This window comes from Rosa chinensis, chromosome 4, assembly GCF_002994745.2.
Source record: "Rosa chinensis cultivar Old Blush chromosome 4, RchiOBHm-V2, whole genome shotgun sequence".
Lineage (NCBI taxonomy): Eukaryota > Viridiplantae > Streptophyta > Magnoliopsida > Rosales > Rosaceae > Rosa > Rosa chinensis.
The window spans coordinates 42672666-42744754 of record NC_037091.1 but is presented as its reverse complement, the minus strand read 5'-3'; the positions used below and the strand labels follow the sequence as shown (position 1 = coordinate 42744754).

Sequence of the window (72089 nt, the reverse complement as noted above, 5' to 3'; positions counted from 1 at the left end):
AGAACTGTTCTGTCGTTTGAAGGCCTTTTTGTCATAGTGCCAGAACAAAAGAAACCCAAAAATGGAAGAATTAACCGACTTTTGTTCACTCAAACAAGCAATTGGGGAAAAAGCCCCCCAACTTTGAATCCCAGAAAACTTGAAATTGAGAAAACAAGAGAGATCCAGATGAGAAAACGTGGGGAAATCAAGAAAGCAGAAAGACATGTTTTAGACCCAACTTCTTAGTTACCTTCTTAGCCCTAATTTGACATTTTTCCTTCAATCCCAAATCCACATCTCCAATGTTCGAATTCAAATCTCAGTTACCCATAGCTTAATTTTGATTCTGCCAAATGCAACACACCACTGTCAAAAGATCTGAAGAACCCTAGAGGTACCCATTAGGCTTTCTACTGCCTCTGAACCAGAAAACTCCAAATCAACAGTTCACACAATAAATGCAATTTTAGGTCTCAGAAACAAAAGAAGAAGACGAGGAAGACCTGGCGTCGGAAATTACAAGAGAGAGGGGGGTTGTTACCTGTGAGATTTTTGGATTTGATGTTGGCCTAAGCTCGATCGGAGTAGAGCTCGAATAACCCATTAGGTTTTGGTCGGGTTTTGTCGAAGAGAGAGAGAGTTGGTTGGGGTTTGTTGAAGAAGAGATAGGGTTTGTATAGGGGAGAGGGAGGGGTTTGTAGAGGGAGGGAGGGAGAGAGAGAGGGAGAGGAGAGAGAGAGAGAGAGAGAGAGAGAGAGAGAGAGAGAGAGAGAGAGAGAGAGAGCTTTGTCGAAGAAGAGAGCAAAGGTTTCGGGTTTGTGTCGAGAGAGAGTAGAGCGCTATGAGTGAGGTTTGTTGTTATTTTTTTTGCTTAAATGTAGGGTTTCAACCCTGTGCTACGAATTTGGACAAGCTCTATGAAGACTCACACAACAGAATTTTATAACAATGTGGTTTGAGTACATGAGTTTTGGTTGGGGCAAGGAAATGTGAAGGTCTACAAAGAGATCGACTTGCAGTTTAAGCGTCCCTTTCTCTAATCCATTAATTGACTGATTGACAGCGTCGGTTTTTGGTTGTCGATCGACCTCCATACTTCAATTTACGTTTTTCCCTCTGACTTCTTGTTATTGGAATGTATATTTTCACCGCCTTCAATTCCTCGCCGGTAAGTCCCTAACTGTTACTACTATAATTTCTGGCCTCTCTCTCTCTCCCTCCCTCCATGTCTTCATGGTGATGTTTCCCCCTCCCCCAAGTTCTCTCCTGCTAGATCGTTTGATCCAAGGAGATAGTGTCTAGTTTAACTAGACAGTTTTGTTGCATGTGATTGTTTGTTGTGGTCTATATGGTTGTGGTTTCTTTGGTTCGCTGCAATTTGGTGTTCTGGCACAGTATAGCGAGAACTTTTCAGATTTGCAGATTCTAATCATACATCGATCCATTGTCTTATTTCGGTAATGTCCTCATCCTTTCAAATGATGGTGGTTGGCTGGTGTTCTCTCCCATGCTTTAGTCGTGGGTTAGAGTTGTCTATTTTCAATAGACTGGTATTTTGCTATTTGTTTACAGTTTGGCTCTTCACAGGTTTTTACTATTGTATTCAATGATTAGTATGGGTAGTATTCTCTTTGTTTACAAAGCCTTACTATGAATTTTTATTAACTGTCTTGCCTATTTGTTTTCTTATGTCAATGGTACGTCATCTTTTCATGGGTCTTCTTTGCAAAACATGATCCATCTGGCATTGGAAGACACTTTCATCAGGTAGACGCTGAGAAATGTGGGGTTGTTTGATATGGCTTCTCAGGTGGTTAAGTGCCGGCGATGATCAAATAAGGTGACGGTTATTGGTCGCAGCGGATAGGAGTCTTGCTAGCAGTTGAAGACGGTTGAAATACTGGAGTTTTAGATAATACCAGTTTTCAATTTCAAAAGTGGCAGTTTTGGAGTCTGAGAAAAACATGGACATCTGGTCAGCAGTTGATCATCGGCATTCTACTATTGGTACTTTACTCGTCAGTTCTTAATAAGGGGATTGCAAATTCAGGATTGATTGTTCAGAGAAGCTCTTTGTTACAATTAGTAGGTGGTATTCTTTCCTCTGTTTAGATTTTTTCCCCTGTTTAGATTTTTTCCCATTGGGTTTTATCTAAACAAGGTTTTAATGAGGCCATCTTAGCTTAGGTGTGAGGAGAAATGAAGACCATTTTCCACTTCTTTCGATTTATAGTTATAAGTATGTTTTTTTGTGAAAGTTACAAGCAGCGCAGCTAGTTAGTAGTGAGTGCTTTTGTTTCCTGGCTTTCATATTAGGTTTTGGATTGTCATCAGAACAATCCCGTACTTATATCTTGTATTTGTTTCCCATGTGAATAAACATTTATTTCTTAAAAAAAAAAAAAAAAAAAAAAAGAGTACATGAGTTTTAAATTTGAAATTTGTCTCCTGTCGATTTGACTTCCCTCGTTGGGGAGTTGGAGAAAATTGATGGTGGGAAATCTCCTTCCTGTCTGCCAAACATGTTAATCAGACCATAGTTTTATTGTTTCTCGTCGTATGATTAATACATGTTGAGGGAAAATTTCAGGTTTGAGATGAGGTTTGGCACCACAGACATGGTGGGAAACTTGCCGCTCAATTTTTTTAGGGTCATACAACAGTTTTATCCTTAAACGTCTTATGAACTAGTTCATAATTCCATATCAAATGACAGGTTTTATAAAAACGACGTACAAAAAAATAAAAATCAATCAGACGACAGAAAACTATAATGTGTTGTCTGATTCAATTTTTGTACTAGTGCTCGTTTTACTTCATTTTTGTATTTTGGATTTGTCCCGTTTAGTTGTTCATGTGACTAGGGGAAATAACTCTCATTTGTTCGTCATTGTTTCCATGCCAGCTCTAATGGAACTTTAATCATATGAGAAAATTTCGTCTAAACTGTTACATATGCATTTGTCTGTATTGGAAGTCAAGTAAAGAAGTTGAAATTTTACACATACATGTATATATGCAATGTGAATATGTATGTGTGTGTGTGTGTATTTCTATTATATAACTGATAAAATTGATTTCAGTCTCCTCTACTCTGGTCGCATTGTATTTTTATATTGGAAGTACATATTGTGAGGGCAAGTTTGTGCTTTGGATTTCTAGCAGCGATAGCCCTCTTGATAGAGCGAAGACCAGGCCCAAAATCGATCGAAGGTGATTGGGGTTAGATGATAACGGCAGCGACTGGAGTTGATTTCACGAGAACAGAACTTATAGGTAGATATGGTGTGGGAGCTAGATGCCTGGGAGTTTAGCAGAGAGAGAGAGAGAGTTCCAGCAATGGCATGATTTCTGGGTTTTGGGTTAAGGTTGATTGGGATGAATTGATGGCTAGGGATTTAGAGATAGAGCTTGATCTCTTGCTTGATGTTTCTGGGTTGTTGTTGCCTCCATTCCTACGGCAATGAACTCGCCTTTTATAGCGGTGATAGATGAGAAGGGTTTGTGCAAAGAACCAGAGGCTTTGAAAGGGTATTCTAAGTTTTGGTGGGATCATCCTAAAACTTTCATCGTTTGTTTTCCCCATAAAACCAGAAGAGTGAGAGCTTGCTTTGGCTATGTGGGTAAAGACCAGTGGCACATGTATAGGACGGTGATGGGGATCCCAGATTTTGTGCTGCTGTGATCTTTGAGAAATCATAATCCCCTAATTTGTGCTATTGTTAACTGTGATCACAGAAATCTAAGAATCATTGGAAATTGAGGCAGGATTTCGGAGGAAGAGAGTTGGGAAGCTTTTGCATAGACTTGGAGTTCTTACCAGAAAAGGGTGGAGTAGTAATCCCAGCAACAACTTGATGGAACAACGTTCCTGATTTGGGGAAGACGACTCCAACGATTTTTTGGGCCACAGGTTCTGGTGCAGTGGACTTTGGGTAGGGGAATGACTCTAGTGGGCTCTAAGTCTTGTTGGGCTTGCTTTCATCTCTCTACTAGCCCATGTTAAGATATTGGTCCATCAAGCATGAATTTTGGTTCCCAAGTCCAAAATTATCGATGGGCCTTATCGTAACAATGGGTCTCACAGGATCCGTTACCTTCCACACCACATCCCGCCGTATAAGCCCCAAACGTAGCTTGGGCCTACGTGTATTGCATGGTAATTAAGCGTGTCGGCTGCTTTGAAGAGGCACGTTAGTTGTTTGAGAATTTGGGCTTGTTGTATTTCTTGCTAACTAGAAGGCTTCCTTTTGGCATGAAATGGGCTTGCTTGAAGGCCCAACTAGGTTACGACGTTGATGACTCACCTTCTTCACGTGTCGCTTATTAAATTTGAACTCGTGGAAATTTGGGTGTCAACATTAGCCCCCTTGATTATGTAGGTCGTGTGACCCTGTCTCGAGCTACATAATCAAAAATTCGGAGACTTACTGTGTGATTATATATAACATTTTTGTTTTTTTGCATTGGCTTGCGTATCTTACTGATACGAGCTATGGCTTATCCATCTTCTCACGTGACAACAGATTCTCGTCATCATTGAACTCCTAGTTAGAAGAGAGGAGTCATACTTTTCGTTTACTTTCCTTCTAGGGAAACTGCAATGGCGTGTAAAGTCTTTTTCTCTTCTCTTCTTTTCCTTCCATATTTTGATTTGCACAAGACGCCTTTCTTCTCAAGAGTTAGACCCTCGATCTAAGGAAAGAAGGCTATTCTCCTTTCAAATTTCTTTGGCTTGAGAGACTCCATCTCCACTCCCCTTACTCTTATACAGAACAAATCGAGTGTGTCGAGCCCATTGTAGGGCCGATTTTCCATTCTTTCTGCGCTTGGTAAGTTTGACCGACTGCATCTTCTTTTACTCGGTGTGATAATCTCCATCCTCTATTATCTGTGTCATTTTCTTCTCTTTTTCTTCTTCTTGATTATGCATTTTCTCATATTGTAGCCTTAGATTGGTTCACGCAATATCAATTTGCTAACGTGATTACTTGTTGCTGCTGTGATATTGCTGATTCGCTGCCGTAATTGACTCGTTGAATATCGCATGTTCTATTCTGGTGTTATCAATTCTGCTGTTGCAATTGCTTGTAGCTTTAGCTATACTTATTTGGTGTTGTGATCGATCGCTGCTGTGATTGATTCGCTACCTGGGTGGTACACAAACTGTAAGTATTTCTTATTGCGTGATTAGACATGATGGAGCTTGCTGTTAGTTTGCTTGGTTCATCATGTAAGATGTGCCCGTTAGCTTGGATGGGTTATGTGGATTCAATAGTTTCAATTTTAGCTTAGCCCTTTGCTTGGCGTGTGATTATGAATTGGTTGAGCATGGAGTGGCCTAGATTTCCTCTTTTTTTTTTTTTTTTTGCATTATGCATGGAGTTTTACTGCTGTGATTGCAATGGAACATGAGGTAGCTTGGTATCATATAGTTTAGTTCATCATGTAAATTGCGCCTGTTAGCTTGGATTAACCATGTTGGTTTTAAGGTTTTAATTTTGCTCGGTTTCTTGCTTGGCATGTAATAGTTAACTGGTTTAACTTGATTGCTTGTGAATAGCGTGCTGTGATTCAATGGCTTGGCCTCCCTTCTTGCTTGGCATGATGATGTGCTTTTGAATTGGAGCCCTGAGCCTTTTATTAACTTGCTACCATGTGTTGAAAATACTTTCATGCATGTTCATCAGATCCTTAACTTAAGATAATAGTATGAAAGGGTAGTTAAATGAGTAATGACATGGAGATCGGATAGTTAGGTAGATTGCTGTGTTGATATTAATAAGGCATGTGTCGTGTGTGTATTAGTTTAATGCATATAGGCATCAGGTGGTTGTGGAATGCATAATTATGTTTGCTAAATAACAAATGAGTATTTGAAAGGAATGAGATGCTTGGTGATTTGAAATCAATGCTTGGTTACTATAGCTGAAGAGTCAAAGTGTTGCGCTTATTTCCTAAGTCGTGGAACGAAGTAAGGGAATCATGTGATCAAATAATTAACAGAAGTAAAACTAACATATAAGTCTGTGTCAGTTATGTGTATCATATAATGCAGGAAGCATGACTTTTGTGTTAAGAATGGTGATAAAATGCATACATCATTGTGTGAGAAATGAAATAAGAGTGATAAAAAGAATAGCAGGAAACGTATGACTTGATAATTGAAAGATGAGGAGATGATTTGCTGCTGGGAACAGCAGCAGGAGTAATACTCGTGAGAAAGAAAGAGAAATGAAGTGTGTTTTGAAAAGCCATGAGTATTCAATAGCGTGAATGAATAAATTCGCGAGTAAGATGAGTTATAATGAAGCAAGTTCTCAGGTAAAATAATGCATGTGTGACAAAATATAGGTCAAAGAAAGCAAGGTTGGATTGAGACAGACCTTTTTCCATGATTTCAGTTATTTGCTTGGAGTTTTTTTTTTGTGTTTTGCTTGATTGGAGTTATTTAAGCATGTAGTAGCTTTGTTTGGGCATGTGCTTTGGTAGCTTGAGCTTGTGGCTACCTTAAGTATTTTGAGTCATCAATTGAGAGTGATTTGATATTGAAAAGAATGGGCATAATCGCTTAGCATGGTTCTCATTTGTTCTGTGAGAGATGCACAACCTTAGGGAGGAGCTTGGCATGGCTTTGCATGTATGTTTGATACTTGTATGCATAGTATCATGCTTGCTTGGATTTTTTTTTGCCTAGCATGAACTTGTTTAAGGGCTTGGCGTATTCCTCTTGGTCGTGGATCTGCTTGGCTTGAGCATGAGCTTGGCATGAGCATGAGTTTGGCATAAGCATGAGCTTGGCATGAGCATTGACATGAGCATGTGCTTGGCATGAGCATTGACATGAGCATGTGCTTGGCATGAGCCTGTGATGAGCACGAGCTTGGCATTGTGTAAATGTACTTTTAATAATTCGAACATCATAGGAACTTTGACTCTTTTTTTTTTTTTTTTTAAATCCTAATACCGTGAATGAGCTGAGAAGTGGTCTTTTGTAGCTTGGTAGTGCTTTGCAAGGATTACTTAGCATGTAGTGATGAATCATATAGCAGTGATTGTGCTCATGAATCATCCTTCACCAAGCCCCCAGTATACCTTACTCCCAGCAAAACCAATATTTTGCATGTAGCACGGCAGTGACACAATACCATAGATATGCATAAGAGCTGTCATGTTTGCTCTCTAGGTTGTGATTTTTGATTGAGCTATGTAACAGAGATTCAAGCTTAGGTCTTTATTTGATATAGCTAGCACATTCCGGCTATACTCTCATGTCCATTGATTACTCGTCGACTAATTGATGGCTTAGCATGGCTTGGACTTGTTGAACTAGGATCTAGTAGGAATTGCAGCTACTGTATGAACTTCTGCTGGAATTGCTTTAGTACAAGTTTTAATAACTTGAGTGTATGCTTGGTTGATTATGATGGTGAGTTTTTTTGGTTTAGAGGACATAAAGACAACGTGTAATGAAAAATGGTTAGAAGTGTTTATTTTCTTCAAAAATGAAGGGGAAGGACACTAGATGTTTGATTTTGATAATGGATAGAATTTAGTAAAGGAGGTGGATTGGAATACTGAAGGGGAGATGGTGCAGTGTTTGGTTTTGATAATAGATATACTTGATTGTCTGAAATCAATAGCATATGGAAGCTTGAATCTTGAATTTGATTGAATACATTGCTTGCTCAATTTCCCTGAATTTAATTGATTTTCTTCTATAGTTAAATTGGATTAGCATGCTAAAGCTTCAGTTTCTCACGTGTGTATTTGAACGTTGGCTTTATTCCCAGCAGTAAAATGGGTCTGCTACTTGTTGATGGCAGAGCTTGTGGCTTGATATTTTAGAGGATTTATTACATATGAAAATGCTTCATGGAATTTATAGCATCTTATCGAGCATGTTGGAATGCCTAGAATCATTGAATGCTTTGTTATTAACAGCAACAGAATGGATCTCCTCTCTCTTTTCTTTTTGAATGTTGTTAAGGCAATGAAATAGCTTGGAATATTTGAATCGCTTGGATATGATGCCTTGTTTTACTGAGCTCATTTTAGCATGGTGGTGAGTGGTGACTTGCATGGTTTAGCAACGACTTGATCATGAATAGGCAATGTATGTAGTCTTGGCTTGGTTCCGGCAGTGAATTTTTTTTTTACTTTTTTCTTTGTTAAAGCACTTAAGCAGTTTGGAGTGCTTAAATTTCTTTAGGCGTTGCTTGGGTTGCATGATGTTTGGTTCAGATTGCTTTGGCATGATGGTTTAGACTTGCTTGACTAGCTTTTTTGTTGTGGAATAAGTCCCCATTGCTTGGCTGGGTTTATTTTGATTGAGCTTGTGATAACTATGCTTGAAAATGTAATAGGCATGAGTTTTCATAAAGGAATTTATTTGATTTGAATCCTTCTATACAAATGAGATCAAATCAATCCCAATTTTTTTTTTTTTTTTTGGGCTTTCAGATGGGATCAGCTTGATGCATGAATATGAGGATCAAAAGTTTGGGGTGGATGAGCAAAAGCTTGGAATTAGCACGGAATTGGCATGAATTTGAGTTAAGAGTAGGTATGCGCCTGATATTGAAATCATAGAATGTGACGATTCCTGCATGTATTGTCTTTGATTGTTTTTTTTTTTTTTGAATATCTTGATTGCATTTGTAAACTTCAGCTTCGCTTGGCCAGGACTGAGGACTTTGATCACTGTGGTATAGAAGTGAGGCTTGAAGGTATTTTGGAGTAATGAGGCCTGCGTTTACTGTGACTTCTTCAAATATTCTTTTTCCTATCAGAATTTTCTCTTTTTGGATGAGATTGCCATGCCTTGATCTGAATATGGAGCATTTGCTGATAGAAGCTTCACTTTGGCAATGAAAGAGATAGAAAACATCATGTAACAACCTTAATCACAGCAGTAACTATAGTAACCATGAGCAAGGTCTTAATTACTCAGCCCCTAAGTGTCTTTGCATAAGATTTGAGATGCTATTTTGAAATATGGAGGCTTAGGAATAAGTTCAAATTGGTTTACGTTCTTCAAAAATGAGAAGGGTAGTTGCAGCACTCAATTGGTGGTTAGAAAAAGCATGCTGTGATATGGGCAATACAGTCTTGAAATTTGATAGCTGCTGCTTTGCATGTTGCTTGGCTTCATTGCTTATTACATACATGATTATTCTACTATAACTCTATAAGCTGGTTTCATTTTTGGTAGAGACATGGCTTGAGAGAGGGATTCTCCTAAAAGAGCATGTATAGATTGACTAGCTCTTACTACATGGTTTTAGGCTTAATGGAAAATCTTGGTGCCGTGTATAGTACTGAATTACTAGCAAGCTAAGGGAATGTTAACAGCAGCTCAACTTTTGGCTATGAAGTCTACAAGTTTGAAAGAATGGTGGTGCAATAACATGGCTAGGAGATTGGATGTTAGAGTAGGTTTACTAAGATTTGCGTGTTTGACTACGTTTCTGGGTTTAAAGAAAGTTCACAGCAGCTCATATTTCTATAAGCTAGCTTGATATTTGGTATAGGCATGGCTTGAGACAGTATTTCTTAGGAAAGAGCATGAATAGATCGATGACTCAGGAGTTTGATTAGCTCTTGGTAACTCTTTTTTTTTTTTTTTTTTTTTTTTTTTCTATCGATGACCCCTTTCTTTGCTTGGCTTTGGCATGATTGAATATTCTTTGCATACCCTTATGATTCTTTTGAAGTTTGATCCAATCTTCGGCATGGGTCTTAACTAACTTGGCTTGGCTTCACTTTGAAGAAGTACCTTCAATTTCACATCTCGATCACAATGTTTTTATAGCGGCTAAGTTGTTGATTGAATGATCATGACACACTTCTTTTGGTTTTCTTTTATAGGAGCATCAATAATTGAAAACTGGATAACAAAGCTCCATTCCGCCAGTAAATTCCAGCAGCTTGGCCCCCCAGGTAAGAATGTACAGTGCAGATGCTAGCTTTCTTCGATTTGTATTAATCCCGCCAAAAGAAGCTTGCTTGTTTTGTTATTATCAAGTCATTCGAATTGGCATGAGAATGATATGATTGTTTGCTTGGAGAATTTGAGAATCTTCAGCCTTGGATATGTGATTTGGTAATGAGGGCTTTTTAAATATTCTAAAGCATGACTATTGATTTAAATGGAACACAACCATCTTTAACAATGGCATGAGGCTTTGCTTGTTAGCTTGCTCGAAAAGGATACTTCTGATTATGAGCTTTTAGTTGACTTAGGAAAATAGTGACGATAAAGATGAAACTTAGTTCTAACTCATTGGTGAAGTAATGCCTAGTTAAGGGTATGGCTTTAAAAAGTGAATTTGTATGGAATGAGGACCTAGTTTAGGACAATATATTTTCCTTGCATGTTGGTTTGTTGCTGTGCTTGTTTTGGTCTGTGCGCAATGTGTAGCCTTCTATTAACATATGCATAATAATAAAAGATTCTAATACTAAGGCTGGCAAAATCTTGGTAGTTGTTATCAGGATGTCTAGCATGTGGATCTTTGATGCTCATAGGAAGAAAAGATAAGCATGGATAGATAAAAAAATGGGGATGGCTACGTCAGCATGATTATTGAGGAGCTTTTATGTTAATGCTGACTACATAACAAAAGAAGGTAGATAGTTCCTAATGATGGAAATTTTAGAATTGGGTTTTGTGCACTTCTGTTTTTGTACAGAGAAGCTCTTTACCTAATGAAGCTAATGGTGTTGAGTGCTTGATTACAAAAAATGTATGCAACCTGCTTGTGTTGTTACAATGATGGCTTGAAGATTGATCTTAGGAGTGTGCCTGTTTGCTTGAGTAACTATAGCATCTGAAGGCTTGGGGCATACTTGAATAATTGTTTGTCAAATATATATATATATATATATATATATATATTAACTGCATCATGAATGCCTTCTCCAGTTTCTTAGAATCTCCTTTGTAACTGGTTCATGGTCTTGCCTCAGATTGGATCGTTATTCCATTGAAGATGAAATGTCAATTTCATTAGTTGATACAAGTTACAGCAGCAACTATCCGGCCCAGGCATATTGACATGATCAATGGGGGTTTAGCATGGCATCTTAGCATGATTGGATATTCTCTCCCATTGACACCAAGAGGACTCCGCTTGTCTTTTGTGTATAGTTTAAATAGAAGTTTTGCTTCTTAATCAAAGTCACAGCTTCTGAACCTTGTGAATTTGATAGGGAGGTTGCAATTGGAAGATGGAGTTTGCATGAGTCACAGCCTAGTTCCATGAGAGGAACATGAAAAGATGTAATAATTTTTTTTTTAACACCCAAATCTTGGCTCTTTGGAGAAAATAAACCACTCTTGTACTAATATATTTTTCTGATGTATACCAAAGGTTCACAAGAGGCAAGAGAGCAAGAAACTGAATATGGATTTTTCAAAAGTGAAGAAAACAAAAAATATTTTCCAACTAAGCTTGACTACTTTGCTTTATGCTTGATTGTGTATTGGCAATGTTGTGACATCAAAATCATGGATGGATAGAAGCAAACTATCATCTTGTCATGGAACAGAGCATGGATTTTTTTTATTATTTTGCTTGCAGCATGGAGCACTGCTGTGAATTTGAGGAAGTCGTGCATAGCATGTTTTTGAAATTCATTAAGCAAAGCCCCCCAAGTTTGCATGATGCTTGAATATATGTTCTTTTATTCTAGGCTTCCAATTACTTTCACAGAGGAGGATGACTTAAGAATAAGTATGCTGAGCTGACTTAAGCCTTTAAAAAGCAAATGTGATGAAAAGCTGTAAGAGGTAAATGATCTCTAGAATGTAAAAAAAAGTATTGTGGGTGATAGCAAACAAAGACTGAGACTTTTCCATGTTGTAGGCAAGCTTGACAAGGGTGATCTGGTAAAGAATTGGGTTAGAATGTGTAGTGCATTGATGTTTGCAATGACTGGGAGGTGTGTGTTTGCAAAATCATTTCCGGCAATGGTTCTTGATCCCATGAACAAAGCCTGAGGGATAGATTGAGATCTACTGCTGTTAGAATATTGTAGCTTGAGATATGTTGCTGTGAGGAAGAAGACACCAGCTAGACTCACAGCCTAGTCCCCAGTGAAGTCGCCAAAAATGTGAGGGCAAGTTTGTGCTTTGGATTTCTAGCAGCGATAGCCCTCTTGATAGAGCGAAGACCAGGCCCAAAATCGATCGAAGGTGTGACCCAGGAATAATTTTGTTGTGACTAGCTGGATGGTAACAGTAGCTATTGAGCTAGAAGATAACAATAGCGATTGAGGTTAGATGATAACGGCAGCGATTTAGATAATAACGGCAGCGATTGGGGTTAGATGATAACGGCAGCGACTGGAGTTGATTTCACGAGAACAGAACTTATAGGTAGATATGGTGTGGGAGCTAGATGTCTGGGAGTTTAGCAGAGAGAGAGAGAGAGTTCCAGCAATGGCATGATTTCTGGGTTTTGGGTTAAGGTTGATTGGGATGAATTGATGGCTAGGGATTTAGAGATAGAGCTTGATCTCTTGCTTGATGTTTCTGGGTTGTTGTTGCCTCCATTCCTACGGCAATGAACTCGCCTTTTATAGCGGTGATAGATGAGAAGGGTTTGTGCAAAGAACCAGAGGCTTTGAAAGGGTATTCTAAGTTTTGGTGGGATCATCCTAAAACTTTCATCGTTTGTTTTCCCCATAAAACCAGAAGAGTGAGAGCTTGCTTTGGCTATGTGGGTAAAGACCAGTGGCACATGTATAGGACGGTGATGGGGATCCCAGATTTTGTGCTGCTGTGATCTTTGAGAAATCATAATCCCCTAATTTGTGCTATTGTTAACTGTGATCACAGAAATCTAAGAATCATTGGAAATTGAGGCAGGATTTCGGAGGAAGAGAGTTGGGAAGCTTTTGCATAGACTTGGAGTTCTTACCAGAAAAGGGTGGAGTAGTAATCCCAGCAACAACTTGATGGAACAACGTTCCTGATTTGGGGAAGACGACTCCAACGATTTTTTGGGCCACAGGTTCTGGTGCAGTGGACTTTGGGTAGGGGAATGACTCTAGTGGGCTCTAAGTCTTGTTGGGCTTGCTTTCATCTCTCTACTAGCCCATGTTAAGATATTGGTCCATCAAGCATGAATTTTGGTTCCCAAGTCCAAAATTATCGATGGGCCTTATCGTAACAATGGGTCTCACAGGATCCGTTACCTTCCACACCACATCCCGCCGTATAAGCCCCAAACGTAGCTTGGGCCTACGTGTATTGCATGGTAATTAAGCGTGTCGGCTGCTTTGAAGAGGCACGTTAGTTGTTTGAGAATTTGGGCTTGTTGTATTTCTTGCTAACTAGAAGGCTTCCTTTTGGCATGAAATGGGCTTGCTTGAAGGCCCAACTAGGTTACGACGTTGATGACTCACCTTCTTCACGTGTCGCTTATTAAATTTGAACTCGTGGAAATTTGGGTGTCAACACATATATATGATATTGTTACTGTTGGGTTTCCAGCCCATGAGTCTTTCTTAAGACAATTATCTTAGAGTATGAGAATTGTTTATCCAGTAGGTTTTGGATTCCTACTGATAAATTAAGTTCCAATGAGGAAGGAAAATGCTTATTGATGTAGGATTACCTGTAATCCTTATTGATTATAGAAAAGGAGAAGGCATAATTGCCTACCACCAATAGGAATAGGTTACCTAGATGGTGAAGAAAGCTGATATCCTTATGGCTATATAAGGAGGGGTTCTGCTCTTAGTTTTGCATCACAAAGACAGAGAGCAAAGTGTATACCATTCTCGGAGTTAGAGAGTGAGAGAGGGCAAAGAAGAGAGAGATAGGAAGAGAAGAGAGAGTCCTTGTTTTCTTATTTTTTCTGGTTGTACCCATTATAACTATAGTGGAAGATCGTTTTTTTGCCCGGTGAACGTAGGCAAAAGTTTTGCTGAACCACCTTAAATCTGTGCTCTTGTGCTCGTATCTTTGTGGTTGTTTCTCTTGGTGTGTTGTGCCCATTTTTTGTCCTTTTGCGCACTTTCTTCTCTTTTCTTCATTCAATTGAATCTCTACCAAGAGTTTGGAATTGGCCTTTGACTTCTTCATGCCAAATGTTCCTCTATGAGTGTAGATCATCATGGTAAAATTACATAGCTTAATTCGCCTTGGTCTTCCCAAAAATGCTGCCGAATTCCATACAGGTCCGGTTTTGCAGTTTTCATCTTCTAGTGCAGAAAATTGGACCGATATTTTAAAGCCCTTTCACTCCGAACTAGCTCTTTCACTATTCATATGAAATGATACTTAGGATGTCTATAATGGATGTGGAAAGTTTCAACTTATTTGGAGTTCATTTGGTCAGTCTGCCGCTTCTCCTTCCTTGTCTAGCTCGGTTTCTCCTAGCCGGAGTAGGAAAATGTGCTAAAGTTGAGTTTTTAGTGCATTTCCAAGCTTCTCCATCATTTCCTAGCATGATGAGGAAAACATAATAAATATATAAAAATAAACACAAAGGTTAAGCAAGAGTGCAAGATTAGGGGAATAATTACTAGGTAATTATGGACCTAACAGTGCGCCCAGATGAACCAAGGAGTGATCAAGTAGTTTGGGCAGAATCGTCTTCCGGGGTGTTAACATCAAAAGAAGCTTATAGTTCTCTATTGCAGACTGCTTCCCTCTTTGGACTGGGGAACCCTTATATGTCACCCAGCTATTCAGCCTCGCAAAAGTATTTGTTCTTGGAAAGTTCTCCATTGAAAGATTCTTACAGATGAGGCTTTTCAATGCCGGGGTGTGTCTCTTTGTTCTCCGTGTTCTCTTTGCAGCGGAGTGTTAGCGTGAGTCATAGCTTAACATTAGGAATAGAGTATATTGTAATTATATCATAGTTAGTACTTACCTTTTCTGTGTGTGGTAGATAATAGAGACGTAAGTCAATTGTATTCCTGTAAACCTTTTTATATACCTCCACTGTGAGATGAATAGATTATCAGAAAATTCATTCTCTCAACCTTGTTCTATTTGACTTGGTATCAGAGCAAAGATCCGCAAAGGACTTTGTCTTTTTCTTCAGTCTTCTCTCAATACAAGGAAGACAGTTGACTTGGAACCTTCTGTGGGTTAGACGACGTCGTTCTCCAATTGTTGGAAGACGTCATCCTTCTTCTCTGTCAACTGCATCATCTCACAGTGACGATTGGCTTCGCCTTCAGCCCAAGGCCGCCGTTCCTCCTCTAATCCAGTCGGCCTCGTCTTCAAGACCGCCGTCTCTCCTCTTACCGAGTCGGCTTCGTCTTCTGCTCGAGACCGCCGCCACTCCTCTCATCAATCCAGATCGGCGCGCCGCTCCGCTCATCAATCCAGATCGGCCCCATCCTCTCTGGATCACCGGCCCGGCGTCGTTCTTGGTTACCAGCCCAGAATCGTCCCTCTCTTGGTCCAGATCGGCGTCGACATCTTCTGCAGTCAAGGCGACCCGACCCGTGCTACAAGGCTAGGCATACACAACGTGCGCCGCACCGGTTCGAGGTCCCGTCCGATCGCCGTCATCTTTTCAGAACAAGGTTCGTCAGTTCCCGGCGACACCGCAAAGCACCCAGATCGTCGGCTTCATCTGTGAAGATCGCCGTCCTCATCCTTCGGATCGCGTCGCTCCATCTCGTGTTGCTTCGCCGTCCCTTCAGTGCGCCGTCCACTGTCAATTTGGTCAACTGAGTCAGCCTAACTCGGTCAACCCATCAGCCCAGTCAACTCCCATAGGTCTCAAAAAAAAAAAAAAATCTGTTATTATTTTTGGAGCCTTCTATTCTTTTTATTTCCGCTGCATACTTTGGGATTTGTGTGTTTTTTGCAATTGTATTATTGCAATGGGTGGTGGTGACAATGACGGTCAGATTTCCAAGATCCATGAGGTCCAGAAGGTTGAGGTTTCTGTCCCACAAGGCTGGAAACTGAACGGATACCCTAAAACGAAAGGTTATCATCCTACAGCCTCTATAGCTGGTCGTGGTAAGATTGGTATGGTTTTAAAGGTTTCTCACTTTGTTGGTTCTGATACATGGATTATTGATTCTGGTGCCTCCGATCATATGACTTATGATAAATCATATTTTACTGAATTGTCTTCCCCACCAGTGTCCTATGTAACCAATGCCAATGGTGAGGCTTTTCCTGTGTTAGGGTCCGGGTCAGTTCGTATTACTCCTACTTTAGAACTTCATAATGTCTTATATGTGCCTGACTTGTCTCATCATCTGATATCAGTTCCTCAGTTGAATACTGAGTCTCAATGCTCCGTAACTTTTTATCCTATGTATGTGATTTTTCAGGATCTTCTCACCAGGGAGGTAATTGGTCGGGGGTATCTGAGGGGCAGGTTGTTCCATCTGGATCAGACATACACAGGGGAGAAACCAGGTGCACAGTCCCGCGCTGCTTTGACTTCGAGTTCTAATAAGCTAAGTGAAATTTGGTTATGGCATCGCCGTTTAGGGCATCCCTCTTTTAGTCTCATGCGAAAAACCATGCCTACTTTGTTTATTGGTGTGGATGAGTCTGTCTTACATTGTGAAACATGTGTTTTGGCCAAAAGTCATCGTGCTACTTATTCTCCTAGTATTTCTAATAAGAGTGTTATTCCTTTTGAATTGATTCATTCTGATGTTTGGGGACCTTCTAGAGAGCCTACTGTATCGGGTATGAGATATTTTGTGTTGTTTATTGATGATTGTACGAGATTGTCATGGGTTGCTCTTCTTAAAACCAAAGATGAAGTATTTCCAGCTTTTCAAACATTTCGCACCCTTGTTCAAACCCAATATCATAGCACCATTAAAGTTCTTCGTTTGGACAATGGGGGAGAATATGTTAATCATGTTTTCCAAGAGTTTTTTAAAACCCATGGGATTGTTCACCAAACTACATGTCCACAAACACCAGAACAAAATGGAGTGTCCGAACGGAAAAACCGTCATTTACTTAATATGGCTCGTGCCCTTCTTTTCAGTGCTCATATGCCTAAGTATCTTTGGGGTGATGCTGTATATGCTTCCTCCCATCTTATCAATCGTCTTCCATCTAGTGTCCTTCAGGGAAAAATTCCCTTTGAGGTTCTTGCATCTCATGTCTCCTTACCTTCATTTCATAATCTTCCAGCTCGTGTCTTTGGTTGTGTTGCTTTTGTCCATGTTCCTAAAAACCAGAGGTCTAAGTTGGATGCCCGGGCACTAAAGTGTGTGTTTGTTGGCTACGGAGGTTATCAGAAAGGGTACAAGTGCTATCATCCACCTACCAGAAAGTACTATGTCACTATGGATGTTACTTTCTTTGAAGACATGAGTTATTTTTCCTCTTCAGATACAGCTCTTCAGGGGGAGAATTCATTTTTTGAAGAGCTGTATCATGGAGAGGGGGAGGAATCAGAAGAAGGAGAAGAAGTCATACAGGCAGAAGGTATTTTGACGGATCCAGTTGAGACCATCAGCTTGTCACCTCCAGAAGCAGAAGTTGCAGACATCCAGACACCAGTTTCAATCACTGAAACTATTGAAAATGAAGTTGAAGACGCAACTGCCCCTCCTGCCATCACTTCTACCCCTAACCCACAACTTCCTGGTACTGAAGATCACCCATTTGAGGTATGTCCACCCACTGGTACTAGCAGTAGTGAGTCTAATGTTGAGCAATATGTGTTACCAAATAGGACCACTCGAGGTCAATCAGCTAAAAGATATGAACCTACTCTTACTGCCAAATCAAAGTACCCAGTAGCCAATTATATGTCCACTAGGAGGTTGTCTAAGTCATATGAATCATTTGTGAATCAAATATCTGCTGTATCAGTACCTAACAGAGTGCAGGATGCATTGGGGGATCCAAAGTGGAGGAAGGCAATGGAGGAAGAGATGGAGGCGTTGCAGAAGAACAATACTTGGCAACTTGTGCCTCCACCACAAGGCAAGAAGGCTGTAGGTTGTCGTTGGGTGTTTACCGTGAAACATAATGCAGATGGATCAGTGAATCGGTACAAAGCACGCCTTGTAGCAAAGGGGTTTACTCAGACGTATGGTATAGACTACGATGAAACCTTTGCTCCTGTTGCCAAGATGAACACTATTCGGGTTCTGCTCTCGTTTGCTGCTAGTTTAAACTGGCCGCTCCGACAGTTTGATGTCAAGAATGCATTTCTTCATGGTGAGTTAACTGAGGAAGTTTACATGAGCCTTCCACCTGGGTATGTAGTTTCTTCTCCTGGTGATTTTGTATGCAAATTGAGAAAGTCTTTGTATGGTCTCAAACAGTCGCCTCGTGCTTGGTTTGGGAGATTTTCACAGTTCATGCGGAAGGTTGGTTACAAACAGAGCAACTCAGATCATACCTTGTTCCTCAAGCATCAACAAGGGAAGGTAACAGCTCTAATTATTTATGTGGATGATATGGTAATCACAGGCAATGATACTGTTGAGATGGATAGACTACAAAGACAGCTAGCCTCTGAATTTGAGATGAAGGACTTGGGTGAACTTAAGTACTTCTTAGGAATTGAGGTAGCCAGGGGGAGAGAAGGGATCTACTTGTGCCAGAGGAAGTATGTTCTTGACTTGCTAACAGAGACAGGTTTGTTGGATTGCAGACCTATTGATACTCCTATTGAGCAGAATCATTGTTTGGCTGAGTATCCAGATCAGGTACCTACTGATCGAGCTCGCTATCAGAGGTTAGTTGGGCGCTTGATTTATTTGGCTCATACTAGAACAGATGTTGCATATGCAGTGAGTGTGGTGAGTCAGTTCATGCATAACCCGAGTGAGAGTCACATGGATGCTGTTATGAGAATTTTAAAGTATCTGAAGTCAGCTCCAGGAAGGGGAGTATTGTTTTCTAAACACAACAACATCCTTGAGGTTTGTGGCTTTACAGATGCAGATTGGGCTGGAAATATTACCGACAGAAGGTCGACATCAGGTTACTTTACCTTTGTGGGAGGTAATTTGGTTACATGGAAGAGTAAGAAACAGAAAGTTGTGGCACGATCTAGTGCTGAGGCTGAGTATAGAGGTATGGCTCACGGAGTGTGTGAATTGTTATGGCTGAGGAATCTGTTACGTGATCTGGGTTTCAAACTCAAAAGTACTATGCAGTTGTATTGTGACAACAAGGCAGCCATTGACATATCACAGAATCCAGTACAACATGATCGTACTAAGCATGTGGAGGTTGATCGTCACTTTATAAAGGAGAAGCTAGATGCCAAAATTATTAGCTTTCCTTTTGTTCCAACTGAAGAGCAACTTGCAGATATACTTACTAAAGGAGTTTCCAGGAAAGTGTTTTATGACTCACTAAGCAAGTTGGGCATGGTTGATGTGTATGCGCCAACTTGAGGGGAGTGTTAGCGTGAGTCATAGCTTAACATTAGGAATAGAGTATATTGTAATTATATCATAGTTAGTACTTACCTTTTCTGTGTGTGGTAGATAATAGAGACGTAAGTCAATTGTATTCCTGTAAACCTTTTTATATACCTCCACTGTGAGATGAATAGATTATCAGAAAATTCATTCTCTCAACCTTGTTCTATTTGACTCGGAGGGGTCGAAACTTGGAGGCATTTGTTCTGGGAGTGTGAAGCCGTCTTCAAGCTTTGGACTTGGTGTTTTCATATGTTCAACATTAGGCCTCCCCTGCAGGTTTCACTATCTGACCTTCTCTCTACTACTTTTATTTCTTCATTCTCTAAAACCACAAAGCTGCTTTAGCGTATTACATGTTGCAATTTATTGTGGTGTATTTGGAGTGAAAGAAACAAACGCAGGCATAAAATGTGGGGTTTATTTTCTTGGAGAAACTACACCCACCTCCTTGACCAAACTCTAAAACACAAAAAACTCCACCACATTTGTTTTTAGACACTTAAGGACATTTTGTCTTTAGCAAGTTTCACTTTCTCTTTAAGTTGTTATCTTTCCTTTCAGTAAAAAAGAAAATTGACGGAGCGTAGTGGGCCCATGCTTTTGAATTTGTTTGTTTAACCATATTGCAGGTATAAATCCATCCTCTATACTCGAAGGTAAACGGTTATTTTTACCATTCATAATTTCGATTGTTGATAGACTTGAGTTGATTGCTATCTGCAAAATTACTACTAAGGAATTGCAAAAGGAGAGAGAGAAATTGAGAAAATTAAAAACCTATAGAGATAATCTTAGTAGAGATTCTCCCAATTACTGGGATATTATCTATAGACTACAGACTAGAATCTATAGAATAGAAGAGGAGATAGAAAATCTCTTAGACGTTCTGGAAGAGGAACAAAAACCTCTTGATTATTTGAGCATTGGTTAGATCCGCACCCAACTGGTATCAGAGCTTGTAAAATAGCTCAAGGAGAACCCCTCCTTAATGGGGACAATGTCAGAATTGTTATTAGAAAAAATAAATTCTCTATTGAAATCTTCTGATGAGAAATATCAGAAGTTGTTACTAGAAATATCTAGATGTCAAACTCATCTAGAAAAATTATCTGCTATAATCCACCAATTGGAAAGATTGGAAACTAAACTGGATTATATCAAAGAACTTCCAAAAACGGAAGAAGAAAAGTTGACAGTCGTCAGTAGAAAAATCAATGAACAGCAAAAAACGCTGGAATCTATGAAAAATATACTGAAGGACAAGAAAGGGCCTACAGTAAAAAAGAAAACTAATGGATTCAAACCATTAGAAAAACCAGACACAAATCGTGTTCCAAACATGATTTTTCTGGAACCATCTACTGGTCAGACTAGTATCCGGTATGAAAACCCGGAAAAAAGAGAAATGAAGATGCTAAGTATCTTTGGGAAAAAGAAGGGAGTACAGCTCCTAAATACTGAAGAATTCGAATTCAACGAAATCGAACAAGAGGTAAAAAATTCCTCAATCCCAAAGTTGGATTTTAAACAAATCTACAAAAGGGGAAAGTTTGATTTAATGGATAGCCATTATTTTAAACTTCTGGAAATTACAACTCCAGCTACAGCAGGAGGAGAGACTGATCTTCTATTAATCACTCCTTTAGAAGTTGCTAGAGCTCAAGCAAAAAAATATCAATTTATGCATATTGGAGCAGTCCAAGTAGGCATAAATCTGCTTGCACGTGAAGGCATAAACTGTTCGGTCCTATGTGTCCTACAGGACAACAGGTTAACAGACTTCCAAGCTAGTCTGTTGGGAACACTCGAAGCATCCTTATGCGACCAAGTAGCATATTTCAACTGCTTCCCCAACTTCACCACCAGCTTGAAAGATGCAGCTCATTGTCTCAGACTGAGAGTCAAGACAGATGGTATATCCATGAAAGAAGATATGCAAGAACTTGCTATAGTATATAGAATATACTATAAATTGATGAGTACTACAGTAGCCCCTAAGACAAGGATAACAAATATCCCAGGTCTTACTACTGGATTCCTCACCAATCAGAAGAACCATTCACAACAGATCCACAAAGTTACTTGGAATGAGGTAACTTTTCCTCTTGAATGGAAATTATCCGGTCCAAAAAAACAGCCGGAAAAAGCAAAAGCAAAGATCTACGAGAGTAGAAAGACTGGAGAAATTAGCCTTAATTTTGACAATCACAGAAGAAGTGATGTCTGTCCTGAGAATCTCAGGATAAACAAGAACAATCTTCTAAGAAGAAGCTACAGCACTAGAGAAGCTAGTGTCAGTGGAATAAAACCCACTATTGAAGAGCCAATTTCTGAAGAAGAATTGGAAGCTGATCTGAACAGACCAGTCCATATGTTCAGAACTAAGAAGCTCTATGATCTTTATGAAGAAGCTGGGAATTGCGAAAATCCTGAACGATTAGAAAAACTAATCGAAGAAATGAAAGAATACAAATTCAGAAAGACAAGAAAAGTCTTTCCTTATCAAGATATTGAAATGGAAGAAGGAGAAAGCTCCAGAACTTTCATTAGCAGAGAAAAAAAGAAATAAAACTCCCATTTCAGAAAGCCCCCACGGGTAAAAAAGGAGAAAGAAATTCTCAAAGATTTGTCCCAGAGGACAATCTGCCTAGAGTTCCGATCACGAACTATGGCATATGGTTAAATCTAGACAAGAGTCTAGACAAAAGAAAAACCATTGACCAATGGGTAGACAGCCTGATGATGGCTTCTGCACTCACCCTTGGCAAATTTGAAGCACCAGATCTGCAGGTGTACTATGAAACTACTCTCACCGGAGTAGCAAAAAAGTATTACCTATCCTTCAAAGAAACTGCCAGAGGAAGAGACTGGCTTGAAGAAATCAAAAATTCTAAGTCTCCGTATGATTTTGCAGTACCACTGTACGATCAGTTCTGTGGAGATCTTTCAAATCTGAGTGAAAAAGCCAAAGAAACGGCAAAATCAAATATCTATGCTCTCAAGATCTGTGACATGAGATATTTCGAAGAATACCTGAATGAGTTTCAGGAATATTACTGTACAATTGGTGAACTAGAGAATACTGATCTAGTTAATCTGTTGCACAGGAAACTCCCTGAACCATGGAGAACAGCTGTGAGAGAAAGCATAGCTGAAAAACCAATTGAAAGATTTTCAGTTGGAGGAATTGCCAATAGAATACGGCAATTACTGAAAGAGCAATGCAAAGCCAATCTTAGAGCTAAGATGGCCAAGAAACAACTCAAAGGAGTTGAAAATTTCTGTTATGGAATACTGGATATGCCCACAAACTGGGGATGTCATGAATCTAAATTCCACAGAAAGAAGAAAAAAGAAAAATATTACTCTAAAAAATTCAAAAAGAGTAATCAGAAAAGAGATTGGAAATTCAATAAGAGTTCCAATTACAAGAAACAAAAGGATGAAGATCCTAAAAAGAAATTCTTCAAGAAAAAGAAGAATACTCATCAGCATAAACAACCAAGCAAGAAAGCTTGCAGATGTTGGTTATGTAAAGCTGAAGGGCACTATGCCAATGAATGCCCTGAAAAGGGTAAAAGATCTACTAAAGCTCTCTTCGAAGAATATGAACAAATAGTAGAGGTAGCAAACATGAAAGGCTACGAAATAGCCTATTCTGATGATGAAGATGATGACAGGTCAGTCTACTCTGCCTGGTCTGAAGAAGAAATTTCATCAGATGAGTCTGAGATCGATTCTGAAGTAGAGTACTTCGAATCCAGACAAATGAATGTTTTGAGAATCAAAAATTGGGAAGAAAGCAAGACAGAATCCTTCATGTCTTCTTATCAGGTGAACCCTGGTACATTCGTTTGTGACTACTGCTTATGTCATGAAAAGAATGGTCTCCCTATGTTTTGTAAAGAGTCCAAGAAGACTTATCATAAAGAATGCTTCATAGCTGAAGCAAGAAGAAAAACCAAAAATGGTCTTGTCAGCCAATTGGTTGAGCAAGAATATGAAGAATATTTTGCTGAACAAAAGGCGAAAGAAGTGGAAACTCTGTTCCAGACAACCATGGAACCATCTTCCTCGAAAAAAGAAGAAATCATCGATGAAGAAAAAATCGATGAAGATATTGAACTGGTTGAAATACCAGAAAATGTAGAACTGGTGAAACCATCAGAAACTGTTCATCTCTTAGAAAGACAAGAAGCTACTGACACATGGGATCTACTTGGCCAACCTTCTGGCAAGTATGATTATAAAGTCAGATATGATCCTCCGTCCTGGTTCAGTGATCCAGACATCAAAGAGATAATTCCTACAAACTGGGATGATAGTGAAGATAAATCACCCATGCAGGAACATGTTTCAGAAGAATGTAAACCATTCATTCCAAAAGAGCAAGCTCAAGAAAATGAGCCTCACCAATCGAAAGTCGTCTCTACAAGTAAATACAGCAACTACATAGAGATCGGACTCAAGTTCCCTGATCATAGGAAATATCATCTACATGCCTTTGTAGATAATGGATCAGGTTTTACTGTTGCAAAGAGATTTGCAATTCCAGATGAACTCTGGAAAGAAGATAAGAAAAAGTCTGCTACTGGTGTTACATTTGATGGAAGCCATCTCACCATGAAGAAAGTAGCAAAAAATGTTCATATCACCATTGGTGGAGGAACATTTATCATCCAGAATGTTTGGCAGTCAGAAGGCCAAGGATCTGATTTCCTGTTAGGAAATGATTTTATTCTCCAACAGAGATTCATTCAGGATGAAGAAGCGATCGGCTTCACGAAAGGAGAACGGGTGTTCTGGGCAGACCGACTCACACATGCATTCAGTGTGGTAGGTCCCGGTTTTACTTCTCACTATCAGAGATCGCAACCGAATAGTGGTGATCTTACCCCCTACAAACCCAAATTCGAGCCCATACTCCAAATCAAACAACAAGAAGAATTGCTTGTTGAAGAATCCTCAGAAGAAGAAGAAGCTAGTGAAGATGAAGAAGCTAGTTTCATTCATGAACACAACCTCAAGCACTTTCAGAAAAAGCTTGAGTCTCAACAAATTCCCACTCTTGAAAAAATCAAGAAACTACTCGAGCAGAATGTGGATACAAATCCTCAAAAGTTTTGGGAAAAAGACCCAGTGGTCTGTGAATTAAAATTGCATGACATGAATGCTATCTGCCATGTCAAAGCCATTCCTCATTACAAAGAAGAAGATCAAAAAGAATTCAGGAAAGATATTGAAGATCTTCTGAACAAGAAATTGATTCAACCTTCCACTAGCCCTCATCATGCTCCAGCTTTCTACGTGAGAAATCATGCAGAAACTCTACGAGGAAAAGCTAGAATGGTGATTGACTACAGAGATGTCAACAAAAAGACTGTCAAAGATGGTTATCAAATTGCTCAAGTAAGAGTACTGATCAACCAGCTCAGAGGAGCCAAAGTCTTTTCGAAATTCGATGCAAAGTCGGGTTTCTGGCAAGTCAAGATGCATCCCGAGAGTGTACCTCTCACTGCATTTGGAACACCACAAGGTCATTACGAATGGTTGGTAATGCCTTTTGGTCTCAAGCAAGCTCCCTCAATCTTCCAAAGAAAGATGGACAACATCTTTAAGCATGTGGCGGAGTTCTGTGTTGTCTACATAGATGACATCCTTGTCTTCTCCAAAAATAAAGAAGAACACATGAAACACCTCCATGAGGTAGTAAAGCTGATAGTTCAGCATGGAATCATCCTAGGTGAAAAGAAAATCTTCTTTATCCTTGATGAAGTTGATTTCCTAGGAATAAACATCAAAAATGGAGTAATAAAACTCCAACCTCATATTCTTGAAAAGATCTGGAAATTCCCAGACAAAATTCCTGATGCTAAGAGTCTAGAGAGATTCCTTGGTGTCATAAATTATGGGAGAGATTTCATCCCTAAAATCTCAGGGTTAACAGCAATGTTATCTCCTAAGACAAGTTCCAAAAAAAAATGGAACTTCACAGAAGATGATGAAAAGATTGTGAAGCAGATAAAAAATCTCTGCAAAAACCTCCCTCCTCTCCAACAACCAGAAGAGAATGATGAAATTATCCTCCAGACAGATGCGAGCGATAATTACTGGTCCGGTGTTGTTCTGGCAAGAGCGCCTGGAACTAACATTGAAAAAATCTGCAAATTTTGTAGTGGCAAGTTCAGCCCTGCAGAACTGAATTATCCCACAGGAGAAAAAGAAATTTTGGCTGTCAAAAAAACGATTTTAAATTCACCAGCTTTTCTTGGAAAAACCTTTACTGTCCGCACCGATTGTGCCAGAGTAAAAAATTTCAAAAATTTTAAACTTGATAAAGCTGCTGATAGAGGAAGATTAGCAAACTGGCAATTATTTCTTAACCAATATGATTATAATGTTGAATTAATTGCAGGAAACAAGAATTATCTTCCAGACGCATTGACCAGGGAAATGGCAATGTTTAGCCAAAGAGAAGACGACGAAGGTCGTAATCCCAGAAGCAGAAGGACTGGGAAAGAACATGAGCATCAAGAAGATCCTATGGAAACCAAAGAAAAAGTTCTTAAAAGGTTTCTGCTAAGTCCTAAAGGACTAGCCTCAACTGATCAATCCCAGGGTAAAGGATTGGCTAGCCCGTCTCAAACGGCAGACGGTAAAGGCTCATCAAGACCGTTGACGGCTGCTGCTTTGCCAAAAAGCAGACCAACTCCAACTGGAGTCATAAATGTTTTTAACTATGAATTAAGAACTTTTGACACTCCTGTGTTCAGAACTGGCAGGAGACTAGCTTATCACCAGAAGGCAATCCTGGATAATCTCTTATTTGCTTTTCAAGAAAGAAATAGTGGTCTAATGTTCCCGGCACTCTTTGCACTAGCTGAAGAGCTATACGAGAATGCCAGACCACAATTTGAAGAAAGTCATATACAGCAGAGTGCTGTAAGAAAAGAAAAAATTCTCTTCCTTGAAAGTCCAGAAAGTGCTAGAGTTCCTGTCATGGCACTTAATGAATCAGACTGGCATGAATTCCATAGTCTGATAGGAAGACATAATCCAGAAGACCTAGTTCCTCCAACTCTCTTTATTGTTTCAGGTCCTTATGTTGGAAGATATCTGGTTAATGTTCAGAGTGAACATCCTCAAGAACACAAGCTCTGGCTTGTTGAAAATGGTTTTGTCCATAATCTGTGGACTAAAACAAATGATGATCTAAAAGGTTTGCCGCCTATCATTGTCAATACAGTCAAAAATGTAAGAAAAAATGACTGTATGCTTCGACTGAAGTTCAGATCCACTCCTCCAGAATGGATCCAGAAGGCAAACGGTGAAGTTGAATATATTCCTCCTTATCATTATGTAAGAATTATTCAAAGGAAATATCTTCAACCAGCCTGTGTAGGGTACAATGGCCAACCAAACTCAAGCATTCCATGGATGAAGGCCATGACTCTAGAATATATCAAAAAGATCATCTCTGAGGATACCTACAATACCTTCCTGGCAGCAGGAGAAAAAATTATCATCACTGCTTACGATCATCCTGACGTAGTCAGCAGTGACTTATTCCTATCTCTTACCAGAAAGGAGATAGATTCGACACTGGCATGCTTACGATGGGTGGAAAAACTTGAAACTGACAACCACTACAAGATGTATGTTGATACAGATGTCGAAGACAATGCAACAACAGTAAGGATGGCCCAGGCAGATAACGACTCGTTTGTCCTTGGTCACAATTCAGAAACCGACGAGAACATGTGAAGCAGCAGGTGTAGAGAACACCGAAAGTCCTTTTGGATTTTTCCCAAAAGTGACTTTTGCTTTTCAAAAAGTAGGTGAAAAAACATTTCACCTAAAGGAATCTGCTTTTTCCCCGGCCGACCTCCACCAGCAGGAGCACTAAGGAAAGCAGGAAATCACGGAGTCGTTCTGTACATTTTATTGTTTTGAATTGTAATTTGAGTTCCGCTCCCTATATAAGGAGCTTTAGCTTCTCTTAGAAGGCATTCGAAGAGAAAGGCATTAGTTCTATATTCGAAAATCTCTAAGATCAGCATATCTTAGTAGCAGTAGCAGTCCGTCTGTGGACACAGTGTGCTTTCTATTACAAGTAAGTGTTTGTAAATCAGTTATGAGTAGCTAAAACAGCTTCTAGCTGTTTGCCCAAGAGTGAGGCTCTGGGTTCTGTATCTGTATTTATGTTTGAATAAATAAATTCAGTTTGTGCCCAGTACTCTGTCACAAAAATATTTTACTGTTTTTGCATCTATGTTTTGGTAGCAGTAGCAGTCAGTAAGCAGTAGCAGTCTTTCTATAAAAAATGACCCCTATCATACTAAGGCAGCAGTGATTCCGCCCTGGTAGTAGCCGCTTAGACAGGAAGTCGTTAGGTGAAATTGTGGCATGTTGAAGGCTAGTCCTTAGGCTGATACTGTGTTAGTTTGGAAAAGAAATAGGCTGATACTGTGTACTATAGCTGATACTATGTAAAAAGCAAAGAAGGTAAAAGGAGAATAGTGTCTGTCCTTAATTGTATAGTAGAAAAGGTTGTGGACTTAGTTGTCAAAAAATATGTTGTCTGGTAGTGCTTTGTAGTTGACCCTATTTTCTTCTGCATGCTTCAAGCATTTCTTTATAGGCTCTTTAAAGAGTTAGCTGGGCTTGCTTTTTCTTTTTCCCACCGCCCCTCCTCCTTGCCATTATTCTGTAATAACCTAGTTTTTTAATCAAAGAAAATTTAGTGGCAAACACCTTTGATCAAAGGTAGGGTGTTCCGTGATTTAAGCAATAGTGGATCAATCAAGACCGGTGCTTTATTTCTTACATGATTATGCATAATTGAAAAGCTTAATAGACGAACTCTCTCTCTCGGCCGAACCCAGAAAAACAGAGCAATTGTTCTCCAAGCTTGTTCTCCCTCCACCGGCCACCAAACAGCGTCGGACCACCTCCATTAACTTCGTATTGGCCTTGCTCAGCTTTCAGAGGCAGCCTTGTGCGGAAAAACGGCCTCCAGCGACGGCGGAAAGCTCCGCCCGGTTTGAGCTCGTTTTGGTTTCATGCTTGATATCTCAAGCTACAGGTCGCCAATCATCACCAAACTTCATCCTCGAGCTCATCTCAACCTCCTGAAGCTCCCAGAAGTATCCTTTCAAGGCGTCACTGCGCGTGGTGGAGGCTGGAAGCCAGACCCGATCTAAATCGAAACCGAGCTATCGATCCAGATATCTCGAGCTACATACCACCATTTCTTGTGATTCTTGAACTGATGAGCTCGGCTTGAGTTTCTGAACAAATATCCAGAAGGGATCGAAGCGATTTGTTGAAATTTTTACATCGATCGGAGCACATACCGGATTCTGGCAAAATTCCGGCCACCGTGAGTATTTTGGTAATTTTCGATCACTTCCAGTTATTTTCTGATCTTTAGCTAGTTAAGAAAAATTATCAGCATGTTAATATGAAGAAGAGCAGCCCGGCCCCGACACCATTGGTGGTGGTCCGCGGTGGCTCTGCCACTAACTCCGACATCCCTTTCTGGCCAGCTCCGGGGGTCACAAGAACAATTTCTGTGCATTTTCAGATTCTACATTTCGATACGATCATTTCGATATATTATACACAATTTTTGGATATCGTATGATTATGTTATGAATTTTTACATTTCGATCGATTTCAATCGTTCGATTTATGATCTGTGAAGATCTGACCGTCCGATGGACTTGTAATTTTGTTATGTTGATCGTATGACTATCCCAGTGACTTTGTGTGGTCATGGGTCGTATAATTGTAAAAAGATAATTTGGAAGGCGATTCGTGAGAATCCGACCGTCGGATTTTCATATAAATTTGTGGAGATGTTAGTAAGGGTGATTCAGGAAGATCCGACCGTTGGATCTTCGTGATAATTTAGGAGTATGATCCTAAGGGCGATCTGTGAGGATCCGACAGTTGGATCATCATTTTATTTTGATCCGACCGTTGGATCATCGTTTAATTTCGATCCGACTGTTAGATCGTTGTCTAATTATGTTTATGAGTTGTTGGCTAAGTTAAGATCGTATTGGATTAGGTGATCGACTGATTGATTTGGCGGACGATTCGTGAAATCGTTGTTGAGCTGTTAAGAAGACGTAGCTGGATTAGAGGTGAGTAAACCTCACGTGGTTCATATTACGAACCGAGTACTTTTAATTACTTTATTTTTGTCGTAATTGTGTGAAAATATTTATGGAATAAATATTTGTTTTAAATCATATGGACTTGATCAACTACGGTCTATAGGTAAGTAAAATGATTTAATTATACAAAATGAATTTCCCGATTTTTTTGTGTGAACTATAGTTGGTATTAGTGATCATTCATGAGTGGGTGATTACGTATATATAAATATATATATATATATATATATTTACGTGATTATATGTGGAATGATGTGACATTGAAGAGTGTGGAATTGGGATGATTAAATTATTATGGATTGAAATGTGACTTACCATCTTTATATGTAATGATCATGATTAATTAGTCATGTTGATATTATGGTTGACATTGGGGGATGTATAGAGTTGGAAAATGTAGGGTTCTAAGGACAGTCTGTCCGAAGTTCGACAGTTAAGGATAATCGGAGTGTTTGTGTTCTGAGGACTGGGGTGTCCGAAGTTCGACGGTTAAGGATAACCGGAGTGGTTGTGTTCTGAGGATGGGGATGTCCGAAGTTCGACGGTTTATTATTAACCGAAGTATATGGTTCTGCGGACAGGGATGTCTCGAAGTTTGACGGTTTATTATTAACGTAAGTATATTGTTCTGAGGACGGGGATGTCCGAAGTTCGACGGTTTGTTATTAACCGGAGTTTATTGTTCTGAGGACAGGTATGTCCAAAGTTCGACGGTTTATTATTAACCGAAGTATGTCGTATTACTTAAGCCTAGGCCAAGGTGATAGGTAGCGATATAGTTAGAGCTCTAACGTGTGGTTGGGATGGACCAAAGTGGTGTTATATGGGGTTGAGTGGTTGTAGGACCAAAGTGGTGTATTATGATTAGAGGATTGTGAAAATGTATTGCTTGTGGATTTCCGTGAGTTGTTTGATGTCTCCTTGCAGACGTGAGATTGTTGGTTGTTACTTGAGTTATAAGAATTGTAATTTAATAAATCAACAGTTCATTCTCATTTACTCATACGAGCTGTCAAAAGCTTATCGGGTTTGGTGTTGTTGCAATCCCGGTACACTATTCAAATTGTGTAGCGGGTAATCCTGCAGGTGAGGAGAATCAGGGCGGTGATCGTGCGGGTTAGAGTATTTGTTTTGGTTTTACAGCTTTTGTAATTGTGAGGTGAGTTATGCTCATTGAGCCTTACAATTTGATTGGTAAGAGTTTGCTGTAATAAATAACTTGAGGATTTGGTTTATGTAATATTGAGAGGTGTGAAGTGTGGTTGTTTATTTCAAGGGAAAAAAATTCAGGACGTTTATTTGATGTTGTTGTTTAATTCATGTTTCGAATTTGAATTTGTTATTCAAAATTCGGGGCGTGACATATTCACATATCTACAATTGTCACAACTCAGAGCTATTGCCCCTCGCTTCATCAGTGTGCAATGGACTCCACCGTTGCACCCTTGCCTAAAGATAAATATTGATGGCTCCTTTAGGAGCTTTGACTTGCCCAGGTTTGGTGGAATAGTGCGGAACCAGGGGTGGCCCTGGGGTAGTGCAAGTGGTGCGGCCGCGCTAGGCCTCCAATCTCGTGAGGCCTCAGATCTCAGAATATGTGTATATAACATATATTAACCAAAAATGTCAAACAATTTAATGAAACGCGAAGTAGTCTAGTTGGCCAAGTCACTATCCACTTTCCACCCATGACTTGTGTTCGATCTGTAGTTATCTCTCTTTTATTTATGTTTTTTTTCATTTTTTTGCTTTTCCTTTTTACATTCTCATGTCTTTTCATTTCTTTTTCGGCTAATTTTCCTATCTATTATGTTTTTCATTCTTATATATTATTTTTATTTGCCTTGTTATATTAATTTGACCAAGTTTTTATATATAATATATTTTTTTTATGTTGGAATTAGTAAGGCCTCATTTAGATTTTTGCTCCAGGCCTCCACAACTTCAAGTCCGGCCCTGTGCGGAACCATGACAGTATGTTTGTGCTAGCTTTCTCTTTGAAGGTTAGAGTGTTCAATAAGATTTTAGCTTTTCTTGAAGCAATTCATGTTGCAAAGCAAAGAAACTGGATTGACTTATGGGTTGAGTCTGATTCCATGATAGTGATACGGTTTTTCAAGTCTCCCAATCTTATTCCTTGGAGGTTGCGAACAAGGTGGCTAAATGGGTTCACAGACGCGCAATATGCGCTTACAGGTGACCCATACTTTTCGAGAAGGAAATGTTCCCGCCGACGTCTTGGCTAACTATGGTGCGTCCAATGCTGGAGCTCATATATGGGACTCTCTCCCTCCATTCCTTGTGCCTTCATTGGACGTGACTTCTCTGGTAGAGTGGCTTATAGGTTCAGATGAGCTTTTTGCTTCTTGTTTCATGTCTTGGTTTTTTGTTGCCATTGTATTGGTTGTATGGATCAGGAAATTTCTAGAATGTTTTTTTGCATGGTTTGCATATATGGTTTTTGTTCTGGGCATGGCTTTGCTTACGTCCTCCAGCCCGTATGTAATTTTTTCTCCTTATCAATAATACTTCAAGAGAGGACGTTGAGCTAGTCCTCTTCCTGCTTCTTTAAAAAAAAAATGTTACAAAAAATATGTACAGCCTTTCTTTTTTCCTTGTGATCCACTCTTGTTTACCATCTCTTTTTGACGTTCTTATCGTTGCTATGATTGAAGGAATTAGATGCAACTTTCTTCTAATTGAAATAGAGTATTCGTCTTCAAATTACTTAATTACCCGTGATTATAACTTTAAATTTATAAACGAGATCTCTATATTGGAATTTTGAATCTAACTCTACATTGGGTTTCCGTAATCTATTCACCGTGTAGACAAAATAAAAAATAAAAATTAAAACCCCAAGAAGATATGAATAAGCCCTAAATCAAAATTTACATGCACAGCATCCTAAAGATTTAAGAAAAATTTAGTGGTTTTTCACTCTGCAAAGTTGCTTTTTACCAGGAGACCCAAACCCCAGAGCAATCACAGAATCACTGATATGAACAGAGTCTAATTACAGCAGCAACACCAAACCAATTTATTTTTTTGGTTGCAACACCAAACCAATTTACTTGGGGCAAATTACAAGAGGTCGGTACAGAAAATACATAAAGCTAGACTTGGTCTTTTTCAACAGCTAAATGACCAGTTCTGATTTACTACGCGGAGACCAATTTGAAATTTTGAATTGTAATACAGAAACTACTTCTAGGTAGTACGGACGTACCATAAGTAGGAAAAAACATACTTCGCCTCACACCTTCATATTTTGCACTGTCCACAACACATACTAATTTTGCTTAGACGTTCAGCACCGCACTTGGAGACACATAAGCGAAGAGCTCCACATCGCTCTCAAACTTAGTCATGACTTCCTCCTCCAAGCTAATATAAGCCTCAATTCCACCACCCTCTTTGGTATCCATGAAGTTCACTAGGTTCTTGAACGTCAGTGCCGGTGACCCCACCCACGTAGGCCTCCCCCAACCAAAATCGTTATCGTACAGAGGAAACCAGCAATAACTACTGAAGCTAATTATAACGTGCTCGCCTTTAGCAAAACTTTTAGCATGGGTCTTTATGGAACTCAAATGCTCATCACCTTTTTGTAGTTTTCTCACGTACTCATTGTCGATCTTGCTTATCACTTCTCGTATACCATGTGTAATTACCGGATGGAACAAAATTGATAGAGTTTGAGTAATGACAGTTATTCAAACAAGCAACAACACAAATAAAAGAACACAAGACTTGCTGACGCAGTGTAAACCTCTCCACTGAGGAAACTTCACTGCGTGGCTTTTAACGTAGCCAACACGAGAATCAAATCCAATATGAATCAAATCGTTACAGATCACAAGTAGTGGTATTCAACACAACCACATTGACTAGCAACAATGCTAACTTGCTCACAACTGTAAAAGACCTATTCTAAACAACTATGAAGCAATCTGTATAGATGAAGAAATCTGGACACGCCTTCAGATTCAATCTTGCCTTGAAGCCTCACTGATCTCAATCACATATGCAAGTGATGAATGCAGTGAACAAGCAGTATGATCAATCAATCAAACAAACAATGAGAGTTTTGTAAAACAGTTAGTGCAGACTATGCAGCACAATTAAAATTCTCAATCAGAAAACTCTGCCTCTCATAATGCAGTTTCAAAACCTTTTATAGAAGATAAAGACTCCCCCTCAATCCAATCACATTAAACACCGATTGAGATAAACATGGAAAGGTTTTTCAAAACAACATGCAATCACAATCTTTTATCTGATATGTATTCAAAACAATTCTAAATGCAGATAAGATTTTCTAAACTCCTTTCCTTAAACACTATTTGAATTGGAGAGTTTAGACCCACAATATATGCATCAATCACATGCAAATTGATATGATATGCAAATTAAAAGCTCTCTAAACCTAGACCATATTTTCAGAATTATATGGAGAAAGAATCGTGTACAATCAATGCGTCTAACCCTAATTGATTCCTATTAGGAAAGATCTTTTTAACAAAAGATTGCCAATTAAAATAAACAGACCTAAATCAATTAGGTCTTCAATGGGACGATTTTAACTGGTGAAAAAAATCTTTGCATAATAAAATTTAAGAATAGAAAGATACTTTCCAAAAACAAACACCTAGGACTGACTCAAGGATTGCAACACATATTGCAATCCCAATGCATATGTTGACTCATGAGATGCATTTACCTGTAACATATTTGAGATCAGTATTAGGCCCTTTTCCAGCTTCTTCAGTGATGAATTGTCATGATATACTTCACTAGCTTTGTATGGGAATGCCAACAAATAACATGTACAAAATCTTGTACTTACAATCTCCCCCTTTGGCATTCCTATACAAAACACATCTAATTAATACAAACTCCCCTCAACAAGTACTTGAGGATCCTCACTTGGGAAGAAGCCTGCAATTCCTGTAACACTTATCACACACACCTTGTAAAAGCAAGTTAAAGATAAGGCATAGGAATGTCAACGCAATTTCAAGATCAATATCAAAAGATTTAAACAATCAAAGCACAAGTTGATCAAATTCACCAATATTCTCCCCCTTTTTGTCTAGGAATGACAAAGGCAACCTTCAGCTTGTAGTTAATGAACAAGTGAGAGCACAACATAATAAAACCGAACATGTAGACACAGCTTGTGAATGAACCCAAGAATACCAGCTCTTGTGCTGCTCGTACTTGAGTGAATAAATAGAGGAGCATGCAACAAGGAACAAAAGCACATACTTCAAATATTTCATTCCGATATCATCATATTCCTTTGTCTTATTCCCTGCATGGGACTCAGAACCTCAACATTGGTATCTTCCCACTTCTATCAATCTCTATGTGCATGGCCTTCCCAATTTTCCAAAATTTAATGCAGCAGCCAACTCCAGAGCTTGCAAGAACCATCCATGAATTCATTGTCAAGTAGACAGATGAAGATAACGAACTAGCTTATGAAGCACACAAAAACTGAATATCGTTTTTTTTTTTTTTTTTTTTTTTTATATATATTTTTTTTAATTTTTATATATATATCGAAAACACAAAACTAACAACTTAAAAATAGCAAAAATGTTTCAATTTTCTTCCCCCCACACATAAACCAAATATTGTCCTCAATGTTTGACAAATAATCACATGTAATGAAAAGATTTAAGTATAGAAAGAGAGAGAAAAGAAAGCAACAAAAACAAGTATAGTTAAGAAAAGTAGAGAATGCTCCCTCTTATAGACCTCCCAATGCACACAACCTTTGGAGACGAACTAAAGACACAAACCTCAAGGCTAATTAAGCCTTGACTTCCTAACATAAGCTCCATGCCAAACATGCTCCAAAGGTACTCCAATAATGCTCAAAGACAATAGGAAACATCACTTGTCACAAACTGATTTCAGCTAAAACCTTGCAGCAGTCCTACTTCCGAGGCTTATAGCTCATCCATTCAGAATCGGAATCCAAAGATCCTACTTGGAGATGAAAGTTCATATTCAGGGCTTTCTGTACATATGTGGCGCGAATTCTAAGTCCAAGGGATGTGAAAACTAGAGACCTGCAAAGTTAGCAAAAAAATACAAAAAAACTGTCAGAATGCTGACAGAATGTCCTTTGTCCATTCAAACCTGAATACCGGAAGCTACAGGGGTCACATTCAGAAACCCTTTGGTATGAATGAAGTAGACATCTGGGGCTTCAAATACATATAAGGCTTGTCTCATTTGGACCCCGGGAATTATCCCCTGTTTTGCGCTTTATGTGGCTCAGCTGCCCAGTTTTCTGGTTTTCTGCCCTGACCTTTCTGTACTCAACTGGAAACTGCAGACTCATTAGAACTCAGAATTTCTATCTGTCAACTCCATTGGAAAATAGACTCCTGGGGCTTTTGATCCATGTATGGTACGTCTTCTGATTCCAAGTGAGCTGTGAACCCTAGCCGTTCAAAATGAACCGATTCGCGAGCCAGAAAAACTGTTTCGGTCAACAGTGATCTTCTTCTATCTTTCCTCAACTATATGACCTGCACACACACTAAAAACATAAAAAGGAACCAGAAAAGAAGCAAAGAAATTGAAAAGAAGATTGAGGTAAACTATAACACCCTTTTAACATAAAAGTTTCCTATGCCGTTGCCATCTCCTCATCCATTCATTGGATTGCCTCCCAATTAGTGCTTGGTTTCATGTCATACAAGCGCACTTTCATTTCCAAATTCATTGAACTTCTCATGTTCAGTAATCAGTGACCTATTCAATGACCTGATCGGTGACCTGATTGGCTTCACCACTGAAACCAAAATCATTTACACGGTTTTTGTCCACGGGATAGACCCATCTCTGGTATATGTATATCAGAAATATGATATCATCACAGAACACACAAAAAAGCGATGCAACATTGACATTTTTATGACAAATGCAACTTATGTAGCGGAAGCTATGTAGAAGGAGGATCACCAGTAGATGTTTCGCAATAGACACCAGCCCAAGAAGAATCAATCAGAGAAAGATAGCCCAAGTATCAATACTCCCCCTAAGTGTGATCATGTGATGAGAGATGCAAGGATGAAATGCAAACACACAATGAGTGGGTTGTATCCAAATGTTAAGAACAGATTTAATTCGCATAGCTTTTCCAACAAGAGCAATACCACTTAATCATAAACAAGAGTGCAACAAAATAAGTTCACACGAGTGAATTGATTCCGACAATCACAAGGTAAGATAGAGGGTGATCGAGTATTCTATACCTCTTGTTGTGAAGAGTGAACATATCTCAAGATGGGGTGTGTAATATTTGTGGAAACCTGAAAACCAAGCCTCACATACGAAACAAATTTAAGCACGTAAACTATATTCCCCCTTATAACACCGTGAGGGCATGATTTTGAATTTTTCTTTTGGCCTTTCACACAAAGTAACATTTTTGCTCAAGAAGACTACGACCCATGTAACGAGTATTAAGCTAGCAGCTCCCAAGTCAGATGACTTTAGGGTACTAGATGTAACAAGGACATCCCAAAGAGCACATCTACTCGAGTCAATAGTCTCATAATCCACCGGGGTGACCAAACCATTCCCGTTTCTTCCCAATCCTCATATCGTTCGTCACGACCGAGGGCTGTTTACTTTGGCAATAGCCTGGCCATGCTCCAAAAAACATTCTTTTTTTTTTTTTTTTTTTTTTTTCAAGGAGCAGCAAAAATGAGGAAATATTCCGTACAAGAGTATTGAGAACAGGCCAACCAACAAATATGACTTACCACCACTTAGAGTATGTGTGCATGTGAGGATTCAAGGTGATAGAGAATATGTTGTTCAAGCTCACAATTACAGAGTGATGCAGGAACAAATTCAAAACATGCTAAGCAGCTCATTGCACACAGATTTAAGAAAAGGAGTAGAGCCCTCGTCAATCTAAGTTCAAATTAATCTGTCAGACACTTAGGGATACAAATCACAATCTTGAATTTCCAGAAACTGATCCTAACAATGCAGAAACGGAAATAATAATGCACCTATACTACCATGAAGACATACAACATGAATGCATGCAAAATGGATCAAGCGAAGTGAGAGTATCAATACTTAGAGCATCCACCAACGGTGCTTCTAAGTGATTCAAATTGAGTTCTGTCTAAAGGCCTAGTAAACGAATTAGACAATTTGTGTTCAGTACGTAGGAACGAAAGCAAGCTCAAGCATATTATCAAGATTATTCATATGAGCAGAAAAATAATTATTTGAACCCTTTTTAATCCAGATTTGCTTCTGCTTCAAATTCTGCTCTTTGGGGATTGCAATCCTGCTAATCAACTTCAGATGCTCTTTCAGCTCTGCTTGCAGCGATGCAGTTGAGCCTATTTTTGATGCTTTCCTCTGATTTTGAGTGACCCTGCGGAGCATATTACATCTAGGACGTATGTGTCCCAATTTTCCGCAGAAATGACAAGTGGGAGTGAAACTTTTTGAGTTATGAATATACCTAGGCTGACGCACAGATATGTGACTGTCAGAACTTACCTGAGTTCTCCTTTGATGAGGTGGAGGTGCTGAATCAAATTTAGGCTTTTGAGGAAGAGTTGGGGGATGAGTTTCTTGGTCATTTGATGAGCTTGAGTGCACACTTGAGCTCACACCTTTCACAAAGTTAGAACGATTGATTTTTGCACCTTTATGCCGCAACCTTTTCTTGTTGGTGTGTGGTTTTCCAATTCCAATCATTTTGGAAACCAAATCTGACCCTATTGAGAATTTGTTGAACTTTTCTTGAGACTCTTCAAGCTTGACCTGCAAACTCTCAATTTTAGAGGTTAGTGAGATATTCAGATTTGATTGGGCTTTAACTTCAACCTGAAGGGTTTTAATCCTGTCAATCAACTCAATACGCTCCACCTCCCAATTTTGGGAATTCATCTTATCCTGCAAAATATCAATTTTGTCAGTGTAAGCAAAGCGTTCACCTTCCCATTTTTCTTTGCATGATTCAAGATTTAACTCGGCCTTGATCTTTGCTTTTCTGATTTGCTCAATCTCGTTCTCAAGTTTAAGATTTCTTTTGAACATCACTCTTGAAGCTTTATACAGTTCCCTGCACTTATCATTAGTCACATCATCTGATATATCAAAAATCTTACCTTTACTGTTGGAATCGTCAGATGCCTCATGATAAGGTGAGGAGATGAAAGCAATATTCTCTTCTTCATTCTCAGTTTGAGAATTTTCCTCACTGTCGCTCCAAGTTGACTTAAGAGCCTTGTTATTTCGTGAGCTATATTTTCTGTTTCCACAATCAGAAGAGATATGACCAATACCACCACATTCATAACGTATAGGTTTTTCAACAACGCTTTTCTCTTTATCAAAATTATTGACTTTTGGGTTTTTGTCAATTCGTTTTTCAGATAATTGCCCCCTTTTTGATTCAGATATACTTTTTGAAGTACTACCATAAGAGTTTTTATTTTTCAGAAATTTTTTAAACTCTTTGGTTAGTAAAGCTAAATCCACAGAATCACTATCATCCACATCTTTCATTTTAACAGAAGAGATAGCAAAATTTTGTACCTTTTTCTTAGGCTTGAACCTCATCATGATCTTCCATTGCGAGTAATCTTCACCCTCAAAATATGGGGGACAATTTATCGAACTAGCAGCTCTGTCACATTCATGTTCCATCATGTCCTCAGATCTACTAAAAAGCTTTAGAACCCGCTCTGATGCCAATTGTAATTACCGGATGGAACAAAATTGATAGAGTTTGAGTAATGACAGTTATTCAAACAAGCAACAACACAAATAAAAGAACACAAGACTTGCTGACGCAGTGTAAACCTCTCCACTGAGGAAACTTCACTGCGTGGCTTTTAACGTAGCCAACACGAGAATCAAATCCAATATGAATCAAATCGTTACAGATCACAAGTAGTGGTATTCAACACAACCACATTGACTAGCAACAATGCTAACTTGCTCACAACTGTAAAAGACCTATTCTAAACAACTATGAAGCAATCTGTATAGATGAAGAAATCTGGACACGCCTTCAGATTCAATCTTGCCTTGAAGCCTCACTGATCTCAATCACATATGCAAGTGATGAATGCAGTGAACAAGCAGTATGATCAATCAATCAAACAAACAATGAGAGTTTTGTAAAACAGTTAGTGCAGACTATGCAGCACAATTAAAATTCTCAATCAGAAAACTCTGCCTCTCATAATGCAGTTTCAAAACCTTTTATAGAAGATAAAGACTCCCCCTCAATCCAATCACATTAAACACCGATTGAGATAAACATGGAAAGGTTTTTCAAAACAACATGCAATCACAATCTTTTATCTGATATGTATTCAAAACAATTCTAAATGCAGATAAGATTTTCTAAACTCCTTTCCTTAAACACTATTTGAATTGGAGAGTTTAGACCCACAATATATGCATCAATCACATGCAAATTGATATGATATGCAAATTAAAAGCTCTCTAAACCTAGACCATATTTTCAGAATTATATGGAGAAAGAATCGTGTACAATCAATGCGTCTAACCCTAATTGATTCCTATTAGGAAAGATCTTTTTAACAAAAGATTGCCAATTAAAATAAACAGACCTAAATCAATTAGGTCTTCAATGGGACGATTTTAACTGGTGAAAAAAATCTTTGCATAATAAAATTTAAGAATAGAAAGATACTTTCCAAAAACAAACACCTAGGACTGACTCAAGGATTGCAACACATATTGCAATCCCAATGCATATGTTGACTCATGAGATGCATTTACCTGTAACATATTTGAGATCAGTATTAGGCCCTTTTCCAGCTTCTTCAGTGATGAATTGTCATGATATACTTCACTAGCTTTGTATGGGAATGCCAACAAATAACATGTACAAAATCTTGTACTTACACCATGATATGGTTCCCTGGAACTTATTTGTAACGGTGCTGTCATGGCTATTCGGTAAAGGTTCCCAAAGGAATGGTGCGGCAGTGGTGGGTCGAACCTCGGCCGCAAGTTCACAGCATGAACCACCCTGTAAAACTTGTCAGCTGATCCAATATCTTTGGTAGCCTCCATAAATCGGCTCAAGATGAAACAAGATAAGGCCTCAACACGTGAAGGGCGTGTTACGTTCTTATGTGCTTGAACTTTTCTGAGCTCCTCTATGTTAGAGGCACTAAACACAAAGCGTTTTGTCACTTTGTTTCTTGTGATACCAGTGCGCGCATCAAATCCACTTAAATTCTTGGGAGGGAATAGTGTGGCGGAAATGAACTGCGGATGTGCTATGTTGGGTTCGCCACGGGCAGTGGCGGCCCAAGTTTTGCTGAACGTGAAGTATGATAACCCATCTGCGAGCTTGTGAGAAAGGCACTGAGCAATAGCAAAACCACCACATTGAAAGATGTTGAGCTGGATACCAAGGGCAAATTTGTTTGCCACATCGTCCAGTTCAAATGGCATGAGCTTGTTGAGTTCTCCGGGTATCGGATTGTCGAGAACATCTGAGAGTTTGCAGTTCACTTGAGCTTCAAGGTAGGGTATACCATTGTCGTTGCAATCCACGTGTTGGTTGCCATTGAGTCGTCCGGCTAGTGGGTAGAAAAGGGTTAAGACTTTGGCTAAGGAGGTCTTCAGGTGGTTGGATATTTCAGTGATGTTGGGTTGAGTTTTGGCATTGAATTCATAAAAGAGGAGCAAAGGGTTATAGACCGGGGGAGATACTTGATCAAGAAATGAGAACTGGTAATGGCGAAGATGGTCAGGGGTTGGAGAAGAAGGAGTGATAATCTGTTTGGAGATTACTTCAGCTTCTAACTTCATTATGCCCACCGATCTCTCCTTACTTTCTCGATCGAGTAGTTGTGGCAAAATGATATATCGGATTATGCTTCGGCTTTGTTTGGTTCGACCAGTGGTGTTTAGGTTGCTCCTACTTATACACATATGTAGGGCTACAAAGTCAAATTAAGTGTGATTGTTGCAATTGCGTGCGCTTATGGTGAAAATCTAAAACCGCTGGACGGTGGGTCCTCTGAGATGCAACCGTGGAGACTTTTTTCTTTCCAGTTTCTAGGTTTTTCTGCTTTTCCTATTCTAGTTTGACTTGGATGGAGATTATCCTTCCCTTTTCTGTTTGTATCTGGTGCCTCAGCTTTTTGCCGGGCTGGCTCTGCCCTTAGTGAAGTTATTCATTCCCAAAAAAAAAAAAAAATGGTGAAAATCGTAAACCAGATCCTTCTCCGGATTGCAATACATAATAAATTTTTCCACATATTAAACTTGTTGTGCTATTGCCTGATGAAGTTTGATTATCATGAATTGTAATTCTTGAAAAAAAAGACCATCTTATCTTTTTAAAATCTAATGGCTCTATATTATTTTGGCTTTCTTCTAAAAAAAAATTATTTTGATTTTTGTTCTTTTCATATTACACTCATGCTTAGATTTAAACAACAATTTTTTTTTCTTCAATCAAAAATAGAAAAAATTTCATGTAGTTTGATCAGTAAATTTGTACGTACATTCAATCAATAGATTTGCATAACACATGTTTGTGAATTCAAAGTTCGTTGGGTTCCTGCAAATTATGAAAATATTATGTGAAAAGTGAAAAGCACACATGCATGCATATGAATATATATATATATATATATATATATATATATATATTCATATGCATGCATGTGTGCTTTTCACTTTTCACATAATATTTTCATAATTTGCAGGAACCCAACAAATGAGGACTACTTGAGAACTTTTCGATTAATGGTTGTGAACTCATTTTTCGATTAAATTTTGGAAAATCAACCTTTAGATGTTTTATTCATGAGCAAATCACTTCTATAAATTTTCAACCAAATTGTAAATCGTTAAGGTATCGACCTATATCAAATAAATGGACGAATCAAATCTATCAATTTAAACTGTTCATGTTCATAAATAATACATCACTATTATAAATGCCCTAGTGATTTCCAATTTGGTTGAAAATTTTCATAAATGATCCACTCATAAATATCTAAATATATAGCTGTTGATTTGCTGAAATGTAATTGAAAAATGTGTCTCACAAAAAAGTCCTCAATCTCATCAGAGCCAATGAATCTCAACTGTTTAATTTTTAGGTCCTAATGTATAAATCATTTCAGCAAATTTTCAGCCAAATTGATGATCGTTAAGGTATCAAACTAGATTAAATCAATGAACGAACTGAATCTGTCCAACCTGAACCGTTCATGTTTATAATTGTAAATCGTAGTTATGAATGGCTTAACGATCATCAATTTGGCTGAAAATTTGCAGAAGTGATCTATACATTAGAACCTAAAAACTGAATGACCGATATGTAAATATGCGATCGAAAAAAGAGTCTATCAAGAAAATCCGCATATTTTAATATATGCGGAGGTTCTGAGCAGAGAATTAGCACTGTATGTGTGTGTGTGTAATTTGTCCAAATTAGTGTTGTGGTGTAAAAATTTATTTGTAAATGAATTTAATAAACTTCATTTGGACATACGCATTTTCTAAATCTAATTTATTAATGCTATTTTTTTGGTCGAAATTAATTAATATCTGAAGAGAAAAGTTAATGCTTATAGGTGACATTGTCACCTAACAATATATTAATGCTATTTTTTTTTAATAAGAAACTGGAATTTTATTCAAAGATCAATTAGAAGGATGAGTCTCCTATTGTACAATGTCCATAATACATTTTGAAAAAAACCAAACCAAACCAAGTTGCATTCGGTTCTCATTCAAAAGCCATATTGGTAAACTTGTGTTTGTACCCCTTGAATGTCCATCATTCCAACTCGAATGTTGTCAATGACACTTCCAAAGTCCAAAGACTGATAATCTGTGTAGGCAATATCTTGAACTGCTTGCAGGCAATTATAGGAAATAATTTAATTAAATGAAGAAAAATCGTAGTGAAAGAATCTGTAGAGATCTTTCTTAAATTAATATATAATAGTGTTGCAAGATTATGATGCTGCAAGATATATTATGTGGAATTGAAAATGAAATTTGTATTTGCTTAATGGCATGACATCTAGGATTTGAGGCCATAACTCTTAACTAGGTCTCATTGAGGCCCCCTTCATTGTCCTCAAGGATTGAAATATCTGCGATATTTCCGATATATCCCCCCATATCTCCCTTTTGCGGAGGACCAATATATTTTAGGGGCTTAATATCTTATCTTCTACCGTTTTCTTCAAAATTTCTCCGACATCGTCAAATATCTCCGATATATTAGATATTTGGGATATATCTCCAATAAACTGAAGAATTTTGGGATATATCCCGGATAAAGTGAAGAAATATCTGTAAATTTTGATGAAAATAAAAAAATAGAAAAGACTCAGTAATTCTCTAAATGCAAATTTGTGTGAATGGAGATTTCCTCAAGAAAAATCTAGGTGAGGAGAAATCCCCTCAAGGTGAATCAAGGTGAGGAGAAATATCCTCAATGCTCGATTCTGGGTGAGAAGTAATTCTCTAAATCCAAATCTGTGTGAGGAGAGATCTCCTCAAAGCAAATATGGGTGAGGAGAAATCTCCTTAAAGCGAATTTGGATGAGGATTATTCCCTTCGAGGGAAATCTGAGTGAGGAGTGGAATCCAAGTGAGGAGAAATTCCCTGAAGACGAATATGGACAAAGAGAATTCATGATGAAGCAATTTCAAAAACTAACTCATTCACTTCATCTTTCTCAATTATATGGGATTGGCCTCAATTATATGCTGGAATCAATGTAGAGAGGATCTTATCTGAAGAAGTTGTTAAAAACCCAGGGGATAATTCAGATAGTGATGATGCGTGGGGTGGTATAGCAACTCCAGATAGTTTTGATGATGATGAAGATGGTGGAAGCGGAACAAGTTGTGGAGGTGAAAGATATGAATATGGTCAATCTTCTGTGGGTGGAGGATTAAACCAATTTATCTGTGAAGTTAATTTTGATCATGCCACCTAAGATGAAGACCACAGAGCTAGAATAGCTGGCTATGAGTCTTAAAGATATAATCAATATGGAGAAGTACATGATCAGTCATCCAGTTGGATTCATCTTTACTATCCCCTTATAAGGGAAGCAACTAGTAGTTCTAAAGGGAAAATGATTGTTGGTGACAGTACTCACCCTGAATTCACCTTGAAATCGGAGATGGCCCTGCAGGGCTCACTTTTTGAGAAAATTCTACCGAAAATTCAGTGGAACTTTCCTTAAAAGTGGACAACACAAACCTGTAAAAGAAATAAAATCTACACTTCTAAACATGTCCACCCTCATCTCCTAGAACCAACCTGCTCCGAACAATAACCAAATCCACCTCAAAAACAACATACATCAATACAAATCCAAACTGACAATTAGTACTAATATATCCAACATTTTAAGTCTATAACAACAATTATAATCTGCATGAAATTCTAAAGTTAGTTCAAGCCCATGATTTACAAACATCTAATAATTAACATCCCTTGGTTATCAAAGCATTCTAATGGAAATAAATAAATAAATTACACCAAGTAGGTTAACAAGTAACCTACGAATGAAAGATGGCGGCGATGGTGCTAAGCCTAAAAAAGGAAAATAAATAGAGAAAAAAAAAATTGTTCAAGTAAATCCAGAATATGTGTCTGGCCCAAACTCTAGGTTACTTAACCTAGTGGTAACAGGGTTTAATTAGAAGAATCTAGAGATTCCTATTCAATGTATGATTACCTTTCCTTGTATGATTCAGATTCTATGTATTATAATTCTCTATATAAAGAGGTCCCTATTATCAATGAGAATACACAGCGATTTTCTCTCAATTCTCGTTTCTCTAAAACACGTTATCAGCACGAGCCCTAACTCCAGTTTCAAGAACCCAAAACCCCAAAAATCCTTTTTCCAGTTCGCTGCCATTCGCCGTGCACCTCTCCTGCATGCCAGTGCGCCTATTCCTACTGCAAGCCTCTGCAGCTACTAGCCTACGCATAAGTTCAGTCGCTTGCCCTTGAAGCACCACATCCACCGAGCACCTACTTCACCATCTGCCCAGACCAGGATTGCAAACATGTTTCAATCCTAGCTTAGGATCGATAGCATATCTCTGCAACCCAACATCGCAAGCCAGGGCGCAACATACGCCACAAGCAGCACACCGCACCTGCCACGTACGCCCACAGCTCCTGCCTAACTCAGAACTTGCCAGTAGCAGCCCCGCGCATCTCTCATCTGCCAGTTTCAGAAACTAGGATTGATAGCAGTCTACAATCCTATAACAAGGATCGAGAACCACACTGCAATCCTTCAAATCAGTTTGCCTGCACTAGGATTGCAGTTCATCTGCAATCCTACAAGTCTGTTCGCCTAGGTCTAAAGCTGATCTGTAATCCTATAACAAGGATCGAATATGCTCTGCAATCCTAAGAGGTATGTTTCACTAAAAGTTCCCCTTTTTGAGTTTTTATTTATATTCTCTTCTTTTTCTCGGGGACTTACAAACTCCCTTCTTCTACGCCCCCTTTATTCATCATAGGGGAGACCTAATTAAGCCTAACTGTGGGGGTTCATGCTCACTCCAAGCTTAGGAGCTTGTTGAGATCTCCAAACTTAGAGTTTGTAGAAAATTTATAATCGACCACTTGCATCATTGTTTCGATCTAATCCAATACCTGTTAGAATTGAATTTCTTGGAAGCGATTATGCTTAGAAATTTCTAATTTCTTAGAAGCGATTACGCTCAGGAATTTTATATGTTTTCGTGGTAGCTTTTTCGCTCTGAAACTAACCATTTTTCTTGTTCTCTTTCAGGATGAGTAACCTGAACAAATTGGACTTTTCTCCATTGGGAACAACTGGCTCTGGATATCATAGGTGGGTTCGTGATATCCGCTAGCATCTCAAGGCTGACGAAATCCTAGATATGATTCTCGAGCCTAGCCAGGACGTGCTAACTGTTGAGCAAGCTCAAGCTTTAGAATCAAATAGAGCAGCCTTAGAGGTAAATAAGGCGAAAGCCATCATCCTAATGACTCGTCTTATGGATGATTCACTCCAGTACAAGTGTATGAATGAAGAAGACCATAGAAAGCTATGGGTCTCACTCTAAGAAAGATTTGGCAACGTCCGTGACTCCATGCTACCTGACCTAGAAGTGAGATGGCATAGCCTCCGCGCTTCTGTGATTTCAAGTCAGTTTTTGACTACAACTCGGAAGCACTTCGCATTAAATCCTTAATGAAATAATGTGGTAAAGAGATCACAGACGCGATATTGATTGAGAAATCTCTCTCTACCTTCCCCGTCTCTACATTGATGGTTGCTAAGGACTATCGAATCGATGTTACTGCAGGACGGATCACAAGGTTTCATGAGCTTATTGGAGCTATGAATGTCGCTAAAAATCATGACAACGTCCTTGTGAAGAACAATAATTCGAGATCCAAAGAAACAAAGTTTATTCCGAAATCCAATTATAGTCGCGCCCCTAAGAGAGGGCGCCAAGAGCGAAACCCTAATCTTAGGGATACTTCTAGACATTCTAGTCCATATAATTGCTCTACTTGGGAAGGTAACCACCAAAATAGGCGAACACGGAACCGAAGAGATCAACAAGGAAAGAGAGAGGGAGGCAATGCCTCTGGCCATGTTGGTGGCGCCACCAACACTAAGAGCCATCTAAATGACGCTTTCAAAGCGCCTCAATCGATGGAGTCTGAGCAGAGAGATGTATGTTCTCGATGTGGAGTATCCAGTCATTGGGCACAAATTTGTAGAGCTCGTGAATAAATTGTCACCTCCTGCAAAGCATATTGTGAAGCAAGAGAAGTTCACTATGTGGAACAAGAAGATCAAGAACATTATCTAGAGTGAAGGGTTGAAGACTACAAATCTGGCTAGGATCAATAGATCGCCAATTCTGATTAAGTCTTTATTTTTCCAAGAGATGTAATAGGCAATTGCCATTTACTTTGTATTAAATGCCATTGGTTCAGTTTTTCTTCACATAGGCTCATACAAAATGAGTATGATGTCTAGGAAGGTTTTGAGATAAGTGGTATTTAAGCAAGCTTTGCTCCACCGACATCTCTCTATTAACCTGGTCATATTTATTTTGGAGTTACCGAAAGAAGTCAAACGAGTACATTTGTTTTTCATTAGCTAGCATTTGGATTAGATTCTCCTAATGGTTAAGAGACAATAATGTACTCCGTTGGCTTATGAATAAAATTTCGAGTTCTTTTTATTATGACTCTATTTTGATTCTAAGCAAATTACTTTGTGACTACGATGGCTGGGCCATCAGAATTAATTTAAGGATATGGAATAGCCCAAGTTCCACTTGCCAAATGGCATCATAATTTCTGTCACAGAAACTCTCTGCGCTCTTAGGGCTAATCGCACCTATGAATAGCCAACGGATTCCATGCGAGAAAGCATGTAGAGAATGGAAATGAGTTCCTTTGCAATGCCTCTAACGATTGCAAACAAAGGCGCATCTTAGAGAAGTTTATGTGTCTCTCTAGTGGACTCTATGTCACTATTCGAGCTATTAAATCCAATAAAGTCATGAGAGAAGATCTCTTAGATTTAGACACATATTGGCTTTGTTACGACAGGATAGGTCATCCTAGTCATGATATGATGATCAGTCTACTAAAAACTTCATATGGATATCTTTTCTCTCGAGCGAAACGAAGCATGAATCAAAAGTTGATTCCTGGACTAAGTCTGATCGCCGCCGTTGCCTCCAGAGCCGCCGTCGTCCACCACCAGCCTAGGGTTGGCACAGTTCTTATCCATGATGCTATGGATAGCGTACATTATGGTGATGACACCTTAGGTGATGCTGCAATCACCAACTTTGCTTCAAATAGCGTTTCAAACGCCTAGGTCTAACCAAAATCCTCATTGGTTGCTTCTAAGGCTCCTCGTTTTACAAAGCCTGTTCCTTAGGAAATTTAGGACTGAGACCGTCCTATGAAAAGGATATGAAAATACTCATTCTATTCTTACATAGAATCCATGGGGATTCTATGGATTGATTCAACCAACTTGCGGACGTTTAAATATCTCATAATGTCGGTTGACGCGCAAACACGCTGGTCACGTGTTGTGCTATTGTCCACTTGTAATGCTGCTTATACTACACTCCTAGCACATATTATATGACAACGGGCTCACTCCCCAAATCATCCTATTCAGTCAATTAGATTTGACTATGCTAGAGAGTTTACATCGAAGACTTTCGATGATTATTGCAATGAGACTGATGTTAGACATCATATTTCCATGTACACACCCAAATGGTCTCGCGGAAATGACTACGATGGTAGTCTCCTCATTGGTAATGCGCACCAATCTCCTTATATCTGCTTGGGGTGATGTACTATCGCATGCAGCTATGCTAAATCGTCTACGACCCACCGCCACTCAATCTATCTCTGCATTACAGCTTGTGACTGGGTACAAGTATCGTACTTAAGCATATTTAAGTGTGCCATTTATGTGCCAATTGCGCCATCACAGCGCTCTATGATGGGTCCTTATAGACGAATGGGCAACTATGTTGGATTTGAGACTCTGACAATCGTCTACCACTTAATGCCCTTGCCAAGCGATCTCATTACCGCTAGATTAGTGGGTTGTTATTTTGATGAGATAGTATTCCCGCCGTTAGGGGAAGATAAGAACACGGATGTTCAGAAGTAACGATAAGAATTGTTGTGGCTTGTCCCCATTATGTCTCATCTCGATCCCCGTTAAAATGACAAGATCACACATCTGCTGCAAATATACCTGCAAGGAAGGACGTCCCTACGAGAAGACATAACGCCATCCTACATGGAGGTAAGCATGGCTCCTACGCCAAAGAGGGTGACACTCTGGCGTTACAGACCATGGCCCCAGCTAGGATGTGTGGGAGGCCCGTGTGTTCGAAAGATACTTTGGTACAAATCAATCCTTGGATCATCGACACTCAAAATCAGTCTCATGAGTATCTTTCGAATTATGGTTATCGTTAGGGGATGCCTCAACGTCATAACCTATTCCTGAGAATATAGAGCTCTATGAAAATTACACTAGTGTACATGAGACGTGGGATAGAAACTCCATCATAATTGATGATATAGTTGCGCATGAGTTTGTTGAGTCTGATGATATTGAACCACGCTCTGCTGATGAATGAATGCCAACATAGAGAAATCTGGCCTAAATGGAAAGATATGATCTAGGTTAAGATGGATTCTCTAACGAAGAGGAAGGTTTTTGAGCCAATGACGCTAACACCTCCTAACATAAAACCTATTGACTAATGGCCGGGTCTTCGTTAGAAAGCGTGATGAGAAAAAGAGATGACAATCTCGCCTTATGGCACAAGGCTTCTCACAAAACGCCTTGGAATCGACTACAATTTGACATATTCTCTCGTAATGGATGTCACTACACTCCACTACCCTGTCAGTTTGGTAGTTTTCGAATAACTGAACATGCATCTTACAAATGTGGTCACTACGTATCTCTATAGAGATCTAGATACGGAATATACATGAAGATTCATGGTGAACTTCATTTACCCAATTCAAGTGGCTCTAGACCATGGAGTGCGTTTACAATAAGGTTGAAACGCTCACTAAAGTGACTACTTGATTGGGAAGGGATATGCCCATGCATTTCTATAACAAGTTTTCGATTCCATCGCGGTTCATGTTAGACATGATCTTCATTGGAAGCCCTTAAAGAGTTAAGGGAAACTGCTGAACACTTGAAATCTGATTTTGAGATGAATGATTTTGGGAGCACATGATTATGTCTCAGTTTAAAACTTGAGCATCATGTTAATAGATGCTTAGGGATTTTGACAAGGTCAAGCCTACAAGCACCCCTATGATTATCCGTAGTCTTAATCCTGAAAAGGATCCTCTTCGTTCAAAGGATGATGACAAAGATGTCCTAGAGGCAGAAGTGCCTTACTTAGGGATGGCAAAAATCCCCGGAGGGGCGGAGCTCCATTGGATACCCGCCCCTGATGGGGGGAGAATTCGGGGACAAATGGGGAATGGGGATGAGGATCTCCAATCCCCGCTATCTAAGATTGGTGATGGGGCGGGGATGGTATTGTGATCCCCATCCCCAAACCCGCCCCAATAATATATACATATATTTAACTATATATATTTTAATTCATTTTTTATAATATAAATCATAAATATATACATTTACTACTTTACTTTAATGGCTACACTTTTACTTTAATTGTGTTTTGACTTTTGCATTCAATGAATTATGATTTATGAATTTAATCATGTTTTAAATTTATTTGTTGTAGATTTTGATTTTAAAAAAGGCAATATGAGAAAAAAAAAATATTTTATTTATTAAATTCTTATTGGGGATTTGGGGCGGGTTTGGAGGTTTGGTCCCCAGTGAGGATGGGGATGGGGAATCCCCAATATAATTTTATTGGTGATTGGGGCGGGGATGGGGGTAGAGAATGACCCCGGGGATGGGGATGGTATTGTGATCCCCATCCCCAACCCGCCCCATTGCCATCCCTAGCCTTACTTAAGTACACTAGGCACATTATTGTACTTACCCCAATGCACAAGATCGGACATCTCATATGTTGTGAACTTGTTAGCTAGGTATAGCTGTGCGCCAACGCGATGCCATTAGATTGGTGTAAAAGATATCTTTCGGTACTTGAGATGTACGATCGATATGGGCTTGTTCTATCCCTACAAAGAGATGATGGATTTGAACCTATCACACACTAGGAATGCAACCAACACTGGCCCGCGTCCTCTATCCTCATCCCAAAACGACATGTGTTTTGGAAGGTTTTACTGATATTGGGTATCTCTCTGACCCACACAATGTTCATTTCCAAATTGGTTAAGTGTTCACCATAGGTAAGACCGCGATATCTTGGAGGTCTACAGAATAGACCCTAGTCGTTATATCTTCGAACAATGCAGAGATTATTACTCTTCACGAAATGGTTAGTGAATGTATATGGATTGGATCCATAGTTACGCATGTTCGAACAATTGTGGTTTGAAGTCTACCACAGATGAGCCTACGAGTGTATAGGATAATGCTGCTTGTTTTGAACAAATGAAGCAAGGCTACATCAAAAGTGACAACACCAAGGATAATCAGCAACAACAGACTCTCCTCAAGATCAAAGTGAACTAGGTTCAATCTGAGGACAGTGTGGCAGGTTTGGTCACTAAGTCATTGTCTAAATTCCACTTTCGAGAAACATGTTGGTAGGATCGTTTGCGGAAGTTATCCGAACTCCCGTGATCATAGTCATCAGGGAGAGATGCGGGCATCAGGGGGAGATGTCTATATGTATGGTCTTGAAACATGAAGGGTGTGTTGTGCTCTTTTTCCCCTTCGACAGAGGTTATTTTTGTCCCACAGTGTTTTTGTTACTCAGCAAGGTTTTTAATGAGGCAACGAGAGGAGCACCACGTTTGGGCGACACAAGGGGGAGTGTTCAAATAAATCAAGAATATGTGTCTGAGCCAAACTCTAGGTTATTTAACCTAGTGGTAATATGGTTTAATTAGAAGAATCTAGAGATTCCTATTCAATGTATGATTACCTTTCCTTGTATGATTCAGATTCTATGCATTGTAATCCTCTATATAAAGAGGCTCATATTATCAATGAGAATACACAGCGATTTTATCTCAATTCTCGTTTCTCTAAAACAAAAACAATCTAATTAGAAAAACCTAGCCAAAAGACCAGCCCAAAAGAACAACCATAACTAAAGGCCCAGCAAGCATGTTCTGATCGACCCAGGCTATAACCCTGCACACAATAGCTGCACGTACAACCAGCATCGTCGCTGTCCGATCCAGGCCACCACTACCATGTCGCACACAACCCGTCGCCACGACAGTCGTTGACAAGCCATCGCCGCATGATCCACTCAGCCTTGACCCCACACTTCCTAAACCACACCTTCATTGGAGCCATGAGGCCAACGAGTCCAAAGAACTCTCGACAAAGCTCCACTAATGTACATCACCACCATGCAACAATGATCAGTTCCATAAACATCTTGCCAAAGCCTCAACTAGCAATAACTCTACAGAAGCACCACCCGAGCATAGGCCAATAGCCTCAAAAACTCTTGTTCACGCACACTCTCCACATTGCGTCAAGGCCAGATGCCTACCACGAGCAAGAATTTCCGGACTCGAAATAGAGATGGAACTGAAGAAGAAGGCCTAGTTGTCACTCGACGTAGGGTTTCTCGATAGAGAAGAAGACTAAGTAGGTTTATTACACGTTAGATTATCTATGTAAAAGTTTCATTCAAAAATATAACTTTATAAATGTAATTACTATGATTTCTTTAACAGGAACTTCTACCAAAATAGGAAACTTTTCTGAAATTTTCTTTAATTTGTAGTACTGAAATCGAAATTTAAATTCTTGGTTCCCATAGGGGTAGGTAGAACTAGAACTCCATCTAGAAAATTTTTTGGGTTGTTGGGCAGTAGTATAATGACGTGGGTATAAATTTAAATAGAGTTGTAAAAGCCAGCTCTGTAAATTGATATTTGTGTGTGTGGGCGTGCGGGCGCGGGCGACACAAGGCCCTTCTATAAAGGGATTCCTTTTTTTGGCCAATTTTGAAGGATAACATGCACATCCATTGCTATTTGAATGAACTTGGATGGTTGAGATTAAGACAAGGGTTTTGACCCCTTCTAACACCGATAACTTGGAATTCCCAATCTCCCAATTCTTTCTGGTGAGCAAGTAGTAACAAAACTCAAAGAATTCTCCCAATTTGCTTGTTAAGCACCATCTAGTTCTTTAAATTCTTTAGAAATTGGGTGGATTTTCTCTTTGTAGCGAGTATTTCATGAGGGATTTGACTTTCCAAGTACAAAACGGAAAGCAAGGTCCCTAAACCCATCCTCATCCATATAGCTCCTTGGGACTCCCATTGAGGTTTGTGCCCATGAATTTTTTCTTCTTCCATAAAAATTTTGTAGATCGATGGATATATGATTGGATTTCTATATAATCAATATATCGGGATTGGATTATTAGAATCTGAATTGGTGATTTTGTTCTGTCGTACTATGTCTGTCTTAATTTTCGACTTAATTATATGAGTTTATTAATTTAATAATAATAAAAAGACAATATTCATATATATCATATCAAATCAAATCAGATTTAGTAATTGACTAATTGTACCAAAAGCTTGTACGTTAGGTTCAAATTATTGAAGAAAGGTCATACTTCGGACTTAAAACCGAGAAAGAGCTATCCGTTTCAAATTTAGCCCTGGCTTCCTCCCCCAAACCAGTGTGTGTGTGTGTGTGTGTACTATTATTAAGAGAAGAGGCTTTGTTAATCAAAATTGATATTTTTTTACCCGTTCAACCCTCAAAGATTAATATATCATGAATAACATTTTATTCATTAGGGACAAAAGTGTCAAAACATAATAAACAAAATAAAAAACTAATTAAATTTTTTTTGTAAAACTACCCACTACTCCCACACCCATCGGGTGTAGGTAATTTCTAGTATATTATTAAGAGAAGAGAGCTTGCTCTCCAAAACTAGATTTTTTTACAATTTACCCTTGATATATTAAAAAACATTGAATAAGAAATAATTACTAAGGATAATAAAATCAATTTACAAAATAAAAATAAAAGTAGTGGAAACGTGGTGGGTTTCTATGAGGAAACTCTCAACTACTTTTAACTACCTCCGCATGCACTCTTGAAAAGAAAAAAAAGAAAAAAAATTCCCTGTGTGTAGGCCCATGCTATTATATATATATTGTAGCAAAACCTTGTACGTTAGGTTCAAATTGTTGAGGAAAGGTCAAACTTCAAACTTAAAGCAAAGAAAGAGCTATCAGTTCCAAATTTAGCCATGACTTCCTCCCCCAAATATATATACATATATATATATATATATATATATATATAGACACACCATTCTAGAGAGGACATCAATACTCTAAGAATTTGACGATTTTTACTATTGTGCACTAATATATGACTAAATCCAATTATTTCAACCGTTGATCCTTTAGATTTCTATGCAAGAATTATGTCTACATGACCAAATCTATAATCATTTGGTCGTTCAAAAAACAATTGTAGTCAGTTAGATTAAATTAAAACTAATATTGTGCTAATTAAATGGTTAAACATTTTCAAATTTTGTTTATTTTTTGTATGATTCATATGTGTGTAGGTAACTAGAGAATGAAAGGTTTTGATTACTAAAATACATGCATGCTAAAAATAAAAACATATTTTTAAATCTACGATGGTCCTCTCTTGATCTTTGCTAAACCCTATATATATATGCCCTTTCTAGAAAGGACCTCCTTACTTATTATTTTTTTATTTTTTTATTTATTAATAAAGAGCTAGTGCGGCTGCCCTCAAGTTTTGATTAACGAAACTATCGAATATGAAGGAGGGACATAGAGCTCAAACCCCTGATTACAATAAGCATCTAGAAAACATCCTGAATGATATCAGGAGTCTCTACAAAATAACTTTATTCTAACAGGCACCAACAAACAAAGAGTGTTCTACTGGCTATTCTATTTGCTTTAACATAGCACTGACATAACTGAAAGAAAACTCGACTACAGCGAAGCATAATTACCAACATCACAGCTTTCGTACTATATTGCCGCCGGAGAATAAATCTGATGACACTTTGTTTCATCCTGCCACTAGGAGGTTGCGACCATTGCGACCATTTAACCAGAATGAATAGTCGCCTCTCTAGACCAGACAAGGCACTGAGAGTGCATGCATAGGTATTTAGCTCGATTAGCCCTACACGATACATGCAGGGACCTATTACAAGCCAAAAGCGCGACAAAACTAAATAACTAAAGTAATTAAAGAAAACTCAAAATAAAAATATCATAAATAGGCCAGGCAGGGCCCAAAAAGAGAGCCGAAGCCCAACCAAGAACCCAGGCAACAGGAATACCAAAAGTCGCTTGCCAAGCCTTACCTAGACTCCCGACAGTCACCGCTGACAGACCACCAATTGAGCCCCCCTCCACTTTCACAGTACAGCCGCAAGGATAACCCCCTCTGCTTCCAATCACATAGATCCCTAGATCGGATCTCTACATAACGGAATCATGAAGTACAATTCAGCCCCGCAAACTCCGGTCATGCCTCGTCGATCCAGCCAGCCTTTGATCACGTAACGTTGATCCAACCGGCCTCCAATCACGCAATGCCAATCCAATATGCTGACAAGTCCCACGAGGCCACAACCAAAATCCGACTCTCGACTCGATCTTCCCCTTCCAAACAGCCACCATAATCACACCAAACTCACTAGGAGTCGACAAGGCTAGTCCGATGACTGTGAAAAGGCTCGCTGCCGGACAGGGAGGAGAACTCTTACTTTTTCACAGGTGCGTGCAACGAGTTGTTTTTTTGACCTAAACTCTTACTTTTATTGATGAGTTATGTTGATAGCTGAAATGTTTCAATTAATAATAAGGACTTCCTTACTTTAAGAATTTGAGAATTTTCACTATTTTATACTAATATATGACCTAATATAATGATTTTAACCGTTGATCCTTTAGATTCCTATACAAGAATTATGTCTACTAAAAATCAACCAAATCCATAATCATTGGTCATTCAAAATTATGTAAATAAATGTAGTTTGTTAGATAAAATTAAAATAAACATTGTGCTAATCAAATGGTTAAATGTTTTCCGTTTTGGCTAGTTTTTTGTGGAATTCATATATGTGTGTATAACTAGAGAATGAATGGTTTAGATTATTAAACTATCAGACCCTTCTAGTGAGGGATCCATTTTTTTGCCATTTAAAAGGATCACTTATTAGACCCAATTTTTGATCACATATTCACATCTTAACCGTTCAATTTTTAAGTATATATGAGTAGATCATCTTTGTAAATTTTCAGCCAAATTGATAATCATTACAACATTCGTAACTACGATTTACAGTTTTAAACACGAACGGTTCAGGTTGGACAGATTATGTTCGTCTGTTGATTTAATCTAGTTTCATACTTTAAGGATCATCAATTTAGCTGAAAATTTGCAGAAATCATCTATACATTAGGACCTAAAAAAAGAACGGTCGAGATGTCAAAATACGATAAAAAAGTGGGTCCCACAAGTAGTGGAGGAGCTAGAATTTCATATTAAATGAGGCACTCAGAAGTTTTTAAAAAAAAATGGTATTTAAACTATACACCCAAACTTTAATAAAAGATTATAAATTAGAATAAAATTATGGCAAGATTAATATTTTTCTTGAAATTGCATATTTTATTAATAAAATTGATACGTCTAGATATTAGACAATTTTTCATTATGAAGATTAAAACTATAAGGAAATATTGTGTTACTGTTCTCAAAAAGAAAAAGAAAAAATGTGAAAAACTAAGGGCTTGTCCGGTAACGTTTTTAAAAATGATTTTTCAAAAATCAATTTTGAAAATAAAAACGAGAAAACAAGATTGGATTTTTGAGATCCGAAAATGTGTCCGGTAGCTTATTCCGAAAACAATTTCAAAAACGAGAGAAGATGGCAACTAGAGATGAGAGAGAGACCTGAGAAGAAGATAGCGACGTGAGAATATGGAAGAAGAGAGCACGTTCTTTTTTTTCTTTGTTTTGGAAAATATATCTCCGTGTTTTCTAAAATATGAGAATGAAAAGGTGAAAACGTCTATTTGTCATTTTCCTGTTTTACGAGTAAAATAAAAAAATATTTTCAAAAATTATTTTCTGCATTTTTGAAAACAGACAAACGAACGCATTTTCAAGCCATTTTCATTTTATAAAATGAAAAAGATGACTTGAAAACGTTACCGAACGCCACCTAATCTTCCCAACATGCATGATTCGAACATAGGACCAGTTGCAAAATCCATGCATGCCTCCAAGTTGACCGGTAATAATGTTAAAAAAAACTCTAAGTTACTTATAGATGCTTTTATATATAGAAATTTTTTTTTTAAATATAGAAGTTAGTGGGGCACGAGATCCACTGGGTCTCCACATAGCTCCGTCCCTCTCCATAAAGGATACCTTAAAAGTTAAACTGGTAAAAAAAAAAAATATGATCTCTTCGTGAAGGGGCCCTTATTAAACTACATGCTAAAAATGTAAACATCCTCACATTTAAAGTTTAAGGAGGTCGTCTCTAAATCCTCTCTACATGCGCGCGCAGGCGCACTTCTAGTTAGAGATGATTTTTTTTTGCCATTTTATGGAATCTATTGTGGGACTCAATTTTCGATCGTATATTACCACTCAACTGTTCAATTTTTAGGTCTCTATAAGTAGATCACTTCTACAAATTTTAAGCGAAATTGATGATCGTTAAGATATCGAACTAGATCAAATTAATGGAAAGAACCGAATCTGTCCCACCAGAACGGTTCATGTTTAGAAAAGTAAATCGCAAGTATGAATGTTTTAATGATCATTAATTTGGCTGAAAATTTACATAAGTGATCTACACATAGGGACCTAAAAATAGAACGGTGTTAAAGGAAAAACATATTATGTGCCTTCATCAAAGCAACTGACGAAGGGGGAATCAAGGAATCAGCGATTACCATCAATCATCAAGGATTACGGGTCAATCAGTATTTAATGTAATTAATATTTCCATTGTAATTCTCTCCCTATATAAAGGGACTATGAAATGAAATGAGTAGACCAATTCCAATTGTCATTTTACTTTTACACGTTATCAGCATGCTCAGAGCTAATAGCCAAGGAAAGAAAAAAAACCTAGTTTTCTAAGTTTCTTTCTTCTCTCCGTCAAAAACAAAAACCAAAACCCTAAGAACAAAAAAAACTTTTTCTTCTTTTCTGCCGCACAAAAAAAAAAAAAAACTTTTCTTCTTCCCCGACCAGATCGAACGGCCCTATCCGGTCTCCACCTCCTTTGCAGCAGATCGGCTTCCCCCCCCCCCAACCAGCCCAACGCACACACCCCACCACCCTTGCTGCAACAGCTCTGCCCACACCGACCTCCAGCGCGTGTCCCACAACCGGCCAAACCGGGCTCGACTAGCTCGCACACACAGATGCTTCTTCCGCAGCTAGCTAGTCCAGACCGGCTCCGTCCAGATCAAGGACCGCAAGCCCACACCGAACCTCACCTTCTTCCCTCCTCTTTGCAGTCGCTGCCTCCAACCTCAACCACCGCCTGCGCACCCCACCTGCAAACCGGAGAAAGAAGAAGAGAGGAAAGAAGACGCAAAAGGCAAAAAAAAAAAAAAGAGCAAAAACGTGCCCCCGACCAAAGTAAAGACCCGGGCCAAAAGGAAAAAAGGAAGCCCTTGCGGCCCAGAGAAAAAAAAAAAGCAAAGAAAAAAAGGGGAGGCCTGCAGCCCAGAGAGAAAACAGAAAAAAAAAAAAAAAAAAAAAAAAAAAAGGCTCAAAGAAAGACCAGGCCCAAGAAAAAAAAAGAAAACAAAGAAAAGAAAAAATAAGGCCCACTGCTGAAAAGAGAGAGGAAGCGGCTCAGTCTTTCTCAAGCCCAAAAACATCGCTACGCACGCCTGCATCAACACGCGCATGCGCTAGGATTGTTTTATTTTCTCAAAATCAAGTATGTTTTCTTTATTTTATTTTATGATTTTAACCAAGGATGTTAATTTTATTTATATTTTCTATTTTAAGCATGCTTTATACTTTATTGTTTATGCTTTTATTATATTTTGTTATTGAGCATGTTTAGTTAGATAATTTTGATCCTTTCAAGCATGCCTTGTTATTTATGTTTAATATGGTTATCTTTAAGCATGATTTATAAATATGTTTAAGCATGTTTTATATTATTCTATTGTTTATATTTTTACATGATACATTATGCGTAACATATATTTTGTTGTATTTTGAGCATGCCATATACTTTATTTTTATATATGCTATGTTCTATTTATTATTAAATGTGCTATGGTTATTTTTAGAATGCAACATATACAATCCGCTTTTGCCATGATAATGAAAATTCATGCGCATTATACACACGCACTTACTGTGATAAAGTATTTTCACATAGCATCAAAAAAAAATGTGACCATTACTAATCTTGGTCTTGAAATCTAATTCATATGTTTGGAAAATAATTCACGTGGATGTCTTTATGACTGCGTAATTTATATCTTCCCTCTTGTTTATGTAGATGGCTGATCCAACTTGACCTAAATTTGACATTTTGGACTCAGAAGGACTTGAGTACCATCATTGAGTTTCCACTGTAGAAACTGCCTTTGTGGCAAAAGACTACACTGCCACCATTACCGACCCCAAAGATGATGAACTATCTAATAAGGTGAAAGCAAAGGCCTTAATGTTTCTGAGGCTACATATTGATCCTAGCCTACGCTGGGAGTACCTTTAGTTAAAGACACCCAAAGAACTGTGGGATGCCCTTAAGGGACGTTTTGGAAACATTCATGACACTTTGCTCCCAGAACTGGCGGTTTAGTGCAATGGAATCCGCTTGCTTGACTATAAAAGGGTCAATGACTTCAACAAGGACATGTTGCGCTTAAAGGCACGTCTCAATTTCTGTGGAAGGGAAATCACATAAGATGATCTGATCTACAAGACTCTTTCCACCTTTCCTACTTCCGCGCTTATACTAGAGAACTAGTATAGGCTGAAATATGACAATAAAAGAATCACAACATTCAATAAGCTGATCAGCCTACTGCAAGTGGCTGAGAGGCATAATGAAGTTCTCTTGAACAACAATGTCAGGCCCACTGGGATAAAGAAAATTTCTGAGGCTAATTATGGAAAAATGAAAGGTGGAAAGAACTCTAATGCAAAGGGGTTTGGACGTGCTGATCCCTACCCACGTGGCAACAATGCACCACGTGGAAATGGACATGGGGATCGTGGAAACAAGATGCAAAAGGCACCTAAGAACCCTTCAGTCAAACAAGATAGAGTTGGCAATGAACCATGTTATAGGTGTAGAGTCATTGAGCATTGGTACAAGAACTGTCAGACAAGCAACATAGTTGCAGCCACTTACAAGAGGTATAGGGAGTCTAAAGAACAAGAGGCTTACTATATGGAAGAAGGAGGCCATGACCTAGACGTCAACCTCACAATTGCAGACTTCAATGGCAACAAAGAACTTGCTTAGTCAATGGATGCACTAGAATTTGACTTATCTGCTTTCTCTATTTATTTTCCAAAGACAGTTGTGAAGGCATAATGCCTCATTTTTAATTAGACTATTACTTGGTCTTAAAGTTTATTTCAATCATAGATTGATGAATAAGATTTTTGAACAAGACCTTGATTTGATTATCGTTGGCTTATTAATAAATTTTGAATTTTATTCTGAAGCACTGAATTTATTCAAATTTATTTACTATACACATATTTACATGGTTCGAAATAGTACTATAAAGATATAAAAGCAATACATCTAGAAAAAAGAAAAATTTAGAATGTAAAGATTATCATTCTACCTAAATAGAAATACTCTAAAGAAAATGAAATTTGCTCTGTATGCACCAAGAGCTAATCTAACCTTGTTAAGTTTCAAAGATATTCATGCCAACGATTATCACGTAGAAACACACTGTGAGAATGGAACTGAATACCTTTATATTACCTCTAATGAATGTGGAAGGAAACACATTTTAGAGAAACTTATGACTCAATCTAGTGGATTGTACCTCACTATGATTCGGATCATTGAATCCTATGCTGTCACCAACAATGAAATGTGGGACACTGATTCATACATGCTTTGACATGACCGCCTAAGGCACTCCTGTCGGGACATGATGATCCGTATTTTAAAGGACTCATATGGACATCCCTTATTTCGAGTGAAAAATAAAATGAGACAAAAATCCGTCACACTGCAAGGTGTCGGTCATAGTACTGCTCAAATGCAGCCAATGCCTTCTGAAGTTCCAGAAGCACTACCTCACTCCCATTATGCCTCATTGACTATTTCAAAGGCACATAATTCGTTTTGCAAAGCCTGCTCTTTAGCAAAAACAGGATCGAGACCTTCATATGCTAAAGATACAAAACAAAACATTCCATTCTTACAAAGGATACAAGGAGATATCTGTGGACCTATCCATCCAGAATGCGGAACATTCAGGTACTTTATGGTTCTGGTGGATGCTTCGACACGCTGGTCACATGTCGTTTTATTGTCCACAAGAAATGCTGCATTTGAAAAACTCCTTGCAGAGATTATATACTTAAGGACTCACCACCCTGATCACCCTATCAAGTTTATAAGGCTCGATAACGCTGGAGAGTTTACATCAAAAGCATTTGATGAATATTGTATGTCTATTGGGATCAATGTAGAGCATCATGTACCCCATGTGCATACACAAAATGGTCTCGTAGAAACCACCATCCAAAGGCTACAGATGGTGGCTAGGGCATTGGTTATGCGCACCAACCTGCCTATATCTGCATGGGGTTATGCAATATTGCACACAGCTTTACTTATTCGTTTTAGACCCACTGCTAGCCAACCATTTTCTACGTAACAGTTGGTAACTGGATATGAGCCTGATATTTAACACTTATGCATATTTGGTTGCGCAGTATATGTGCCTATTGCGCCCCCATAGTGCACCAAAATGGGTCCTCAAAGACGATTAAGTATTTATGTTGGATACGAATCTCCAACAATTATCCGCTATTTGGAACTCTTGACAGGCGATCTCTTTACCGCTAGATTTGCGGACTGTCACTTTAATGAGACAGTCTTCTCGTCGTTAGGGGGAGATAGGAAAAAGGATTTTCCAAGGGAACAACAGGAATTATCGTGGTTTGTCCCCACTCTATCTCATTTTGATCCCCCACACTTCACAAAGTGAAAGTGAAGTGAAAAAAATAATCGATCTTCAGAATGTAGCAGATTAGATGCCTGATGCGTTTACTGATATCGCAAAAGTGAAGAGATCACATATACCAGCTGCAAATGTGTCTGCAAGGTTAGAAGTCCCCAACAAGGGGTACGGTGCCGCAGATAGAGGCACTGCAACCACACTTAGTTGAGGTGTGGTTGAGGCTGTGGCTCCCCAAAGGAAGAGGGGGAGGCCACTTGGTTCGATTGACACTCACCCAAGGAAGAAGAGGGCGAGTAAGGCACAAACCATTAACCATCAATGTAGAGAACCCCTCTCATGAGATTGTCTCTGATTATAGTTATGTCCATGAATCAATACTAGAGGACGCTCCGATGTTTGAAATGATTACAGAGAACAAAGAAATCTCAATGGATTATGAGAGTGCGTATGAGTTGATAGAAAGATCTTCCATACATATTGATGACGTATTTGCATACACTGTTGCTCAAGAAATCATAGAGCATGATGATATAGAACCACACTCTGTTGCAGAATGTCAACAAAAAGCAGATTGGCCTAAATGGAAAGAAGCAATCCAGGCAGAATTAGATTCTCTGATAAAGAAACAGGTATTTGGTCCGGTAGTGCTAACCCCACCAAGTGTAAAGCCTGTAGGACATAAATGAGTCTTTGTCGGAAAGCGTAATGAGAAGAATGAAGTCCTGAGGTACAAGGCTCGCCTTGTGGTGCAAGGTTTCTCACAACGCCTTGGAATTGACTACGAGGAGATATACTCTCCCATAATGGACGTTATAACGTTCCACTACTTAGTTAGCTTAATAGTTTCCGAAGGACTGAAAATGCAGCTCATGGATGTGGTTACTGCATATCTCTATGGGGATCTAGATTCAGAGATATATATGAAAGTGCCTGATGGCCTTACATTCCCAAGTCAAGTGACTCTAAACCACGGAGTGCGTTTGCAATTAGGTTGAAACGCTCAATTTACGGATCAAAACAATCCGGGCGGATGTGGTATACCCGTCTAAGTGACTACTTGATTGGGAAGGGATCTAAGAACGATGAATTATGCCCCTGCGTATTCATAAAGAAAACAAGTTTCGAATTTGCAATTGTAGCTATATATGTCGATGATATGAACATAATAGCTACTCTTGATGAAATAAGAGAAACCGCGAGCTACTTGAAATCCGAATTTGAAATAAAGGATCTTGGAAAAACTTGATTTTGTCTAGGCCTTGAACTAGAATACCGATTTTGTGGAATACTAATCCACCAGTCTGCGTATGTCTAAAAGGCAGGCGATTTAACATGGACAAAGCGCATCCTGCTAGCACTCCCATGATTGGTCGAAGTTTGGATGTAATGAAAGATCCATTTCGTCCAAAGGAAGATGACGAAGAGGTGTTGGGAGCTGAAATTCCCTATCTAAGTGCAATAGACGCATTATTGTATTTAGCCCAATGTACTCGACCATACATTGCATTCTCAGTGAACTTGTTAGCTAGTTTTAGCTCAGCACCAACACAGCGTCACTGGAATGGTATCAAGAACATTTTTCAATACCTAAAAGGGACCATTGACTTGAGACTGTTCTTTCCCTACAGAGAGACAAGAGGGACCGCAGATGGAACTGCAATCCTTAAAGGAAATATTGATGGCGAAAGCGCCACTCACTACACCAAAATACCAAATGATGTTTTGGTTGGTTTTGCTGACGTTGAGTACCTCTCTGACCCACATAAAGGTTGTTCCCAAACTGATTATGTATTTACCATTAGGAACACAGCGATATCTTGGAGATCAACCAAGCAAACCCTTGTGGCAACCTCCTCGAACCACTCAGAGATCATTGCTCTACATGAGGAGGTTCGTGAGTGTGTATGGTTAAGAGCTATCATCACACATATTCGAGGGACTAGTGGTTTGAGTTCTATCACTGAAGAGCCTACTTGCATTTATGATGATAATGCATCTTGCATCAAACAAATGAAGCTAGGATATATCAAGGGTGATAATACAAAACACATATCACTAAAGTTTTTCTACAATCAGCAACAACAGGCCCTCCTCAAGATTCAAGTGAATCAAGTAAGGTCTGAGGAGAATGTGGCAGGTTTGTTCACCAAATCATTGCCCAAGGCCATATTTGAGAAACATGTGAAAAACATAGGAATGCGAAGACTTTCCTAGCTCTCTTGATTAATGTAAGGATCAGGGAAGGTGTAGATGTCAGGGGGAGTCTAACACACACATGTCATTCTCAAATGTAAAAGGTGCGTTGTCTCTTTTCTTTCGACCAAGGTGTATTTTTTGTCCCACATGATTTTTATTGTTACTTGGCAAGGTTTTTAGTGAGGCAACAACTCATGCACCATTTCGTATTTGACTTGGCACAAGGAGGAGTGTTAAAGGAAAAACATATTATGTGCCTTCATCAAAGCAACTAACGGAGAGGGAATCAAGGAATCAGCCATTACCATCAATCAGCAAGGATTACAGGTCAATCAGTATTTAATGTAATTGATATTTCGTTTTAATTCCCTCCCTATATAAATAGACTATGAAATGAAATGAGTATACCAATTTCAATTGTCATTTTACTTTTACAAACGGTTAAAATGCTGAAATATAATCGAAAGTGGGTCTCAACAAAGATCCCTCAAAATGACTAAAAAATGGATCTCTTAGTGTGTGTGTGCGCGCGCACGCGCGCAGTTTATGTGTGTTTAACTGAAGCATACTAAAATCAAAGTTCTTTGATTTTGGACGGTCTGCAACCACAAACCCCAGGGCCTGCATGAATGGATCTATATGTTCATGGTCCTGGATATTTAAAGTTATAAACTTGTAAGGGATTGTCTACAGTACATTAATGTACCGATATATCAAGTAGATTAGTTCAATACAGAGGTAGACTAGCTCAGTACATGAGTAGACATGCATCGAGTTAGTCTACCCTTGTACCGAGCTAGTCTACCTCTGTATTGAACCTAGTCTACTTGATGTATCGGTACATTAATGTACTGAAGTATTTTCCAACTTGTAATATCGAAGGTATTTAAAAATAGAATAATACCAATAATGCTAATGATAGGAGTAATAATAAAATAATAAATTATCGTAATAAATAGAGGAAGTTTGAAGATTGAAGGTAAAGAAAGAAATAAGAGAAATATAAAAAATATATATAAAAAAAAATTGATGTGATCTGAGCCATAAATATTAACACCCGCTTAATATGGGCCATTCATTTTATCTATCTATTCAAGAAGAGGTTAGGAAGGAGAGAGAATACTAGATCTGTCTGGAGATCACACCGACTCTCTCTTTTCTCTCAATGCGGTCACGACACTACTAAGATGGAAAAAGAAGGAGGTACTCTGGATCTTTCGTAAGTCCGCTCTCCTTCTTGGCTCGCTGGCACATGTTGTTACCATACCATTGATTTGGTGGCTTGACGATGGACCCAGCTAGGGTTGTGAAATGATTTGGTGGCTTGTAGATTGTGTTTTTGTTTCAGTTTCAATTGATGCTTAACAAATAAAGATAACAATAAGAAGAAACTCAATGGAAGGATTTGAGTTAGACTAATTTTTTACTTTTATTTTAATTTTTTTATTAAATTGATACTTTCGATTAATCCGGGTTCGGGTATCTGAGCAGGGACATGATTACTGGAGTTTGTGTGTGGGATTGTGGGAAAGAAATGAAGGCATACTATTTTTCATTTTCCTGAGTTGATAGTGTTAGTACTGAATGCTGATTCCAGGGTGTAATTTCTGGTTCATTTGTTTTTTTGCCTTTGGGGCACATGCAAGCATTGTATTTGATTCTTTTAATTCGTTCTTGTTTTATGTTGGTCAAGTAGACAATTGTTTTGTGTTCTGGGGTTCGTTTGGCCGACTCTCAGTTCTAGCATGTATTACTGCAGCTAACAATTGATTTATGTCCTCTTTCCATGATCTCAGATGACATAGTTTTTCTTTCCTTAATATTTTCAAGAAATTCTTTAGCTTATCTTTCTTAAAATGATTATATGCTGTTGATAGGTTTCTTTCATAGAACGTGGTACGGTGAAATCATTTTGACTTGTTATATAATTGCAGCTTCGTATCAGTTTGGGTATCATAAATTACTGATTATATTGAGATAGTAATTGTACTTGCTAGTATAAGGTATATCAGATTTTTTCCCATGGGAGTTTCAATAGTTGAAAAGTTTGATTAGATTTTTACTATTCCTGGAGATGATTGAAGGTCCTCTTTGTTTTCCAGCTTGGAGACACCAGTTCGTTATTTAGTCGTTTATATGAACTTATAAGACTTGGATATTCCTTATTATTTGCTTACCAATTTCATGATGCTTATTATTTGCTTACCAATTTCATGGTGCAGTATCTCAGGTCCTGGTACATTTAGATTTTGTAGAACTACATGGAACTAATGATATGCAACAGGTGATGCCAAGGATACATCGAAGTTAATTACTAAAACTTTGTAGCTCATCTAGGAAAGTTTATCTAGTAATTGGAATCGACCGTTCTTGAAAGGTGCTTGTTCCCCTTACTGTAGTATATAGGACAATCTTTATTTGCTAGTTTTTGAAAGTTTACTATATGCTGTCTATGATGTAGATGTAGTCATGCCAATCTATTATCTCTTTAAGAGTTTGTACATGTAAATTATAGAGTTAATTACTGGTTACTCCCTATATTTATAAGGTTTCGTCGTTTCAGTTCCTAACCTTCGAATTTCACTTAAAAAGTCCCGAACTCTCAATTTCCTCCCATTTCGTCATCCCTGCAGTCAAGCTCCGTCCAAATTGCCAGTTAAATTGCTGACGTGGCATTCCTCACGCGCTGAAATGTCTAATTTACCCTCACTTACTTTCTTTTTTTTTCTCTTCTCTCTCTCTCTCTCTCTCTCTCTCTCTCTCTCTCTCTTTTTAACCTCTTCTTCTTCCTCCTCTGTTTATCTTTGTTGTCTTCTTCTAAAAACAAACCCAGCTCTCTCCATCTTCACTTCCTGCTCCCTCAACCTCCTCCACTTCTCTTCCTCCTTCGAACCCACCTCCACAACATCATCAACATTCACTTTAACTTCCAGAGGCCATTCACATAGGCCAAAACAGATGCAAATATGCAATTCAATTGTACCTACATGTACGTTTGCAAGAATAATTACCTAAAATGAGCCACGCTCATTGTACCGCCAGAGGTACCGAATCTCACCAAGTGGGTGACCTGCGGAGACACAGCCAGGCGGGCTACCGCCCGAGCCCGGGATCGCCCCCAGATCACACCTAATGCGCCGCGCCAAGTTAGCATCAGAAGCTCCAGACGCTGGGTATCGAAGCACATCAGTCCCACGTCGAAAACAAGGAGAAGATCAACCTTCTCCTCACCTATAAAAGGTTCTCTCCTCTCTCCTCATTAATTACGCATTTACTACTCATTTATTGTTATGCTGCCCATATACAGTGACTGACTTAGGCATCGGAGAAGTGAAGACCGCCCAACGCAGTCTCCCTCTAACGCCCTGTCTCTCGTGTTACAGCAAGCGGAAGTCATCAAATCCTCGGAGTAGCGGTCCGCCCACCGGACCCGCATTAAACGAAGACTCGGCTACCGCCGGACTTTGAGCATTAACATTGGCGCCGTCTGTGGGAACCCTTGAACAAAAGGTCATCCCGCCACAATCACCATGACTAACGATAGCGAGGGAAACGCTGAAGAGCAGGCAGACCAGTCAGCCATTCCCCAACCCACTCGCCCAGCGGTAAACGTCAACCGCGCACTATTCACCACCCCGGTAAATCCCGGCGGTGAGACAAACCCAAGTAGCAGCCACCCGCTAGGCCAAGACCTCGCCTCTTTATATGAACTGGCATTGGCGGATCTTCACAAAGCAAACAGAGAGCGTGAACAAGAACGAAAAGAAAAGGCCGAGGCCCAAAAGCAGGTGGCCACGCTGGTGTCACAGTTTGACGAGCTAAAGAGAACGCTGGAAGCAACCGCCAACCCGGCGCGAAGCGAGCAGTCACGGAGCACCAGGCACAGCCGACCTGGTACCGGCGCACTAATACCAGCACCAGTCGTACACATGCAGGTCCCACTGCGCCCACCAGAGCTAGCGGGAATCGGACTACCCCTCTGTGCCCCAGCCAATGTTGGAACAGGAGGCAGAGTCATCACTGCACTCCCACCGCTCGAGGCCTAGGGCAAGAACCGAGGGCAACCCACCCGCTCCCAGGCGGGGATCAATTCAGCGGGATACCCGGATAGGTCCCGCCGGCGATGCAACAGCTCAGATACTGGAAAGGATGCAGCAGTTGGAGCAAAGATTGATCCGAGCGGAGTCAGGCACCCCAGCGCTAATTTCAAATCCACTTTTTGCGTCCAGGCCAGGACCATTCACTGCTTCGATTATGCAGGCTGTCAGACCGGCGTACGCAAAGACTCCAAAAATGTCACATTACAGTGGTAAGACTGATCCCTTCGTCCACATGGACACCTTCAAGAAGGTCACCAACAATAAGGGATTCGATGATGCCACCTTGTGCCACTTGTTCAGCGAAACGCTGGACAATGAGGCAATGAATTGGTTCTTCGAGTGCCCGCCGGGATCCATTGACTCATTCCAGGCATTGTCACACGCTTTCCACTCTCGGTTCATCCTACTGTCCGCCGGGCACCACAATACAAGCCAACTGTTCAACGTCAAGCAGGGTACAGAAGAAACACTGAAGGTATTCGTCACAAGGTGGCGGGCGGCATCATCTCAATGCCGCGATCTTGATAAAACAATGGCTTCGGCGGCTTTTATGCAGGGACTCCTCAAATGGCCATTCCTCTATCACCTCAACTACAATCACCCAAATGCGGTATACGACCACCTCATGAGTGAGGCAGTCATTCATGCCCAAGAAGAATTCATCACATATGGAGAAACCCCACCGCCACCAGCAGCACTAGCAAAGTTGACACAACCCTCCTCCAGTCAGCAAGGGACCGCTAACAAAACCTCCAACACACCACCAACTGACAAAAGGAGGGAGTGGCAACAGGGCCAGTACCAAAACAAGCGACAGAAGGACCAACACTACAAGGGAAACCACCCATCCCATGGGGACAACTGCAACAAACATACGGAGTCTTCTCAGCGGTATGCAGTATTTACAGTCCTCAAGGCCTCGTATGAAGAAATATACAATCAGTGCAAGTATCAGATCGCCCCGCCGCCCCCGGGAAGATACCCAAAAACAGGAAAGCTGAGAAACACCGGCAGGTGGTGCAAGTACCACGAGGACAGCGGTCACAATACCAACAGCTGCAACGCTCTCAAAACGGCCATCGAGACCTTGTACCGTGATGGCAAGCTGGAGCAATTCAAGGTGTGCCAACCACCACCTGTGATCACTGACATTGAACCCTTGGGCCGCATCAACACCATTGACAGGGGTGCTCCAATCACCAGCATGTCGCACAGGGCAAGAAAGCGCTTTGCGCGAGCTAATCACCCAAAGGAAGTCTGCAACATCCATTACGAAAGATCCGCCAAACTCCCAAAGTCTAGTTGGGAGCCTATTACCTTCTCAGAGGAGGAGGAACGCGGAATACATCTGCCCATAACTATCCTTTCTTGATCGACGCCATTCTCGGCAAAATGTCAGTGGGAAGAATCCTAGTTGATAGCGGATCCGCTGTCAACGTTATATTCAGTAGGTGTTATAGCGACCTTAAGCGGAACAGAAAACTACTCCAAGATCATGAACCACTGCTCAGCTTCTCCGGTGACGTCACGCAACCGCTGGGTTCTGACTATATGCTGCTAGTTATCGGTACTAGTCCATGTATGGCGGAAATACATACGGAGTACATAATTGTTGATTGTTTCAGCTCATATAACGCCATCATTGGTCGGCCAGCGCTCAACAAACTTAGGTGCATCATCGCCGGGTACATACTGCTCATGAAGTTCCCCACACCCAATGGCACAGGCTGTGTCAGGGGAAGTCAACAGTTGGCACGCGAGTGTTATTCAACTACTATAGCACAATCAACCCGCCGCCATGAGATCCTAGTGGTAGGCAGTCTGGCATCGCCACCAAATACTTTTGAGGACCCCAGGGATGACGAAAAGAAGTACGTAAGGAAGGAGCCGGTCAACCCGGAAACATCATTAAGGGTCGTCAGCATCTCTGATGAGCACCCTGAGCGGACAGTCAGCATAAGCGCTCAATTAGACCCAGAGCTGGCGGTGGAGCTCACTCAGTTCCTACGTGACAACGCTACGGTCTTTGCCTGGTCATATACAGACATGCCAGGTATCTCCCCTGAAATCATCACACACAAGTTGAGCATTAAACCATCCTTCTACCCTATCAAGCAGAAGCGCAGAGCCTTCGACGAAGAGAAGTACCGTGCTATAGGAGAAGAGATTGCCAAGCTGCAGGGCATTGGGTTCATCAGCCAGGTCATCTATCCCCAGTGGATTTCCAACCTGGTTATGGTCAAAAAGCCTAGCGGCAAGTGGCGAATGTGTGTCGACTTCAGAAATCTTAACAAGGCATGCCCAAAAGATAGTTTCCCACTACCCCGCATCGATCAACTGGTCGATGCAACCGTTGGACACAAGCTCTTCAGCATGATGAATGCTTTCTCCGGCTATAATCAGATTAGGATACATCCCGACGACCAGGAGTGCACCACCTTCACCACCGACAAAGGCCTGTATTGTTACAATGTGATGCCTTTCGGTTTGAAGAACACAGGGGCAACTTATCAGCGACTGATAAACGCCATGTTCGCTGAGCATCTGGGCAAGATAATCGAGGTCTACGTAGACGACATGTTGGTCAAGAGTATAAAGGGCAGCGGACATGTGGCAAACCTAAAAATCATAATAACCATCCTCTTGGCCTACGGTATGCGCCTCAACCCAGAGAAATGTTTCTTTGGCGTCACCGCCTGCAAATTTCTGGGGTATATTGTCAGTGAACGGGGCATCAAGGCTAACCCTGACAAGGTGCAAGCCATCCTCGACCTGAAGGACCCATAATGGAAAGTACACGTCCAGTGCCTCCAGGGCAAGCTAACCGCCCTGTCTCGATTCATCTTCAGACTAACCGACAGGTGCGCCCCATTTTTCAAAGTCCTTAAAACAACCCACAAGAAAGTCATCGATTGGAACCCAGAGTGCCAGGCGGGGTTCCAGGGCCTGAAGGAGTACCTGACAGCAGTTCCACTACTTTCCATTCCTGTGCAAGGCGAGACACTATACATATACCTGGCGGTATCACAATCAGCGGTAAGCTGCGCTGTCGTTCGGCTGGAGAACCAGGACGAACTCCCAATATTCTATGCCGGCCGAGGCTTGAACGGAGCGGAAACCAAGTACCCTCCCTTGGAACAACTCGCTCTCGCACTAATCGTTGCCGCCAGACGCCTCCGCCAATACTTCCAAGCCCACACAATCCATATGTTAACCAATCAACCGCTGAGACAAGTAATGCAGAACCCTGAACATTCGGGGCACCTTAGCAAGTGGGCCATTGAGATCAGCGAATTTG

At 39.5% G+C, this 72089-nt stretch overlaps 1 protein-coding gene and 1 long non-coding RNA gene across 4 annotated transcripts; one reads left to right on the top strand and one right to left on the bottom strand.

The window, feature by feature from the left end:
- The first annotated feature begins 28081 nt into the window (after positions 1-28081).
- On the top strand, positions 28082-32132 carry LOC112200629. 3 transcript variants are annotated; one of them, XR_005809619.1, is made up of 4 exons: positions 28082-28777; positions 29459-29534; positions 30654-30726; positions 31500-32132. It is a non-coding gene; the product is annotated as an uncharacterized LOC112200629 (long non-coding RNA). The 3 variants fall into 3 exon arrangements; XR_005809618.1 differs by having other exon boundaries at positions 30639-30726; XR_002936397.2 differs by lacking the exon at positions 30654-30726.
- Positions 32133-32866: 734 nt separating this feature from the next.
- On the bottom strand, positions 32867-41423 carry LOC112200703 (stemmadenine O-acetyltransferase). The gene is made up of 3 exons (XM_024341714.2): positions 40508-41423; positions 36354-36381; positions 32867-33209 (listed from the first exon to the last, which is right to left on the bottom strand). Exons 1-3 carry the CDS (start codon positions 41421-41423, stop codon positions 32870-32872), a joined length of 1284 nt encoding a protein of 427 aa, XP_024197482.1. The 3' UTR covers positions 32867-32869.
- Between the last annotated feature and the right edge of the window lie 30666 nt (positions 41424-72089).

Bases quoted from the DNA above. Each gene is read 5' to 3' on its own strand.
- LOC112200703 (XM_024341714.2), bottom strand. From the start codon at position 41,423: ATGAAGTTAGAAGCTGAAGTAATCTCCAAACAGATTATCACTCCTTCT. The intron at 36,382-40,507 runs GTGTAAGTACAA...TTTTGGTTTCAG, and splicing joins TTCCAGGGAACCATATCATG to TGGTGAAGCCAATCAGGTCA. The intron at 33,210-36,353 runs GTCATTGAATAG...AGAAGTGATAAG, and splicing joins CCAATCAGGTCACCGATCAG to CAAGATCGACAATGAGTACG.